At 48.1% G+C, this 71,672-nt stretch overlaps 2 protein-coding genes and 2 pseudogenes across 2 annotated transcripts; all 4 read left to right on the forward strand.

The window, feature by feature from the left end:
• The first annotated feature begins 7,034 nt into the window (after positions 1-7,034).
• On the forward strand, positions 7,035-25,656 carry LOC134366885 (F-box-like/WD repeat-containing protein TBL1X; annotated as a pseudogene).
• A 7,872-nt stretch (positions 25,657-33,528) lies between these two features.
• Positions 33,529-35,925, forward strand: LOC134368664 (testis-specific Y-encoded protein 9-like; the record flags this gene model as incomplete). Its single annotated transcript, XM_063085080.1, has 6 exons — positions 33,529-33,534; positions 34,279-34,434; positions 35,179-35,256; positions 35,386-35,497; positions 35,592-35,740; positions 35,845-35,925. Coding segments are annotated over exons 1-6 (582 nt in total), but the record flags the coding sequence as incomplete, so codon positions are not given.
• Positions 35,926-48,040: 12,115 nt separating this feature from the next.
• Positions 48,041-50,760, forward strand: LOC134368665 (testis-specific Y-encoded protein 9-like; the record flags this gene model as incomplete). Its single annotated transcript, XM_063085082.1, has 6 exons — positions 48,041-48,280; positions 49,114-49,269; positions 50,014-50,091; positions 50,221-50,332; positions 50,427-50,575; positions 50,680-50,760. Coding segments are annotated over exons 1-6 (816 nt in total), but the record flags the coding sequence as incomplete, so codon positions are not given.
• Positions 50,761-53,810: 3,050 nt separating this feature from the next.
• On the forward strand, positions 53,811-71,395 carry LOC134368666 (histone-lysine N-methyltransferase PRDM9-like; annotated as a pseudogene).
• The last annotated feature ends 277 nt before the right edge of the window (positions 71,396-71,672 follow it).

Consider the following 71,672-nt stretch of genomic DNA (forward strand, 5'->3'; position numbering starts at 1 on the left):
TGTCAACTGGATAATGTTTGGAGACATTTTTGGTTGTCCCAGTTGGAGTGGATGCTACTGGCATCTAGTGGAAAGAAGCTGGGGACACTGCTCAACAGCCTGCAAAGGCACAGGACAGCTCCCACAGCAAAGAATGATCCAGCCCAAAGGTCAGCTGTGCTACTGCTGTGGAGATGCATCAGGGATACAGTTGCTAAGTGCTGGCAAGCCTGCTGGCTTCCGTAACGCCTTCTGGGTAGCTGAGCAGCAGGCACCAAGGACACTGACTCGTTGCCCTCACATGGATCTTTCATGCATCCACCACCATGCTTTTTTTTTTTTTTTTTTTTTTTTTTGTCTTTTTCGTGACCGGCACTCAGCCAGTGAGTGCACCGGCCATACCTATATAGGATCCGAACCCGCGGCGGGAGCGTCGCCGCGCTCCCAGCGCCGCACCCTCCTAAGTGCGCCACGGGCTCGGCCCCACCACCATGCTTTTTGTACTTCTCCCTTTTAACTACTCCTGCACCTGCTGCTGGGGCAGTCCTGAGTGTTGCATCTGCCAATGACATTCTGATCTTTGTGCCTACCTATGTCTTGTTGGGTAGAAGAGATGTGTTGAATGTCCTGGGACAGCTGAGAGGTACAAGGTACAGAAGTCTCACCATGCCAGCAGACTGCGAGCGGATGTGCTCATGAGCCTTGGAGTCCCATTGGAGGGGTGGGACGCTGGCAGTGGTGGAGGTCGTCTCGCCCTGGAAGAGAAGTGTCCTGCCTGGAAGTACACGTCTTCCAGGACAGCACCTTACACAGCACCTGGCCGTGGCCGCCATCTAGCAACTGTGGCCTAAGAGGAAGTAGTCGAGCAGGCCTCAATTACATAGTCCTTGGGCATTGTCTTAGTCTGTACAGGCTGCTATAACAAAATACGTTAGACTGGGTCATTTATAAAAAACAGAAATTTATTGCTTACAGTTCTGGAGGCTGGAAGTCCAAGATCAAGGTGTAGCAGATGCCGTGTCTGGTGAGGACCTGCTTCGTGGTTCACAGACAGTGTCTTCTCACTGTGTCCTCACATGGTGGAACAGGCGAGGGGGCTTTCTGGGGTCTCTTGTATAAGGACACAATCCCATTCATGAGCATGGAGAACACATGACTTAATCAATTCCCGGAGGCCCCAGCTCTTAATACTGTCACAATGGGTATTAGTTCCCACCATGAATTTTGGGGAGACACCAACATTCAGACCATAGCAGACACCTCCCTGATCCAGAATGAATATCAGAACTGGAAAGAGTCCTAGCAGCCGTTTCATCCAATGTCTTCATTGTACCAACAAAGAAATGCAAAAAGTGATGTTTCCTCTAGCTCGTGGTCTTCTGTCCTGACCCATAAGTGTCTGGGGTCTGGCTGCTCTTGCATCTGGCTCTTCTGTCAGCTCCTTGAGGTCCGGTTTATTGCCACAGTACAGAAGAGGAAACAGAGGCCCAGGCACAGTGAGTGACATGGCTCAGATGCTCGATGACAGGGCACACATAGAAGCCAGAAATCGTGACTGTCCCCAATGTCTTCCCCATCGAGCCCCCCTCCAGCCTCGATGACATCAGACTGGCCAGGAGTCAGCGAGAAAGTCTTACAAGTTAATGGACTGAAAAACCATTGATATAGAGTTCATATACAGATCCATCCAAAGAGATGCAACTAATATGAATTTAAGCAACCAGGAGAACTTCTTTGAATAGGGATATAGAACATACAGACTGCGAGTCTTTATGGAGGTGCCTAATTTCCAGTCATGATTACCCGCTCTCTCCAGTAGAAGACCCAGGCTAATCAAAAATGTTCAAGGTCATGGTACCCTGTAGAGCTTTATCCTGCCTTTTCCTCGTCATTCGGCTTCCATGGGGAAACTCGTTCTAGCAGACAGTTTTCAGCTCAGACTCCTAGACCCTCAGCCCATCTTTACTGCTTCGTCCCTTTTTCAAGAAGACTCAAATCAGTACCATCATCAATGCAGTCTAGAGTTGGAATCCCCACCAAAGAGCATCATCCCGTAAAGGTAAGAAAGTGATGCAGTCAAACCATATACTCAACACTTAAAACCCCAGAGCAAGAGAGAAATAAGGGGTGTACTCAGGTCTGTGGTTAGAAATAGAAATGGGCTCTGCATCCGTTTGCATGTTATCTGGCCCTGCAGTGATGCTGCTGATCAGAGCTGCCAGCCGTGCAGCCGGGCAGCAGGTGGGAGTGCCATCTGCGTCAGCCTAGAGGCTGCAGGATTTCTGCTTCCTGTGCCTGCGGGTCTTACAATGTAGGGTAAAAGGATGAATCTTGGAATCACAGGGTCTAGGGTTCAAATTCTAGATCAGCCTCTCATCACAGGTGTGAACCTTGGGCAAGTTACCTAATTTCTCCAATAGTTTTCCTTCTTTTGTGTAAAACAAAGACAGTACCGGCTCTGAACAGCTGATGTAAAGATTTAGGTAATGAGTACAAAGCTCCCAGATTTGGCTAAAGGTAGCAATGCAGTCAGGATCAGCTGTGCTTCTCGGAGCATGCATCCTTAAACATCAGTTCTGTGGCCCGGTGTTGCTTGAGAGAACGAATGAATGAATGAGTGAGTGAATGAGTGAAATACAGACAGTCCCTGGCTTGCTATGGTTCAATTTATGATTTTTTGACTTTACGGTGGTGCAAATGTGATTCAGTAGAAATCGTACTTTGAGTTCTCATACAGCAATTCTGCTTTTACTTTAAATATGATTTTCAGTAAATTACGTGAGATGTTCAACACTATATTATAAAACAAGCTTTCATGAGGTGATTTTGCCCACCTGTAGGCTAATGTAGTTGTTCTGAGCACATTTAAGGCAGGCGAGGCTACGCTGTGATGTTTGGTGGGTTAGGTGTATTAAATGCACTTTGGACTTTCAGTATTTTAACACGCGATGTTTTATCAGGACATGACATCATTGTAAGTCGAGGAGCATCTGCACACCAGAAGCCGGACTTCTCTTGCACAATTGCTCCAGCAGTTACTGAGATTTGTTTGTCAGGAGCCCTCATCAGCAGTGAATGCTGTGCTCTGAAGCGATTAGTAGATGTTTCTCGACAGTGTTTTACAGTGACTAAGTACAGTGTCCCACTGCCGGGGTGTGGAGCTCAGCCCCACCCCTACCAGCTCAGCGATGTGTGCCCATCAGTCACCCTTGATAGATCTCGGGGACTTATTCTGTGAATGGGTAAGCAGAGGAATAAGGGAAAGATGGCAGAGGGAACGACTGCCAGGAGGCTTGAGTGAATTCGAATAAAGCCCCAGAAGCAGTGCCAGGCTGAGAGTGGGTGCCCTGTGAAGGCTGGCTGTCATTATTATTAGGACTGCAGTGTCATAGCCCTGCATGAGGTCTTTTCAGGATACCAGGAGGGTGAGACATAGCCCTCCATCCATTGATCAGCCTTGCTGGAAACCTGGACGAGGAAAGCCTGGAGCTATAACGCTGCAGAGCATGGTGGAGATACAGGGGAGTCACTGGTTGAACGCAGGGGTGGCTTGTTTTGTTTTGCTAGGAGTGGGTCAGGGAAAGGAAGGTGGGTAAAGAGAAAGAAAACGGGAGAAGGGAAAGGTAAGGTCTACTGTAAAGGGCCTGTGCTTGTATCCTCTAAAAACGCAGAAGAGAGGACTACTTGCAAACGAATTTATGTATGGTTTTGTAAAGAATTACAGGGCTGTATGCAACTGAGTGCAGAATTAATGACATCTACCACGTTTGTTCCGTCCCGTCAATATAAACTACCTATTTTACACATCCATTATTACCGGGAGATGAGGGAGGGACGGGGTGGATTGGGGAGGAGCGAGTGGATAGGGAAGTGAGAAGGGGACGGGGCAGGAGAGCACAGACACAGACGCCTCCTTTCATGGAGGTGTGCTCCCATCTAGTGAGACTTTGGTTTATTGCAAAGTCAGTTGGATTTGCGTAACGGGAGGCAGCAGGGCTGATGATATTGCATCTGATGAGAGCCGAGCCCACGCGCTCCCGATCCCGCTGCCTCTGTTCGGGTGACTGAGAGAGGGTGGAAGGGAAGCAATCGCCAGGCCAGGTGGAAAGGCACCCACCTGCTCGGGTAACCAGGGGCTAAGCCTGCAAACCGGCAACGTCGCCGTAAACAGTGGGCAGAACAAAGTCAGGAGGAGTGGTCACTTTGAGAACCCTTGCTGCCCGATCAGCAGACAATAGAAACGGAGTGAGAGGCCCTGCCCCACCTCTGGCCGGGGAGCCCAGCATGGGGGTCCAGGTTACTCGGATCCCCCCACAGCATTCAGCTCCCTGGGATTACGAGCCCTCGAGCACCCCAGGGCCGCCTGTGGGCCACACGGGGCGATCAAGCCCCACCAGACTAGGCTGCCTGTTTTACCTGCAGCTGCGCAGATCCCCCCACTGACAGCAGGGTGCCACTTTCCTGTCCTTGAGGAGGGGCTGTTGCAGCTTCCCCACTGCCCTCAGACCCCTACGTGGACCCCCAGCACCTCCTTCCATGCCTCATGCCACTGCCTTCTTTTCGCAACGCCGCTGTCATCCACACGCAGTAGCCATCCTGGCTCTTCTGAACTTTTCCTTAAAAACCTCCATCCAAAATTCCTTTGAGTTGCCAAGCAGCTTCCCACACAGGCAGTAACGGAGACAAATTGGGGGAGGAAGGGGACACAGAGAGGCTGCGGCACTGAGCTCCTGCAAAGAATATGTGAACCGAGGGGTCGGGGGACGCCCAGAGTGGGATTTCTGCAAGAGACAGCCATCCAGGGCACGTGGGGCCGCCTCCACTCTGTTCCCTTTTGCTTCTTAATAGCACTGAAAGGGTCCTCCCATGAAGGCATCTCATCCCTTCCACAGTCTTCCTTGATCTCACACTCGTCTCTCTTCCCCTGCCCTTTCCTGCCTGCCTGACTCCACATCGGAAGCCGGGAGTCCTGCAGCAGTGTCCACCCCGTTAATGAAGCGTGGTTCAAATCCGCCCTGCCCCCTTCAGAGCTGGCTGGCTGTGCCCGCTCTTCCAGCTCTGGTCTCACCTGCCTGTCCTCCCTCTCGCTGCAGGTTTTTCCCACTCGGCCTTCACGTTCGGGATCGAGAGCCACATCAGCCAGTCCAACATCAACGGGACGCTGGTGCAGCCCGCCGCCCTCATCTCCATCCTGCAGAAGGGGCTGCAGTATGTTGAGGCTGAGATCAGCATCAACGAGGTACGTGATGTGTGCGGGGCTGGGCTTCCCAGCAGCGGGGAGCTCGGGACCCCGGTCCAAAGCCCGCGTGTGCTTCCTGCAGGCGTCTGAGAGCAAGCTGGGGTTGCTTGTTTGGTTTTTGATACACTTTGAGCATCCCAAATCCGAAATCCTAAATGGTCCAAAATCTGAAGTTTTTGAGCGTCAGTGTGATGCTCAGAGGAAATGCTCACTTGAGCATTTCAGATTTTGGATTTTCAGATTTGGGGTGCATAACCAGTAAGTGTAATGCAAATATTCCAAACTCAGAAATAATTTCACATTGTGAAACGCTTCTGGTCCCAAGCATTCCTGGGAGCCTGAGAGAGGGACAGTCAGGGACAGAGAGATGATGGCCCTGTGTCAAAGTGACTTCAGGTGCTGGTTTCACGACTGTGCTCCTTGTGGAGCTGATCCGGGGAAAGATGGAACAAAAACCATCAATTAAAATCATACAGATTCTCTTGTATCCCCTCCCACCTTCTAGATTGGAGCTGTGCCGATTTGATAGGAATTTTGAAAGTCAGTTATTTGGGTTTTAAGCAGTTCCCTTCTCCTCCCTGGCCCCTTCATCTGTGCTCTCGGGATTCAGCTGAGTCCCACGGATGAGTCCACGAGTCCCAGCTCTGTCCTGCCTTCCTCAAGTTCAGAGCACACAAAAATGTGTTTGTCCGTCCACCAGGCAGCACCCTGAGCACTGCGGGTTTCATGTGATTCGAGTATTTAGAAAGCACGTCTTACTTTTAAGTGTGTACAGAAATTTTTTTGATAGTACCAGAGAATTGAAGGATGTTCAGACAAAAATGTGAATCAGAGGCCCAGACTGGAGCCTACTCGGGAGAGCGTGGTGCTGACAACACCAAGTCAAGGGTGATCCCCTTACCGGTCATCTTTTAAAAAAACCAAAAAATGTGAATCAGAACTAAACGAGGTCATTGTGGGTTGTATCGTGGCTGTATTCGGTCTAAACCCTGAATCCAGGGCATCGTTTCAAGTAGCTGTAAGTGCTTATTTTATTAGATCAGATGGGCACGTGCACCAGGAAGGAAATCCTGAATGCTGCAGGCATCTCTAAATCGGGGCCGATGCTTCCAAAGACTTACTCCTCCCACAAAAGTGGGTTCTAAGAGATTCCACACTTGCCATGGCACCAGGCAGGGTTTCTCCTGCTCAGCACAATGTACATTTGTGGCTGGACCCTGCTCTGTGGTGGGGACTGTCCTGTGCACTGGAGGATGTGGACCAGCATCCCTGGTCTCCACCCACCAGCTGCCAGTAGACCCCCCGCCAAGTGGTGACAATGAAAAATGTCTCCAGTCATTCCCTGATGTCCCCCAAGGAGACAAAATTACTCCCCCCATACACAACCCCTGCCCCTGTTGAGAATCCTTGCATCAGGGATATAGCACTTTTGTCTAGGAATAAAGGAGACACGTTCACATGTCCCTAATGCCCCAGTTCAGGTTGACACTTACAAAATATCAGTCTCCCTCGGGACAGCCATCATACCTGGTTCTTCATCAACGGTTCCCCTTGTCCACCTCCCTGTCCTTGGCCCACCATGGAGTCCCTCTGCCCTGCCCCTACAGTCCAGGCACCTGCTTGGTTCCGCCGACCCCCGACCCCTGCCCCTGAGCTCCCAGGCGTCTCAGTTTCTGGGCCACCTTCCTGCACCTCTCCCACCTGGAAGGCAGAGTCTGGTCCTGGAGGTCCTCTTTTGCGGGTGCTGACGGCTGCCCTTGGCTTACTTTCCCAGGATGGCACGGTGTTTGATGGCCGCCCCATAGAGTCCCTGTCCCTGATAGACGCCGTGATGCCCGATGTGGTGCAGACGCGGCAGCAGGCGTTCCGCGAGAAGCTCGTGCAGCAGTAGGCCAGTGCGGCGGCCGCAGCGGCAGCAGCAGCGGCTGCAGCAGCATCCACGGCAGCCCCGGCAGCAGTTTCCCAGCAAAATCTACCAAAGAACGGAGAGGCCACGGTCAACGGGGAGGAGAACGAGCACACGCAGTATGTAAGTGTGGGGCTTCTGGCGCTTTATTGTGCTTCTAAAGCTGGGCGAATGCAACGACTTCTTAGAGATCTGCCCGCTGTCAACTTCTCACCAGTTGCTTTCCAGTGCTTGCTTACTGTCTGGCCGGAAGACCTTCACGTTCCCTGTTTGTCACCAAAATCCTTAGACCCGACCTTCTCGACACACATCCTGGATTTTAAGAAATCCTGCTGCCCTGCTCCTGAGGGCTCGCGTGTAACAGGGACAAGTACCAGATGCTCACTGTCCAACATAAGCAAGTATCTCTCTCAGCCTTCCATGCAGAGGGTTTTCAGCCAAATTATGGTCTAGTAGTCGAGCCCACGGTCAGTGCAAGGGCACCACGCCCCGGACACCAGGCATCATCTTACTTGGTCATTGCCAAACCCCGGGAGGTTAAACCTGTTAGCTAATCGCCCAAGAGTATGCAGCAGATGAGTCAGAGCTCGACAGTCATATCACAAAACTTGCTCAGGCCCGGTGCACCTTCCACCAACTAACTCCCACATCAGAAAATCTATTTAAAACTAGAACAACAGAGACAAAAGAGGTGCCCTGTCCTGGGACCCAAAGTCAGAATGCAAGGCATGCCTGTGCCCCATCCAGGACCTGAGCCATTCTGCCACCCCTCTGGTCTGAGGTCGGCTCCTTACCCGTTCCCCATCACTGGTCTGTTCCTCTGGAGGCTGTTCCCTGCTGTGGCCGTGGGAGTGGGAGTTCTTCTGCCCAGGCTGCGTCTGGGCACTGACCCCTGCCCCAGGGAGCCCAGCCTCCTTCTCTTGCTCGTGCACGTGGCTAATACACCCTAGCTCACTGCTCTTAAGTTCTGAAGCAGCCGCCTCGACCCCCTTCTCAGCACCTCACACCTGGTCTGCAGACCAGCCTGTCGGGGCTGGAGCGTGCCACGGCTGCCTGTGGATAAGTGAGCACGTGACAGCCTCCTCTGCACGCCTCTATAGAGTCCCAGGCCCCCACTGCACGGCTGGCTGGGACACCAGCTGTCCTCTCGCCATCACCAGGGGATGGATCCACCAAACGTGGAAGATCATTATGCTTTTCTTCATCTTCTCCCAGCCACATGGGAACTTGGGAAGCATAAAAGAAGTAGCGTTTTTACACAGCCTCACTGTTCCTGAGGGTAGGTTGTGAAGATTTTGTGTCATTATTCTCAATCCAAGCACGGTCACCAGGCATTTTCATATTTTTATGTGTTGATCCAGAAGTAGTGGATCTTAGGTTACTTGCCACAGACAAGTGAGTCCTTCTCTTCTGGGGTTTTCCACCTAAATACCTGAACAAGCAGATTTAAGAGCAGACTCAGCTCTACACTGCATTACAAAACTCTCAGCTGCTGCTGACTGGGTGCTGGTTAGATCGGACTGCTGCCTTCTCTTTCCCGTAAAGCAGGGGCTACTAAACTTTCCCTAAGGGACCAGACAGTGGCTGTCAAAGGCGTTCAGAGCCAGGCAGTCTCTGTCACAGTGACCCAACTCTGTCTTGAAATGCAGAAGCAGCTGTCCTCTTCTGCTCAGGCTGCTGTGACAAAGCACCGCATATCTGCGGCAGAAACAGCCAACAATTCTCCCCACAGGCCTGGAGGCTGCAAGTCTGAGCTCAAGGTGAGGCAGGCTGGTTCCTCCTGAGTCCTCTCTCCTTGGCTAGTAGACACCATCTTCTCCCTGTGTCCTCACATGGTCGTCCCTCTGTGTGTGTCTGTGTCCTAATCTCCTCTCCTTATAAGGACATCAGTCGTATTGGATTAAAACCCTCTCTAGCAACCTCATTTTACCTTAATCACCTCTTTAAAGACCCTGTCCCCAAATACAGTCACTGTCTGAGGTACTGGGGACACGGTTCATCCCATAACAGTTGCTGCAGGTAATGCATAAATATGTGGGCGTCAGTAAATAACTTAAACGTTGTTTATGAGGAGAGGCTGCAGCAGGCTAGGTTTTGGCCCATGGGTCTTAGTTGACTGGCCTCAGTTTTAAGGAATAAATTAATATATTCCTCACTCAAATTTGAAGACTGGCAAAATACAAAGAGACACAAAATACCCAATCACACAAAGCCATGATTTAGTTATAATCGTCAGAGATGGTAACGCCTAGTACATAAAAACAAGGTGTTCCTAAAACAGAAGCCCCCTGAGAATGAGTTTCTTTTGTATTGATAAGCCACGTGCCTTTTTGTGTTTCCTACAACAGATAATCACTTGAAACCCATGGAAATTGACGGGGACGTTGAGATTCCACCCAACAAAGCCACAGTCCTTCGGGGCCATGAGTCCGAGGTGTTCATTTGTGCCTGGAACCCTGTCAGCGATCTGCTGGATTCTGGGTGAGGATGTCAGGTGGGGGACGCTCCAGGGTCAGGGGAACCCCTGCTCGTCTCTGGCATTCTGCCTCAAGGGACACGTGCTGTTGTCTGATCTCCTGTGTCACGTCTTCCTGACATGAGCAGATACAGAGCGTGTCCTGTGCACTCCACAGCTCTATGTGTCTCGGATTGTGAAGTCGACATTCCTCGCTGTGTTCTCGGATTGTAAAGTCGATATTTCTCACCGTGTTCTGCATGGGATAGGGAGCAAAGACATTTAAAACTGCTAAATGCAGAGATGGGGAGAAGGGGGGGTGCATGGGAGGGGTGGAAAGAGCTGTTCCCACCAAGAGCTGAGGTGCGTGTGTTTTTATTCTGCAGGTCTGGAGACTCGATGGCCAGGATATGGAACCTTAATGAACACAGCAACGGGGACTCCACCCAGCTTGTGTTGAGGCACTGTATACGGGAGGGGGGACACGATGTCCCCAGTAACAAACGTGTCACCTCACTGGACTGGAACGTAAGCATCTTCCACACCCAGGCCCCTTGAAATGTCAGGGTGCGGTGGCCCTGCCCTGAGCTGCGGGCTCACAGGTGCCCTTCATCTCCAAGAGCTCCTGCTGAGGCCATGGCGGGCACAGAACGAGCTGGGTGTTGGGTGGCCGTGCCTTCCCATGGTCAGCACGCATGAGCGAGTCGAGCCTGATGGCGCTGTGAGGTGGACCTCACAGCGTGAAGGTGGGACCCCAGGATGGCTCAGCTGGGGAGCTGTGACAAGCAGCCAGGAATGCAAACTTTCCCCCTTGAGAGCTCAGGACCAGCTGCTATGTGCATTTATACATGGGACACACGCCGTTCAACTTCTTTTTGTTTTCTGCAAAGTCCTAGGATGACTTTCTGTAGGTATTTTAAATTCTATCCTTAATTAGACAGCACACAAGGTGAGTGGTTTCAGTGTGGCTTTCTCGCTTACTGGTCCACATGCCTTGCATTTAATTTAACAGCAGTGTGTACTGAAGTAGTCAGAGATGACCCGTTAGTCTCTTAACGTGGCAGCAGTTATCAGCTTAGGAATATTCTAGACTTGGGATCCTGGCGATTTCTGTGTGCATTTCTGGTGCCACCACTACTAAGCTGCTTCTCTGGGTTTGTGTCTCTTTCTGGCCCGCAGAGCGATGGGACACTTCTGGCCACAGGTTCATATGACGGTTTTGCAAGGATATGGACGGAAGACGGTAAGTCCTGCGTCTGTCGTGTTGGGGTTGGACAGGACCTGCTTCTGTATGTAACCGTGAAGTGAACAGAGCATGACTTTGAAGTCAACATGTTTGTCTGTATTTTTTTTACATAACAGGTAACCTGGCCAGCACCTTAGGCCAACATAGAGACCCCATCTTTGCCTTGAAATGGAACAAAAAGGGGAATTATATTTTGAGTGCTGGTGTAGACAAAGTGAGTATTAACTTAAAACACATACTTTCGATCTATACATGTTTGTTTTCAGTCTCCAGATAACATGGTGTTTTCTTTGAATTCTTAGGCTTTCTCCTTCCGGTTAAGAAATCAAAAGGACCTGTATAGGTTTTGTTTTTGTAATTTTGATCTTAGTGTTAATTTATAGCACGTAATCTCTGTCAGTAAATTCCACTGTTCTACATACCTCTGTGCAAAGTGTCCATTCTTTTGAGGTTCATAGTTCAATGATAAAGAGAAGAAAATCTCCAGACTGTGTTTATCAATGGCTGGACAGAGCAGGTGGTGTGGGTGTGCTCTGTGTAAACTTTCACCCCTAGAGTGATGTTAGTGACACAGACTGTTCTCTTAGCAGACTTCTGCTCTCCTAATTTGATAAGCTCCTGCTTCCCACTGTAGACTACACATTTCCTGAGCAGGAGTAAAACGGACCCAGGGACAGGGCACTGTCCCCTGACAGGCCACGGAGCCAAAGTGGGACTCCCTTACTCTGCACTTGGACAGGGCTGCCAGAGAGACGTGATGGCATTAGAGCCAGGTGCCTCTCGAAGCCATCATGGGGTGGAAGATCCCAGAACAAAGAGGAAGGTGACATAGAACCATTCCCCCACAGAAACTACACTGGTTTCATGATAGTTTGAAAACTTTACTCTGTTACTGCTTTCTGTTCATTCAAATTGTAAAATTTAATATAAAATAATAAACGAACTCTAAACATCATCACACTCTTGGAGAAGTCATGGGTGCACTTGGCAGGGTACAGCCCACACAGGTGATAACTGGCTCATCACCTGTTCTTTTAATTAAATTTTATTGATACACAGCCACTCCCATTTGTTGAGAATTGTCGGTGGCTGCTTTCACGCCTTAGTGGCCGAGTTGAGCACTTGCAACAGAAGACCATTGGCCCTCAAAGCTTAAGGTATTTACCAGGTGGCCTGTGACAGAAAAAGAGTGCCAGCGCCTGTATGTGGATATAACTGTGTAGGTCAATGAATCATTTGTTCCTTTTCTCTATATTTAAGCCAAGAAACTCTTCATTCAGACTTTGGAGCCTAATTTATTATAATATAAGAAAAGATAAGCTGCTGTGGTTGACAAACTAAATGTGTCATGTAACTACCATCAAATTTTTCCCAAGATGTTCTAGTTCAAGTAATACGCATACACAGCACTCTGTCATGCCTTCAGCAGGCCATCGGTAACTGCCACTTGAATTATGAAAATAATTCATGAAAATGATGGCTAATATTTACAGCAAGCACTTTACTACTATGTGTGTTAACCCATCCGATACTCTCAAGATCGAGGCAGGCATTAGTATGATTAATCCCATTTTACAGAGGAAGAACTGGAGCCCCAGAGAGGTTTATTAACTTGTCTGGTGACACACAGCTGGTGCAGCGTGGCGGAGGATGAGGCCCCGGCTTACCAGTAACTCTGCCCTCCGACTTGCCGAGCATTCTAAATCGTTTCCTGGCCTCCTTCCCACCTGGTGGATCTTTTATTTTACATTCATTTGTGTGTTTCTCACCGATTATTTATTTTGACTCTACCAGGTGACGGACTACATGATCAGTAAAAATGCGTATCTGGAATCATGTTAGTCTTTTGGTTCATATATGTCCCTCTTTACTCCTTAGTCAACCATGGCAGGAATAATAACAGTGTCCTTGAACATAATACCCATGGAGAAAATGTAATTTATGAGGATGCTGGTATGACCTTCAGTGTATGCTTAACCCAAAGTGACAAAAATATATTTCACATTCTCAAAGCTTTTGTGAAAAGTTTTCTTCGGTTCAATGTATATTTAACATACACATCAACTAAATGTTCCAGTGACTGATTGCAGTATGTGAAATTGTATCAGACATTTGTGAGTTTACTTACAGTTTGACCCTTGAACAGCACAGGTCCACTTATACATGGAACATTTTTGGTCTGGTAAATACTGCACAATGCTATAAATGTATTTTTCTCTTCCTTATGATTTTCTTAATAACTTATTCTTTTCTCTAGCTTATTTTCTGGTAAGAAAACAGTATATAATATATATATATATATAACATAGAAAACATGTTTTAATTGAATGTTAATGTTATTGGTAAGGCGCCAGATCAATAGTCGGCTATTAGTAGTTAAGTTTTGGGGAAGGCAAGAGTTACACGTGGATTTTCAACTGTGTCCGGGTCGGTACCCTAAGCCGCACGTTGTTAAAGGACCGATTGTACTCACAATATATAATCCACATTTGTTTGTGCTTGACAAATTAAGAAAACAGTTGCAGACAAACAGTGACATGTGGTCCTGAGCTGACCCCAAATGTAGGAATACCATGTTTAAAAGACACTTGCTGCTCTGAGTGATTCCTCTGAACCTTTCTACAATCAGACCAAAACATATCCTGTTCTTAAAATGAAATCTTTATGAAGTCCCACTGACAGACAGGTGTAAAGTTTCCAATGACGTTGAAAATTCCGGTTAATGAAGACTTAATTCCAATGGTATTTATGCAGCTGCCCCTGACTGCTGCTTTAAGTATGTTCCTAGCTTCAGTAAGTTCATCATAATTCACGATTTACTTTGTGTTCCGAGGTGCTGATTACCTTTTTCCTTACTGTAGACCCATAAATCAGCACCTGACCTGGGCGTAATCCGATGGCTTTGCCACATCTCGTGGTCCTGGTTCATGGAGGGTTGGTCAGGGGAATTTCCAGAAATGTCTGTTTGTGCAGCTGTTCATTTGGAAAACTGCTGAAAAGACATTTAGATATGTTTTGATACAGGTTTTTTAGCGTTTTGGGATGAGGGGGAATCACCACTGATTTGGGTAGTTTTCTCAGGTATCAGTTAAGGCTGCTGTGTCCGCTGCAGTAGCCACCAGCTCATGTGGCTATAGTTCATCACATGTGGCCGTCCAAACTGCTTTGTGTAAAACACGCTGTGATTCCAAGCTCTAGGATGGGGGGCAAGAAAGAATGTCAGATACCTCATTAATATTTTTCTATACTGATTACGTGTTGAAACAATAGTAATTTGGAAATATTGGAGTGAAATAATATACACTGTTAATGAATTGTACTAGTTTCTTTTTTCTTTTTAATATGGTGACTGTAAAATTAAAAACTAGTGTAGTGACTCACATGATGCCTCTATGGGACACTGCTAGGCAGTTAGCTTATTTGGGGAGAGCACGGTGTCACACCAAGGTCAAGGTTCACATCCCCTTACCAGCCAGCCACTAAAAACCCCCAAACTACAGAGAAAAGAACACTCCCCTCTACTTCCCCTTCTCCTAATAATATGACCTCTCCTCATCCTGAACTTCCTACAGCTTCCCTGAAAAATTAAAGGAATAGGTCTATTGGACTGTGCTGGTTTAGAAGGAATAAGGGCCCACTGTCTTTTCTTGTATGATGCATTTTTCATGAGAAAACTTTGCAAGAAGAATAATTACTAACTTTTTCCTTTGTTTGCGGAGCACAGACAACAATCATTTGGGATGCCCACACAGGAGAAGCCAAACAACAGTTTCCTTTCCATTCAGGTGAGGTTTGTTTTGATTTTGTAATTTAAAAGTAATGATTCAGAGTTCTGTGAAATGTCCCTTAAAGTAATTGTGAATGCACAGAGGGAGCTGCCTGGGGAACCTCGCTGGTGGGAAGGAGACCCATTTCATGTTAAGTGTTGTCGTTCAGCTTTGCAAGGTACAGATGCCTCAACACCAACCTGCTCCCGAGTCTGGAAACACAACTGGGAACCAGCCAAAGAGCCAGGGCAGGCTTCTCTGTCCTGCTGCTCCAGAAGGGCTGCTGTTTTGGGGTCCCCGAGACCACTCCATGTTTGGCAGTCTGCTGGGTGGACACACAGGACTCAGCATACACAGCTAAGACTTCTTGTGGGAACGGATACAAAGCAACATCAGCAAAGGGAAAAGGCATGAGGGATGAAGTCCCGAGGAGAACAGACGTGAGCTCCCCGGGGAGTCGCACGGGATCTGCTTAATTCCCCCAGAAGTCAGCTGTCTTCCAGGGAAGCCCATTAGAGACTTGGTGCTGAGGGTTTTCATTAGGGGCTGGTCACATGGAGGCACCCACTGCCTACTCCATGCCCGGATTCCAGACTCCCAGAGTTAAGCAGGTGCTCAGCACAAACTGCACTGTTTGCACGGACAGCACAGGCAGGGGCTATTCCCATCAGTGAAGGAATGGTGAGAGCTCGTATCGTAAGAGGGTGGTCAGACCTTGATGGCTAAGCCTCGAAGAACTGAGCTCCTGGCACTTGAAGACATTACCTGGTTACAATGGCCCGAAACGCTATGTAGGCAGCACCCTGTTCTCTGTGTGACGTGTGCTCTAGGGCGGCACTGTTCACAGTCCTCAGGCCATGAGCTTTCCCAGTCAGGGTTCTGTGAACACAGGGCTCAGTTCCAGAGCTTCTCTTTCTCAGAAGCAGCCTGTGATGATCCTGAATAAAAGGGACTCGCTGAGATTCCCAAGGAGAAGGGGCTCATCACATGAGCAGCTCCCTTTCCCCCTTGCTGTTCCTTCCTGAGCCCCCCGACTCCTGCCATCACCTCTCACTTGATGCGTAAATGCCTCTAGGGAGTGTTCCATTTGGACTGCCTCAGGGGAGCAGAGACTACACAGACATGAGCGGTGCATGGCCACGAGGTCCCCGGAGTGCCAAGTGCTCATTTGAGGTAGTGGGTGCCTGAGAGGAGGTGGGAGCAGCTGCCCTCAGCCGCAGACCCGCTCCCTGTAACCGGACAGGCATGAGGCTTGGAGGCCACAGGTACAACAGCCGTGGGGACTAACACATCTGTACCCCTTCTCTGGCTGGTAACTGTGCTGATGCCCTGAGATGTCTTGTCTCACTCCATGCTCAGCATCCCCTGAGGGCTTTTCAGAACATCCCTGTGTGCAGCTGAGACCCCAGGACCTGCCTGAGGGACAGAACAAGGATGGAGTCTGGCTGCTCTGACTTCACCACCCTGGTCTTTACGTGTTCTTCCATCATCTTGGGGCACCCAGCTCTGAGGACAGAACAAGGGCTGGGCTTTTAACAATGGCCCTGGGCATTTCGGTGCATTGGATAGTGGCCGGATTTCCCGCTGCCTTCTCAGCAAAGAACACAGAAAGTAGAGAATGAGACCCTAACTAAACTGCATCATTAGTTAACCTTTGTATTGTTCCATCGTCGTTACTTCTGAGGTCCCTTCAGGGGCAGGGCTCACACTAGAACAAGGAGTAGGGAAAGCTGGGACATGCATAGATCTAGCGGGGAGTGACCAGAAGGCAGTCACCTCAAAACCCTCAGCAGAGCAGAGGGTCTCTTGGACTCAGGCAGGTTGTTCATCACGAGTCCTGACCTTTCACCCAATTTCGTCCCTAATATGGGATTCTTGTTGACACTAATTATCCCCGAATCCATGGGATGCATTAATGGGTTGCAGGAGGTTTTTTAATTGGGGTGTCTTGAGCACAGGCTATGAAATCTTTTTCCTCTTCTTTTTTCTCCTCTCTCTGTGAAAACAAATCTAACAGGCCCACCATGGTGATACTGCTCAAGCAGGAAGGTGCAGGGGGAGGTAGCCGGCACACCTCACCTGCCCTTTCTCAACTGTGCCGTGGGAGCAAGAGATGCTGCATGCTGTGGGGCACAGAAAGGGCCATGGAGCCTCTGTCCAGAGGCATCTTGTCATCCCTGAAAATGTGGGAGGAGAGGGTCTTTAAGGTCTTTGAAAGTAAGAGTCTGTTCACGCGGGAATATGTTTTATCGTGTTACTAGATATGGCTTCTCCACCATGCTGTTAATTGTTCTAAGTCAGCCGAGCTCTGTGCACAGTTGATAAATGTCAGTGTCCTCCCTGTCTTTCCTGCTCCACAGCCCCTGCTCTTGATGTGGACTGGCAGCACAACACTACCTTTGCCTCCTGTAGCACAGACATGTGTATTCATGTATGCAGACTTGGCTGTGACCGCCCGGTCAAAACCTTCCAAGGACACACAGTAAGTGGGACTTCTGAGTTTCAGACTTGAGTTCATGACAATGTGATGTGGGAGCCTTTTTATATTTTTTACCTAGAATCAAAAGATGCCATGACAGCAGACCAGTACTTCTGCCGACCTTTGCTCTTGAGCTGTCGCAGCTACCCTAGGCAGTTGGATTAACCCAGTGATGGGAAGGCAGTGAGAAAAAGTGACTCTGAGGTGATCTAGATGTTGGACTTTGCGGCAAAGGCTATGAAAAAAATGTACGAGGATATAAAGGAAAAGATGCTTGTAATAAGTGAATAGATGGGGAGTGTCAGCAGAGAATGGAAATACTATGTTTCTAAAAAGAAATGGAAATTGGAGAACTGAGAAGCAAAATGTCTGAAACGAAAATCTTATTAGATGGGTGTAAAAGCAGGCTGGAGATTGCAAAAGCAAGGTTAGTGAACCAGAAGGGAGATCATAGAATGGACAACTTGAAGAACAGAAAAGACTGAAAAAATGAGTGACGGCTTATTGATGTATGGGACAATATTAAACATATATCTGTGTTATATGGGTAGAAAAAAGAGAATGGAACAGGAAAATTACTTGAACCAACAGTGGCCACATTTTACTAAATTTGGTGGAAAACATCAACATTCAATCCAAGAAGCTGGGCAGACCCCAAGCAGAACATCTAGAAAGAGATCTGTACACCTAGGCATGTGGTCAGCAAACACTAAAACCAATGATAAAGAGAAAATTGTAAAAGCAACCAGAGGCTGAAAAAATAATCTCATCATATACCAGAAAAGAAGAGTATGAGCAGCAGCTGTCTTACCAGATTTTTTAGCTAAGCACATGAGGCTCTTCCCAGTCTTTCCTCAGCAGATCCCTCTAGCGTCCCAAACCCCCCCATTCCTCAGTTCTCCTGGAAGACACGTCTGGTCCAGCCCCTCACACCTCATCTCAGCCACTCCTGAAATGCTTCCCTGCCTTAAACTCTCACAGCCCCCATCTTACACCCACTCACCATGTCCCTGGTCTGACACAAAATCTTTCCCATCTTCCACGACCCCATTCAGATGTCCTCTGGATTCCTTGGGGACAATTCATGGCTCCCACCTGGGCTCTCTCATGTGCCTTCTCGTTTATTCTCACCAGCACCCAGAATGTCATTAGATGTTGGGGATCCCCTGTTAAAGCAGAGGGGTCTGATCAAAGCCCCTGGGGAGTTCCCATCATGCCCCCAATTTAAGGGAATTCAATTCCATTGTCCTCAGTGCCTGCGCCTTTCCCTAGTACCCACCAGTCTCAGCTCCCGGCCCAATGCGTCCCTGCTTCCAAAAGAAAGTTTTTTTGGAGCACAGGCATCCATTGTCCCGTGAATATCTGGCTGTGGTTACAAAGGGACACTTGCTTTTTCTGGTCTAAACTTGTTTCTCCTCTAACCCTGGTTGATCTGCAAACTTTTAATAGTACTGCCCGCAGTCTGTGCATGCCGTAGGGTACAAGGTCACATAGCTATGTGATTTCCTGCTGCCGTGCCTGGGACTTTACCACCGTGCCACCACTTGGCTCTTTAAATGGGTCTCCTTGTGGTTAATCGTTTGGAACAAGCCTCAAGCTAAATGTGGCTGAGCTACTTCTTCCTAAGACTTCTGAGCCTCTTCTCAATGCTTCCTAGGAATTGTGACTTGGGCTAAAAGTGGCGGGTGGGTGGGGTGGCGCTCCATTCCCAGGAGGGTTCAGCTGGAGACAGTTCATGGTGACTGGCTCCAAATTCCTGGGCCCCAAGAAACCTGCCCATAGATTCTCCTCTCAGCATCTGCAGCCAGAACCAGCTACCCTTGTGCACATTGACACACGCCCACACTCCCACACATGCATGCACACACTCACACCTCCACACTCCAGCACATGCACGCACACACATACATGCATACACACTCACACACAAGCAGGCACAATCATGCATACTCGCATGCACACTCACATGCCTGGACACTCATGTATGTGTATGAAAACCCACACACAGCCACATGCTGACACACTTATGCACACTTGTGCACATGCACACAAAGTCAAGCATGCTCATGCACACTCATGTACACTTGTGCGCACGTATGTGCATGCACACATCTGCACACTCACACGTGTACACATTATCCCCTCTCCAGTCTGACCTCTTCATCCTCCCCTGGCTCATAGGAGCCCACTCCTTGGACTCATATGCATGCCCACTCACAGGCCTGGACACTCATGTACGTGTATGAACACCCCCACACAGCACATGCTCACACACATGTGCACACGCATGCACACTCACACTTATACACACTTGTGCACATGCACACAAAGTCATGCACACTCATGTACACTTGCACACACATACGTGCACACACATGTCTGCACAGTCACACACAGGTCCACACGTTATACCCTCTCCAGTCTGACCACTTCATCCTCCCCTGGCTCACAGGAGCCCACTCCTTGGACGCACATGCATGCCCACTCACACTCCTGGACACTCACGTCTACATATGCACACCAGCATACATGGCCACATGCTCAGACACATGCCCATGTATTCATACACATCCATGCACTTACACACGTCTGCACACTCACACACACCTGGGCACTCACATGCACCTCTGCGCACATGCCACTCTCCAATCTGACCTTTTCATCCTCCCCTGGCTCACACAGGAGCCAACTCCCTGGACTCCAGGCTTTCTTCCTCCCTTTTCCCAGGCCATCCGTGCCATGTGGAACACTGATGTGGCACTGTCACTTCTTTGCTTTACACCCTTCACAACTCAGTTTCCTTAAAAAGTAGTGTGACCGTATAATTTATCCTCCAACCCAGAGTTCTTAGGAGTGTGAAATTATTTAGAAAATGAATTATGAGTGTGAAGTTAGTTAATTGTTGGGCTGGACAGCAGGCATAATATTGTGGGATTGTCCTGAGCAGATGGGGCCCTACAGTCACCCTAAGGAAAAGACCCTTGTGTGTGCACCTTCTCCTTGGTCTCCATGTGCGGCACAGTGTTCCTCTGCCACAGGCTGTTCCTTTGTAGAACCATGTTCCCTGTGTGTCCCCCTCTCCCTTGCCTACCAGGTACATTTGCCTTTGTCCCCCAGGGCTTAGCCTCGGGGTCTCTGGGCCCTGGTGGCCCTCAGGAACAGTCCTGTTCCTTTGTGCACCCAGCATGCTGAGCTGCCTGGTAGAACTCCCCTGCCCTTTGTATTTCCAGGCTGTTTGCACTGGAGCGCAAGCCCCTTGGGTGGGTTTTGTTTGTCCTGTGTGTTCTCACAGAGCCACCCTCTGGGCTCTGGCGTGTGCTCGTGCACTTGGGGCACACGGGCCTCCTGTTCCCCGTGGAACCCCACCGTGGCTGGGGAGTTTCGTTTGTCTGCATTGACCCCCGTCCACTACCACTCGCCAGAAAAATGTAGCAGATTTAGATAGAAGGAGTAGCTGTTGCATTAAAAAAGCACAGGGAAGTGATTTCCATGTCCAATTTTAAAAACAGCTGTGGTTTTGGTGTTTTTATTTGCTACCTATATTGTACATCAATTCTTCATTTGCTTCCTTCCTAGTATGGAATTTTTTCCCTTCAAGAAATATTGATGGGGGTGGCTGCTCATTTATGGTATATGGCTGTGCTTTTATATAAATGAAAAAGGCAAAGTGAGAAAAAGGAAAATGCATGGCCTCCCAGGCTCTGTGCTTTGCTTTTGGGGAAAGCCCCAGGTGGCCGGTCAGCAGGATGACAGAATCTTGCTTCCCCTGGAGGATGGCCAGCAGGATGACAGAACGTTACTGCCCCCACCAGCAGTCTCTGGTGGATGGTAGGCAGGATGAGAGGGTGCTACTGCCCACTTGTGTAAAGCTGCTGGGATGACAGGGTGCTACTACCCCCTTGTGGACAGCCACTGGGATGACAGAGCACTATTGCCCCCTGGTGGATGGCAGGGTGAGAGAGCACTACTGCCCCCTGGTGAACAGTAGGCAGGATGAGAGAATGCTACTGCCACCATGAGGACAGCCACTGGGATTATAGAGCACTATTGCCCCCGGTGGATGGTCGACCAGATGATAGAGCACTATTGCCCCCGGTGGACTGTAGGCAAGGAGAGAGAGTGCTACTGCCCCCTGGTGGACGGTAGGCAGGAAGAGAGGGTGCTACTGTCCCTTGTGAACAGTCACTGGGATGACAGAGCACTACTGCCCCTTGGTGGATGGCAGGATGGCAGAGCAAAAATGCCCCCTGGTGAACGATAGGCAGGATGAGAGAATGCTACTGCGCCCTTGAGGATAGCCACTCGGATGACAGAGCACTATTGCCCCCTGGTGGACGTTAAACAGATGAGAAATTACTGCTGCCCACTTGTGGACAGCTGCTGGGATTACAGAGCACTATGGCCCCAGGTTGGGGGTAGGCAGGAAGAGAGTGCTACTGCCCCCTTGTGGACAGCCACTGGGATTACAGAGGACTACTGCCCCCTGTTGGACGGTAGGCAGGATGATAGAGTGCTACTGCTCCCATGAGGACAGCCAGGGTGGTTACAGAGCACTATTGCCCATGGTGGACAGCGGCTGGGATGAGAGAGCACTATTGCCCCTGGTGTGTGGTAGGCCGGATGACAGAGCGCTTCTGCCCCCTGCTGGACGGTAAGCAGGATGAGAAAGTACTGCTGCCCACTTGTGGACAGCTGCTGGGATTACAGAGCACTATTGCCCCTGGTGGATGGTCGACCGGATGATAGAGCACTATTGCCCCCTGGTGGACAGCGGCTGGGATGAGAGAGCACTATTGCCCCGGTGGATGGTCGGCTGGATTACAGAGCACTGTTGCCCCCCGGTGGTCGGCATGGTGACAGAGTCCTACTGCCCCCTGGTGGACGGCTACCATGATGACAGAGCACTACTGCCTCCTGGTGGACAGCCACTGGGTCTGATCTCAGGACTTTATTTCTTTTCCAAACCCGTCCTATCTTTCAGAATGAGGTCAATGCTTTCAAATGGGATCCTTCTGGAATGTTGCCAGCATCCTGCTCTGATGACATGACATTAAAGGTAAAGTTGGCATCTGTAGGGATGAGCTGTTTAACCCTAAACAGCCCCCAGTACTCAACGCAAGTCTCACATTCCCTGTTCCTTTGGGGGTTATCTGTACTGAGTCCTCTTCCTTCCTCTGTAATTTGTCTCATTACTGACTGTCAGATTAGCTCTCGCCCAGTGAACTCTCATGTACCAGTCGAGGGTCCTGCTAGGAGTCCCAGCCCTTCCTGGGCAATGACCTGCAGTTTTTTCCAGTGGGACACTCCAATGGCTTGTGAACGGTTCACAGCCAGCAGTCTCTTGGCTCACTGGAGGGACATAGCTTGCTCATATTGTTACCACTGTGTTCTCTAGATCTGGAGCATGAAGCAGGACACGTGTGTGCACGACCTGCAAGCTCACAGCAGAGAGATATACACCATCAAGTGGAGCCCCACCGGGAAGGCCACCAGCAATCCCAACTCCAACATCATGCTGGCGAGGTAAGGACAGAACCCCTGCACAGCCCAGCCTCGGCTCCTGAACGCAGCCTGGCCCGCTGTCACTGAGTCAGCAGCACAGCAGCAGAACTTCCTCATACGCAGAGAGAACAGGACGTTTTGCTGGAGCATTGAATGTCATAGCTCCCTTTTGAAGGGGCTGAGATAGAACTTTTAAGTGAGGCTGGGAGAAGGCACGTGTTCAGAGGGCTTCAGGCACCTGGCTTTGCTGAAGGTTTTCCTGACAGCAGAGAAAGGAAAGGGAAAGAGTTCACCTCGGACCTTGGGCTTGGTTTATTCGTTCAACTCAGGGCTTACATGGGCAGGGATTTCAAGCAGGGATAAAAGTTCCCCCAGCCACAGCCAGACTTGACCTGACACTTTATATAGTGAGTCCCCTAAGACAGAAGCTTGGGAGGGAGTGGAGTGGCCAGCGAGTCACCGCCAGAATTGGGAAGACGGGTTATAAGTGACCAAGTTGGCCTCCTCCAAACCACGTGGCTTTAGGCTTCATTCAAGAGCATTATTGTGCCCTGAAGCTCGCCAGACCCCGTTAAGAGTAGAATGTTCCACTCTCGTTATTTCAGGAAGAACTCTTAGAAGAAGAAGCTAAAGAGATTCTGAGACCGAATGCCGAGATACTTAGGGGTCTGAAAACCAGGATCTGGACCCATGAAATGTGGATGTCCCCTTAGCCTACAAGAGAGGAAAGGTAAGGGGAATGTTTGGGTACCAGGAGGCAGCAGCGGGTTAGTCTCTGTAGCTGCAGAGAGAGGGTAGTGACAGGCGGGCACACAACTCCTGTAAGGGGAGAACGCCTGCCACCTGCCTCTGGGGCAGCAGGGGCCAGCCAGCCGCGCCATGAGGGAGCAGTTCGTTGAAAGTGCTCAGCCCAACCAAGCTTGTTTCTTAGAAAAGACTGGAAAGAGTCCCTGTATCAGCCGAGTGATTGAACAGAACAACACAAAGGCCATAATTCTCTTATTTCACGTAATTGTCCTAAAAGCCACTTAAATGACTACGATACAGTACCGCTTACTATAATCATGTATTGGTGACTTGGGGAGTTCTTTTGTGTCACATATTACCCGTTAGGAACATAAATGACCCTTTAGTCAGCACACACGAAAAGGACAGGGTGGTACCAGCCCTGTAGAGAAAAAGAAAGCCAGATAGCAGGTTTGTCATATGTATTTTATTTTAAATTTGAAAATAACTGAAATTTGCAGCTCTCAGCAATGTGGTCGAATGTGTAGATGTGACTGTGTTTTAATTCCTGTTGGACTAAAAATGTTATAAATATTTATTCACTCTATTCTCTGCTTTTCCAAACCTGGCTATCTGCATTTGTTGGTAACAGTAGAAGTTTTTCAATGTAAGAGCATCTTAGATAACTTGACAAATATTCCACAAAAGTATTTACCATTTATATCTTTAAACAAATGCAGAAACATAGGAACGTGGGTATCAATTTGCTTTCGTAATAACAGCACCAAAATTTGTTTGTTTTGTGACGATGGTTTGTTTTCACTGCATCTGAGTTGCATTTTAGGAGGAGAAGCTCACCGATCTGGACCTAGAAGCAGGGAGAGAGAGTCGGCTCCTGCGAGGTTTGGCCCGTGTTGGAGGGATGTGTGCTAAACGCCCGCGTGCTCAGGTGATAACGTGTCCCCTCCGTCTCCGCAGTGCTCCGTTTGACTCCACGGTCCGGCTGTGGGATGTGGAGCGTGGGGTGTGTATCCACACGCTGACCAAACACCAGGAACCTGTCTACAGTGTCGCTTTTAGCCCCGACGGGAAGTACTTGGCCAGCGGCTCCTTTGACAGGTGTGTCCATATCTGGAATACTCAGGTAATCTCTTAACCCTCGGGGTTGAGTCCTTTGCAAAGTATTGCCCGAGTAGCTGTGTTTGCAGTGACCTGGGCTCAGAACAGCTACCAGGGAACTGGCGCTCAGGAATGAGCTGCCGCCCCCCATGGAGAGCCCAGTCCTGGGCTGTCTGTCCAGCTCTGCCTGGCTGTGCCCTTGCCCAGGACAGACACCCAGTGCCACTCCCTCCCCAGGAAAGGTGTCTGCTTCTGCTGTCCTCAGGGCTCACAGCTCCAAGCAAGACATCTTGGAGACGTCCCTCCTTGGAGGAGCCACCACCTTCTTTTCCCCTTTATGAGCAGCTCCCCGCTGTCCCCGAGACCCGTGCAGCACCTGGGTGGGCAGAAGGGCTGCACCCCGTATGGTAAGCGCTGGTCACTGTGCTTTCTCCGCAGAGTGGCAGTCTTGTCCACAGCTACCGAAACACCCGTGGCATCTTCGAGGTGTGCTGGAATGCTCGCGGGGACAAAGTGGGCGCCAGCACCTTCGATGGATCCGTAAGCAGTGCTCGTGGTGGCAGGGGCAAGCGTGGGGTCGGGGCAAGCCGGGGTGGCACTCGGCAGGGCTCAGCTCATGCGCGGGGACAGCTTGGGGTGGCCCCACACCTGAGAGTGGCCCTCGATTCAGCCCTTGCAGAATGTCCTTCTGGTCATCATTTCCTGGATGAAATTGGGGTGCTCTGCCCCTCTGAGGACATTAGGCAATACCTGGAGGCCTGATGGGCTATCACTGCTTGGGGTTGGGGGGCTCCTAGCATCTCCTGGGTTGAACCCAGAGATGCAGCACAACCTCCTCCCATGCACAGCACAGCATTGACATCCAAGGCCAGGGTCCCCAAATGTTCTTGGAGGCCTTGCACTTAGGCCTAAGCTGCCACCTACCTTGCCACGTAGGCATCTGGCTGTGGTTCCTGATGCTGCCACTGTCACTCTGCCATGTGGACCTTAGTCCTTGCCCTGGTGTTTACACCAGTGCTGTTTGCTTGAGTTTGGTTGGTCAGGTGTGCAGGCACTAGCCTGTTCTTGGAGCTTCTCTGACCTTCATGACTGTGTTCCAATGAAACTTTATTCACAAAAATCGGTGGTTGGCCACCATCTACTGACCCATGCTCTAAAGGCACGTTTGTGTCATCTCTCGAGATAAAAGGCGCCTCTGTCTTTCCTTCCAGGTGTGTGTTTTAGATCTGCGGAAGTAAACACAAAATATTCTAGAAAAACTCAAGAGTTCTAGTGGACCAGCAGAGAACGTGTGGGGTCCTGGCCCTCTCCAGACACCATTCTGTCAGCTTCAAAACTGTATGAACTTGACTTGCGTTAGAGTGTACTTGGAAATCAACTCGTCACTGGACACAGGAGTCTATATGTTTTTGTAATCTTCATCAAGAAGTTCCTAAACAAACAAGGAAAAAACAAAAGCATACACACAGTCATATCAGAGGGGGAAGAGTGGTCTCCTCCCAGGACATTCAGCCCAGGAAACAGGAAGCTAGACGTGCACGGTGTGGTTTCCATCCGGAAGAGGCTCTGATGGCTGAACGGAAAACAAGAAAAAAGGAAGCTGTGCCAAAAAAACAAAAACAAAAAACAAAACAAAGAAGCAAAATGCTGTGATAAACCAGAAGGGGAAACGTCCTCTCCTCGCGCTGGTGTTTTCTTTCCCCTGACAATTGGGACACTACAGCTGCTATGGCAAAGGATGTTCAAAGACCAGTTTGTACAGATGCATTGCGCAACTTTGTAATCCCAACCCTTTCTATTTTCTAGAATCTTCTTTGTTCGGTGGTTTTTCTATCAGCTGGAATTCTGTCGTCTGGGGGCCTTCGGTCTGAGATGGAAACCGTTTTGGGTTTGTTGCGTCTTCCCTCTGTCGTTCCCTAACCCCTCTGCCTTTTCCCCTTGTCTGCTGTGGTCTGGCTTTTCAGGACCCCTCGGTCGATGCAGCCACCTGGACACGGTGACAGAAGTCTCCAGTGGACAGCTTCCTCCCTCCATCTGTCTCCTCCTCCATCCTGCCCTTCCTTCCCCTACCCCTCGCTCACCGTTCTCTGTCCCGTCCTCATAGTTGCTACAGATCTTAGGTCTCAAGGGCACTTTGGGTGCATAATAAGTGCTTTATGTTAAGAAGGCAGGGCAGGGGGACTTTTTACAGGAGAAAAAAAAATGACTTAGAAGAGAAAGAGCCTGGAGTATTTTTGGAAAAAAAAAAAATTTTATGTTATAACAATTTAAAAATCCTCAAATGGCCATCAGACATAGAGAGCTGTGTGTGATTCATAGTCTAGAAAAGCTGTCAGGAGACACAGGCAGGGCCCAAGATGGCTTCCCCCATTCCATACAGCTCCACAGGCGGTCAGGAAACTGGGTGGGAAGGGTCAGCCCTATGGGTGAGCAGCGGGTGGTTCTGCGGCCCGCCAGGAGGACGAAGAACCACGTGGCCTCTTTCAGGGTGTGTGACCTTAGCGGCCGCCAGGAGAGAAGTGAATGCAGGACGGTGTGCTCTGACCCTGAGGAAGCATCCCCAGAACCAAGAGGCACCAAAGCCATCGAAAGCCACAGCTCGGCTTGCCGTGGCCGCAACTGCCTCCTACCCACAGCGGCGTCGTTTCTCCAAGAGCGGGCCAGACCAGTCCTTGCAAAGCTGATGTCAAGGTTCCAGGGCATCACTTGGTCTAATGATGACAAAAGGATGCGCAAAATGCAGCGTTGCAGCCCTAAAGGCGAACGCTGTAGGCAGAGCGTCACTGATCGTTTCTGCTGTCTTTATCATTTCCTTCTCTCACACGAGACTAGGAGAAAGAGGGTTTTTTTTAAAGAATGGATCTTTTTAGTTTTTTTAAAAATATATATACAAGGCTTTGAATTCTTAGAAAAGTTTCCTTTCATTGGATCGGGTGACCTCTGTGCTCGTATTGTCACAACCCGACACTGGCTTACTTTTGAAATCAGCAAGGGGGCAAGGACCGACGGCTCGGGCCTGTCTCTCATCGGCTTCCTGTGGGCCAGGGAAGATCTGAGGACGGTGGCAGGCCTGTGGCGGCAGCGGCGGTGGCGGCTGGCAGTGGTGGGGTTCGCTGGTGTGTGTTCCTTCCAGCCATGAGACCGTGTTATTCAGGGGGCGGCACCCCTCTTTGGAGCTGAAAACCGATATCTGGGAAGTGCAGGTCTTCCTAGAGAACTTGGAATGGGCCGGGAGCAGCTACCAAAGCCAAGGGGCGTTGGCCATTCCCGGGTCATTCACTGGCCTCCACCTGGGCCTGGGAATTATTCAAGCCCAGAAAGTGCTCTGTGTCCAAGTAAGGCTTTTTGAGGGCTCTGTCACCTGAACACTTAGTGACGAAGGCCGAAGTCCCATGGAGTAACCACTTCCGTATCTGAAGATAGCCGGCACCCCCAGACTCACCGCTGATTCCTGTCCCCAGAGTGCGTGAGGTTTGGGGGGCAGCGTGTTGGGGTCCAGATGAAGACCATCACCCCCTCCCCAGATGAGAGTGTTTTCATCTCCGCAGAGCATCGGCTGCTGAAAATCGGACCACGGTCAGGATGTGGCTTATGCGTGGCAACCAGAGACTGGCGTGGCATGGTGACCCGGGATGTACTGGAAGGGATTCACTAGACAATCTTCCTGGGAATGTTGGGAGCCAGGGTCTCACCAAAGCGCTGGCTTCAGCCTCCTCATGAATCTCAAGCACCTCGGGATTGTTAGGTTGGAGCCGAGGGCTGGGGCCATGGACAACAGGCTTCCCATCCCTGTGCACAAGAGTGAGCCTCAGATGAAGGGAGGTGGCCACCCCCAAGCTGGCCACAGGGACCAAGCATGAGGGTGTTGCTGGCGCCCATTGAATCCGTGCCTGTCCTCAGCAAACAGCGCCATCGACGACTAGTTTGGAGCCCCTGACACATGTGGCCATCGTGCCCTCCTGCCAGGCACACGGGAGATTCACGTTCAGCCACCTGGACATGTGACTGTCGGGCGTTGCTTACTGCTCTGAAACCCTCGTGAGGGTCGCTTCAGTCTTAGTGACCAAACTCAACCTCGAAAGCAGACATAACACAACGATCCTTCCTGGAATCTTTGGTTGGATTTGAAACGATCAAGAGCCACGTCCTGCATGCACCTGTGGAGGGAGCTGCCCCGGGCCGGAAGGGCCGGATGTCACAGGGTGAAACCTCTGACCCTGCGCGACACCATAGGACTTGACTTTGGTTTTGTCTTTCTAAAACTAGATCCTGTAGCCCAGAGAAGTGCACTTTGTCAATCATAAGGGTCTTTGTTCCTTCTTATTTCTCTCTTTTTTAACCTCTCGTTCCACCTTTTTTTGTTTTTTTTTTCATGGTGTTTCTTGTCCAATGCAGAAATGTCCCTCACTCCACTAACTGAAGCTTCGAATTCTGGCTTCTGCAGTTTTATTATCTGTGTCAGACGTACAGCCAGACCTGCTTCCTGTCTGCGTTGCCCAGATCCTGTTGCAGTGACATGGAGCCCCATCCAGTTCTCTTTCCACCCCCACTCACCCTCACGCTCTTTGGAAAAAAAGAATCATCTTGTGTGTTGTAGCTCATTTGTTTTGAGAGAAAATCAACAGATCATATTCAGTGTCTTGAATAAATAACTCTATTTTGATATTAGACAACCTAGTTGGTGTGCTCTCTCCATGTCACTTGGTCACTCTTGGGGCCACATGGACACCCACGAATGAAGACAGCTCAGCCTTTTCTCCAGAAGGAAATGGCTGGAGTGCCCCTTTCCAGCACTGCCACATTCAGTAGGGAAAGAGCCCTGCCTGTTCTAAACAGCTGCCATACACAGGGAGTGTGCTTTTTAACAAAGTGTTTCCTTTTCATTATTTTAGTTCAGGCCGGTTGTTTAAAAAAGTCAGTGCTAATGAATTCTCTCTTGTTAGCAGATTGCGAGGAATTTGAGTTCAAGGATTAGGCCTGAGTAACTGGAAGAACCTAAAGTTATAGGGCATGCCTAACTGTTGACGGTCACTTTGGCCTGTCGCAGAGGAACACGTTGCAGTATTTACCGACATGTGCTCTGTGCTGGACGCTACCACGTTCCATCTATGCCACTTTAATTACTTGGTGGGTGTCACATAATTGAATGAGTTCATGGATGTTGCAGTTCCTATTATATGAGGAGGCAATAGATTCAGAGAGGCAGAGAAGGCAGGTCAGCAGATGCTGTCACTCTTAGAATCAGGTTTCATGAACAAGTGAGTGACACAGAAAGTCATGGTGTCCCTTGCCTGCAATCCTAGCTTGTCCCTGCGCTGGAACAAAGCAGGGGGCTAAGGCCATTACTGCCCACCTTGGCTCAGTGCTTCAGTGGAGGGTGTCTGTGGCCTGTGACTCAGATTCTGGCAGATCCAGATCCCAAGCACATGTCTTGAACTGGCAACTTGAGACTAAATGTGAAGTGACCAACTGTCACCTTTAGGGAAACCTATCTTGTCTTCCAGTCTTATTCTTCTGTTTTTTGACCAAGCACATTCCCAGATAGTGGTTTTGGGGTAACATTCTGAGTACCCTAAACCCTAATACAGAAGCCACAGGAGGCCCCCGGGAAGAATCTCGTGCCATCCCTCAGTGGGCAGCCCACAAAGCGTGTGACAGAGTCCCCAGGATGAACACGTATGTGACATGGCTTTTGGGGCTTCGGCGACAATACTGGTCACATATTAATTTCCTTCAGTGTGTTTCTTTATCCTGTAGAGGAAGTGACTGGGTCCACATGATTGCCCAAGATTTATGTAACTTTAATACTCAGATACATGTAACCGTTTGCTGCAGGGATTCCAAAAATGTTTTCCTTTACCCATTGAGGCTCCCAACTTAAATGTATTTATTTGGGAATTTAAACTTCAACTCACTGAACAGAAACCGTTTTTTTTTTTTTTTTTTTTTTTTTTTTTCTTAATTGCCCCCACCACGGTACTGTTCCAAAAGGAAATTTGAGAACATTTTCTGTGTTCACAGAGAGTATTCTCAGCCCCTGTGGGTTCTGGCTGTTAATTACTGTTGACGGAAATCCAGAAGTCACTCTGTGATGTGCATGAGAAGGGGCAGGTGTGTGTGCGGGACAGATTCATGCCCTTACAAAAGGACTTTGTATTTGGCTGAATGTTATTTTTCCAGCCTGGATCCTGTGTCTCTGAAGCATCTGATGCACAGCAAGGTAAGCAAGGCATCCGGATCCAGCTCTATGTGGAGAACAGAGTAGAAGGTGCAGGGGACAGTGGGACTGGGCAGGGAGGATGTCACCTACAGGACTAACCTTTCCCTAAAGCTTGATGTTAACACTCTGAAGATTGAGGCTTTGGTTAGGAATATAGTTGTCCTCAAGCAGAAGGTACTTATTCAGAGACACTCAGGACAGTAGCTGGGTGTATATATCCTACCATCACGGCACAGTCGTAGACGGTGACGATGATGGTGCTATCTTACTCTGTACTGGGGGAGATGAGTAGACTTAAAGCTTTTGATAGTGTGACAACTAAACTGGCTGATAAAATGGCCAGTAAATTAAAGTCAGATGGGAGCTGTCTCATGGTCACAGTTTCATCTTTCCAGCCAGACTCCCCTCTGTCACAGCCTCGTCCTCACAGACCAGCCCAGACTCCTGGCTATATGTCCCACTTCCTGCTCTCCCTGAAGAGAGAACGTCCTCCTGCAGTTGTCCCTCCATCCCACTATCATCATCGTGTTCCCTCCACGGGATCATTACCCTCAGCATATCAACATGCTCTAACGTCGGTCATCGTGAAAACAATGACAAAACAAACCTCCCGTGACGGTACGGCCCCTGCAGCAACGAGGCTTCCACAGAAATGGCCCCAAGCCAATTATCTCATTTCTTCCTTTCCTTGCTCAATCATCGTCTCCTTGTTCCCTAGATCGACTTTATACACGACGTCTCTGATGTGCATTTCTCCATGCCCAGTGCATGTCAAGTCGCTGTGAGAAGGTGTCCGCTCACCCTCTTCCTCTCGCAGCTCATCCCAGTCAAAAGCATCATGCTCTGGGCGTCAGCTGGTGATGTGCAGTGTCCTGTCTTGGAGGGGTCCCTTTCACTGCATAATCAGATAAGTCAGGGTTCTGATTTGCAAGCTGCAGAAACTGACTGGCTAATGTAAACCAAAAAGGATTGAGAGGGATTGTGGCAGCTTTGAGAATCTCTGGAGAACCAATTTGGCAGCTACACAGAACTGCCAACATCAGGCTGCAAAACTTGGCCAAGATGATGACAAAGAAAGCAGTGGATACTGCCCACACCCTGAAACTGGACTCTGGACCCACCCCTCAAAGCACACTCAATGCACCTCCCAGCACAGACCTGCCTGCTGCCACTACTGCTGCCACTGCTCCTTCAGAACAGCTTCTCTGCCACCCATTCCGTTGGGCACTCACTTCTAACTCAGAGACTCGGGAGACATATCTGACTGGCACTGCCAAGTCATGCACCCTGCTCTAGCCGCAAGAGAGGCTGGAAAAGCAAGTATCTAGCCTCTCTGCTTCTAGAATGAGATGTGGAGCAGTGCCTCATCAGGTTGGAGAGAATGCTCAAGGAGAGATTAAGAAGGTACAGCAACAACTATCAGAGACCCCTGGGCTACCCAGATACCAAGGTCACAGGGTGCTCTAAATGCATCTGCAGCTTTGTGACTCCAAAAGTCCAAATCCAGATGCTTTCTGGAACAGATTTTCTAGAATGAAAGGGAGACTTAATCTTGATGTGAAAAACTGCCCCAGGCAGTTTTTACTGCGTAGTTCACGCCCTCTTTGCCCTGGTCCCTTTCACCTTGCCTCTTTTGCAAGAGGTAGCCCGGGAGTCTACTAGTGCGAGTGAAAGTGCAATACCACGTTACCAGAATAAAGAAGGAAGGGCAGAAAACACAGTTGTGAAGCAAGGGGGTGCCCGTGTACAATTCCATCGAGACACTAGAACAAAAGACAGTGACATCAGTCACCCAACACAGCATGTGTGGAACCACGCTCGCTACCGTCTACCCAACAGGGAGGGGAGAAAAGAGAAAGATCACGAGGCAGAAGGGTGTAGGAGATCTGGATGAAACCCTTGACCTACGGACTCACTATACATACCGAAGAGAGGAACCTAAAAACCTTCGAAGGACTTCCTTTCTTCCAAAGTACACACGGCCAGTGACATCCACCCGGTGACCATTTGCCATTGGTAGAAAGGAGGCCACGGCTTGCTCTATCAGTCTCTGGGAAGGCACTGCATCAATGTGTGCATGCAGGTGGCTGGACATTCTGCTGAATCACCTCCATTGTGCCAGGCACTGAGGAGGAGAGGGTCTGATACTTGCAGAGACAATCGTGCACTATGTCTGAGACCCCTAATTTTCCTAATCCTGAGGGAGACGATGCAGTAGTGCTCTTTGCCTCTAGACCCAGTGAAATCCAGCGCAGCATCATATAGAGCAACACATGGGCCCGGCCCTCAGAGAACCTCACTCTGTCTGTGGGCTGGAACTGAAATACCCAGTACTGTCCACTGCGCCCGCTTCGTGTCCTTAAGTACTTTATGTTGTCTGAATTCGGTGCCACACAAGACGCAGGCATGGACCTTGGAGTGGAACACTCATTGGACTTTGCAAAGGGCAAACCGGCTGTGTGTGTGCACTGCACCTGGCAAGTTGGAGGGCTTCCTGGAGACACGGGCCTGGGCTCGCAGGCAGGGCAGTTGTGCCTCAGATGTCTGCGTCCGGGAAGCGGGGCCGTCATGGGTGACAGCCACTACCTCTTCATCCATTGGCCGTGGAGCAACAGTAGCGGTCTGGGCGTGGCTGGGCGCCTTGGCCCCATGACGACGGCAGAGCGCGCCAAGCCATGCGCATGCGCCCGATGCCGAGCCCGACCAAGAGGCTCCCGGAAGTTCCCAGAGCCAGAAGCTGCCTGCGGCTCGGCTTCTCTAGCTGCTGCTGGGGGTGTGCAGCTCAAGGCTTTCGGCCTTGCGTACCGGCGCAGCTGAGCCTGCTGAGGACCAGGGCAGCATGGCGAGTGAAGCGGGCTCCCGGGAGGAAGGGTCTTCTGCCGAACCCTGGATGAAGGTAGGTGTGGGAAAGGGCCCTCGGGAGGGAGGGGCCGGTAGGCCTCTTGGGGAGCAGCCGCCAGAGGCCAGTAATGGCGTGGGGTGTGCGACCCAGGCAGAGTTGGGTGGGACGCCCGAGGAGGCCTCCGGGACCGGGGTTGAAGCTGTGCAGGAAAACGAGGCCTTGGCAGAGAGGGAGGCGGCGGCGACCGGGCGGGAGGTGGCGCTAGTTTTGTTTGAGGCAGTGGAGGTGGTGGAGGTCGCTGTGGAGGAGGGAAGAGGAGAAACCGGAAGAGGCGTGTGAGGAAGGATAAGTCGAGGACAAGGAGGATAAAGAGCTGGAAGACGTGGTGCTGTCCTTGTGGATGTAATGGCGGTGGCGGAGGTCGTTGAGTGGCAGGAGGAGCAGGAAGAGAAGGGGTGATACGAAGAGGGAGAAGAGGAGAGAGAAGTCGAGGAGCAGGATGATGTGGTGCTTGTGTTGGTGGATGTTATTCAGGAGGTGGAGGCAGTGGAGCAGGACGAGGTGAAGGAGGAGCAGGAGCAGTGGAAGGGGGAGTGGGCGCAGCACGTGATGGACGGTGAGAGGGTGGTGTAGGAGCCTGACAGGGAAGAGGAGGAGGAGGAATTTGAGGAAAAAGTTCAGGAAGAAGACGTGGGGGAGGAAACTCTGATGCAACTTGTAGAGCCTGAGGAGAAGCTTGAATAGAAGACCCCGACACAGACTCTGTGGAGCCCCATGTTGTCCTTATCCCCTCTGTAGTCGCTGGAGGCCCTTCAGTTAGAGATGGAGCCCGTGAACAACCAAGCCAGGACGGCCTTTGCTTGTTTGAGGCAGAACCTGGTGCAGAGACGTAGGACTCTTCTCGGTCACCGAAGGTCCATCATCCAGGGCATCCCTGGCTTCTGGGCCAAAGCCGTATCCTTTCGAATCTCGCTTTGTACTGACCGGTAGGAGCATGGGCAAGGGTAATAGCAATCGATCCATGGGACAGCTCAGCATGAGAATATACAGGCTTTTCTGGCCGGTTGCTCAGTTGTTTAGAGAATGGTACTGATAGCACCAAGGACCAGTGTTCCGTTCCTGTACTGGAAAACATCTGCTTGGGGGGTGTGGGGGAAGGTACAGACTGAGGGAAGACGGAGCTGCAGCCACACTCGTGCAAATACAAATACTTATGGCACAGAGACACTAACTGGGGCGGAGAATTAGAAGTCATTCTGGATCAGTGTCGTGAATAGCACAAAGGAGTTCTCATGTAGAAAAGGTGTTTGAAGGACAGGCTTTCCTGACAATAATGCTGTAGGAAAGTGTATGAATTCCCACCCTAGTCAGTCAGAGCTGATAAAGTGCATACTTAGATACAAGCAGAATCACTTTTGCCCCTAGTACATCAGGGACACATAGAGCTCAGCATCCCTCAGAAAGGAGCCCCTCCCTGTGTCAACGTGGACAGTCTCCCATTTAAGGCCACGCAAGGTACCCATTGCCTTGAGTGTGTCTCATGAAAGGCAGGGAGGGCACAGTGCATAAGGTGTGGGAGACACAATGTGTGAGGTGTGGGAGACCCCTGCGCAACACACTCTCCTAGCTGTTTATACATGCTCAGTTGCTTCTAGCGCCTACTTCCGTAGCATGGAAAGGCTCCTTGACCTGAGGCAGATTGTGAACCACCCCGAGATGTTGGCCATGATCAGCGATGAAGATGAAGACTTGCTTAGCTACGTGATCGACTTGGAGGTCAGAACTAGTGAGACTGAGGCTGGAAGGTTGAGCGGGGAAGGATAAGAGAAGCAATTCTTTCAGGCAAACAGAAAAGGGTAGGTGACCTGAAAAGAAATTTTAGCCTTCTCCACTTTGTCATGACAGGTGGAGGAAATCAGGCATCCCATTCACTGCTGCAAGATCATGATGTTCTTTCGGGACAACCCGTACTTCCGGAATAAAGTGATTATTAAGGAATATCTCATTAATGTCACCGGTAGGAGGTGGATCCCAGGATGGGTAGTGAAGGTGTTGGGTTTATCATCGTCAGCATGCTCCAACCCCTTCCTGTATACTTTTCTTCCCTGCAGGATATACGGCATCTCATTCCACTCCAGTTCAGTGGTATCAGGATTATGAACATGAGGCTTATAGCCGCAGGCACCACAACAGCAGTGTTAACTTCTTCTTCAACTGGTTTTCTGACCACAACTTTGCAGGATCTAACAGGATCGCTGAGGTAGGGCCTCACTGCGAAAATTCAGAAATGACCAGGGAGGGTTCCCAGCCTTCTTGGGAATGGTGTCTGAACCCTGAGCGGTCCTGTCCTGGTTCCCCTAACAGATCATCTGTGAAGACCTATGGCTCAATCCCCTGCGGTACCACATGAGGATGCAGGTGCCTGGACAGGGAACCGAGAGGGCAGGTGAGCAGCTCGGGAAGTAGGGGCTGAAATGCATGTTTTGGGGTACCTGGACACTCATTTCACAAGTGTAGAAATTGAAAGACAGGGAATGACACAAACCAGGTCACCCAGGGCATCAAGATGAAACAGGAACATTGGAGAAACTGCACTGCAAAACAAGTTAGAGCTGGGGAAGCTTAAGCCCACTGCACTGTAGTCAGTGTCCGGAGTCGTTTGGACAGAAGCAAAGTTCAATCCTTTACTTCTCTGAACTTAATTCCATGACAGCCAACCCCACCCTCAGTCATTTCTCCACCCCCTTATATTTTGGCTCATCAAATGTTCCTCCTTTCACCCTTTCCACAAAAGGCTATGAATATTTGTACAGTCTCTCATTCCTTTCTCTCATCAATTTTCCATTTTGATAATCAGTGTCTTTTAATTTTCTTGTTTATCTCCTTAGCTTATTCTACTCATACAGAGAACACTGGCAGTGGGGCAGATGTGACGGAGAGCAATTGCTAACACATGGTAAGGGGAAATTGAAGAGGTCACAAACGGGGAAGGGCTAGTTTTTCCTGGGCAGGACCTTGCATAATTAAAGCAATTTTTAACATTTTTCAGAGAAAATGAGTTTTTATGTGTGCTTGTGTGTTTTAGAGTATTCCAAGTTTTTGAGTTGAATATCTCGGAGCATCAAACTTTACCTAAAAAAGCAGAACTTCTAAAATGTGACTTCAGATACAGTGTTCTCATGCTCAGGATTGAAAGAAAAGCAGATCCGGTGATGAAAAATGCAGACAGCAAGACACTTGGATAAAATCGGATTGGTGTGAAGGAGAAATAAACACCATCAAGCGTACGTGTCTCTGTGTATGTGCTTGTGTACTGGATTGGGGTGAGATTATACATAGGTCAAATCCATGTGGGCTTTTTAATTCTTTGTCCAGGAACTGTCAGTCTGTGGAGGATCTGGGCTTATAAAGTTGTAGAGAGCAGATACACCAAGGTTTGGGATTCCGTCTGAGGACTTTTTTTTTCCTTCCCCACAGAGCAGGGGTTGTGGAGAAAGAAGAAAGGAAAGAGAAACAGTTTAGTTTGACACTTCTTGTTTTTCCCAGGAATGGGAGGGTAGTTCAAAGAAAGGACCTAGTGATTACAGAAGTAAAATAATCAGGGTGAAATTTTCTTGCACAGGGTTCCTCCAAATATCCTCTTTTGTGCATATTGTCAGACACGTTAGGAGAATTCAAGGTGGAACTATTAAAGTTCGTTTCTCTTCTGAACCAAACGTCATCCTTAGGTAGATGAATGCACAGTGCTTTGCTGGGACAATCAACCTGTCAGGGCCAGGCTTCCCAGCAACATTTTAAGAAATGGGAATATAAGGTATATGAAGGGACTGTGGGAAAGGACACAAAGGGATGAGGGAAGGCAATGAAGGTGTGGCTTTGTTTCTTGCAAAGGTGACTAAGTGAAAAGATAAACTTTTGGGAAAAAGCAGGTCTCCTCACAGTTGTATGTGAGTGCCGTTGTTTTTCCAGGTGACTGAGTTTGGGCAAAAAATATAAACAGAGCAGGGAGGTGGAGTGGTTGAATATACAACTGCCAGACTTTCACCCATGTGCTGTCTGTCCCTAGATGATCCTAGATGTAGACTTTATTCTTCATATTCCTATTTTCAGATGGTCTAAGCTTTTACGCAAGACCCTGTGTATCAGGTGAAGATCCCAAAATGTAAATAGGTAAAGCCATTATGAGTACATTCCTTTCTTGGTATACTCCAGTGAGAATGCTGTCTTAGTAAATGATACCCCACACCGTATTAGGAACCCAGAAACCTTTCATTTTCTGTGGTGTTTTCAGCATGTTGTGCATAAGGTTAACATAAAAGGAAAGAACGGGACAGGCTTTCTAAGCAGCTTGATCCATCTTGATCCAAACAGCAGGAACCTTTTCCGGTGCCATGTGCTGCTACCTATCTTCCATTGTGCTTGTAAAAGAAAGCAGTTCCAGAAGCCCTGCATGAGAGCAGGTCAGCAGATTTCTGTGTGCCCTTTTCTTAGTATTTAGCGGCAAGTTTAGGGGTCTTACTTAGCGTTTAATGAATGGAGAAAAGGTTAGGAAAGCGTTCTCCAAATACTTATCTCCTGCTAGCCCTTGGTTGCCAGTTTTAACTGTAGCTGCTCTTGGAGTGAAATGTGAGGAGAACTTGCATGGAGGGTCTAGCAAAACCGTAGCTGTCTACTGTTGACTAAACTGCTACTGCCTAGTGGCTTGGTCATGTCCACCCAAGAGAATGCAGCTTCCTGAGTTTCGTCCTTGACTCATCCGCGTAATTCAATCATATTACTGCTTTCCCATGGTCCCGCTGTTTTGGGGGTTACCAAAAGAAGTGTGAAATTGTACATTTTCCCTAATGCTTCCTTCCATTGAGTATCAGTGCATGTGGGCCTCATAATCACATGATTAATTTGTGAGCATTCTGACTTGATATCTCTGAACCACATTTGTTTTTCCTGATGTCAGTGTCTCTGTTTAAAATTCAAATTGTGTGTCTACATTTCCCCAGGTTTCTTTCTCATTCTGTGTGTGAGTGTGTGTCTCTTCCTCTGACTCTGCCTATACTTTTATCACCTGATATCATTTATCCTTGCTGATGTACACTGAACATCTCTACAATGGTTTCAATATTTTCATCTCCTTGCTTTGCTATCTGCCACTCTGTTACCGTTTGTTCATTCATTCATATATAGTTTGCGTCTGAGTCTGTCTCCAAGTGAATTTGGCTGTTTTCTCCATTTCTGCATCAAATCTTTCTATCTCCTTTAACTGAGATTTTCTGTGAGTTATTTTTGTGAGACACAGAAATGCTTTACTATAGGCATAACTAACCTTGTTACATATTTAGAAACAGGGATAGCTTGTGCAGTCACTGAAGTTAACAATGAACATAAATCCCACTTGGATCACATAAGAGAGGCTTTCGGAAAAGTCAGTAACAACTCTGCCCCCTAGTTCTGCCCCCTTTACCCCTCGCCCCCAGAAGAGAATGAATGCTTTGAAGGGATGTGTCAGGTCGTTTTCAAGGTGGGGGCAATCTTAGGTTTACTTGTAAGGTTTGCTTGTAAGAGTTCTGTAAACACAGTGCAGTGGTGAATGGAGTTGATGGTCACAGCCCCTCCAGTTTTTAACTGGATTATTCCTTTAATAAACATAATCTATGCACAATTTCTTCATGATTTGTTTGTTCTAAGCTATTTATGTATGGGTTTGTCATTTCATGAGAAGGTGTCAAAAAATCTCTATTCTCGTTGACCTCCTGCAGAGAAGTGAGAGGGGGACATACACTAAACAGGGCATTCAGAAAGGGCAGGTAACAGTGTGAGCCTATTTTGCCTACAGGGTCTGGGTGTTGAAGAAATGTGAGGGCTTCAGAAAGAGATAATTTGGTCTAAAGGCTTCTAAGCCAAGGAACATTCTATCTGACCTTTCATGTCTTCTCAAGAATTTGGGGAGATTGAGCAATTATTCTTCGAAATGTTTTTTTTTTTTTTTTTTTTTTTTTTTTTCTGCCCTTTTCTCTATAGCCTCTCTTCTGGGACTGTCATTCTGGGGATCGACTGTCCCTCAAAACTCACTGGGGCTTGACCTCCATTGTAACAGTGCTAAGAGGGTGGGAAGTACTATTATAATATTTGCAAGATAGGGCCTTTGAGGAGGGATTGGATTGTGAGTACTATGCCCTTGTCCATGAAGTAATGAGTTATCATGGGTGTGGTTCTGACAGCTTTAGAAGGAAAGCAAGTGAGCAGGTTAGCTCTCTTGCTCACCCATTCTCTCCCTGCATTGCTGTGGAGTCGCCACCAAGAAGAAGGCCCTCACCGGATGTGTTTCCTGGACCTTGGACTTCCCAGCCTCCAGAACTGTAAGAAACATGTTTTGTTTCTTTATAAATCACTCAGTTTCAGGTTTTCTGTTATCGGCAACAGAAGTGGATTAATACAATTGGCTTGCTTTATGGGGATCACACAGTCTCCTAGGCTGTGTTTAATTTTTTCTTTCTTCTCTCTTTCTGCTCGTCATACAGGATCATTTCAAGTGACCTAACTAAGTTTTCTGATTTTTTCTTCTGCATGCTCAAACCTTCCTTTGAAACCTCTAGTGAAGCTGTCAATTCACATGTTATGGTTTTCGAGCTGTTGATTTCTATCTCCTTATTGAGAACCTCTATTTGGTTAGACATTGTTCCCTTGGTTTCTTTTATTTCTTTGTGCATCATTCCCTTTACCTCATGGACATATGTATGACATTTGTTTTGGGTGATTTCAAGACTGTCTAATAAGTTCATTGGCTGGGATTCCCCACCCACCATTTTTAAAATTATCATCATCATCATCATCATTACTATTTTCCCGTGAATGGGAAGTGCTTTCATGTTTCTTTGCATGCTTTGAAAAGTTTTCCCGTTTGTTAGGTTTTTGTTTTGTTTTGTTTTTGAAAACTGGAATTTATGATTATTGTAATGTAGTAATTTTGGAGAACACGTTATTCTCCCTTACCATGGTTTATTTCTGATCATTATAGTCGATTTTTTTAAACTTACTTTTCAAAACTGTTTTGAGTAGACCATATTTGTCGTGTGCAATCACTGATGTCTCTGTTCCATTAAGCAGTAATTTGGGAGACATTTCTTTATGTGCCCAGAACAAAATGTAAGACAGGACAAATAAAAAAATGCTGTCTTGTTCTTTTCAGATTGGCTCAGAATTTTGGTACACCGTCAAAACTATACGAGCAGTTTACATCTGCTCAAGTCTTCTCTTGTGGATTACCTGAAGCCTAAAGATGAGCCTGAGAGAAAAGCTTGCTGTATTAGTCTGTTTTTGTTGCTTATAAAAAAATACCTGAACTGGGTGATTTATAAAGAAAATGAAATTTATTGCAAAAGTTTCTGAGGCTGGGAAGTCCAAAGTCCATCTGGTGGTGGCAACAGTGAACCAGGGGTCTCACGCTGCAAGATGGTGGAAGCTGAGAGAGAGAGAGAGCAGAGAGACAGACTCTCCTCTTCTTTTAAAGTCCTCAGAACAACGTCCCTCACCACCATTTTTAAACCATTCACTACTGCATGGTGCTATAATCCAATCACCCCTTCAGGGATCCACCCAGAGCGGCCAATCCCTGAGGTTTTGGGCGGATTGTCCACAAGGCAGGAAAGACCAGGTCCCGACTTACCACCCGAGCCTAGGACTGAGGGGAGCCTGTGACTGACAGGCTTGGCTCTTCCCCACTCTCCGCCCCTTTATGCCTTTCTGATCGCTCATTGGTGGGAGCGTTTGGGTCACAACTCTGATAGGTGGTTTGGTGGTACCGGTGGCTGCGTGGCCGTTTCAACCGGAGAGGATCCCAGCGGGCGCCAGCCAGGGTGGGCAGCGGGGCAGGAGAAAGCCAGGGAGACTGACAGGAACTCGGGAAGTCTTTGCCGTGCAGTAAGAAACCCTTGTAAACCTTTAGCCCGAGACCTTCAAATTTCAGCCTGGGAAGCCCCAGGTCCCCTGATCCCCAAGAGACCTCGAATCCGCTAACCTGGACCGACCTCAAACCCCCTCGGCCTGAGACCCCGACGCACCTCAGCTTCAGACACCTCAAATCTACCGTTCACCCACAGGAACGCCAAATCCTCTAATGCTTAGAGTCCAAACACCCTAAGCCTGAGGAATCACCATTCCCCTCAGCCTGGGAAACGCTAAATACCACAGCCACAGAGAGACCGAATTTCCCCGAGCTCAGAGATCCTACTCAGCCTGGAAACGTCCTTCTGCTTCAAAGACCCCCAAATAACGTCAGTGTCAGAGAGCCTAATGCCCCCTAATGAGAGACCCCAAATCTCCTTAGTCTGAGAGACCCCGAGTTTCCTCATCCTCAAAAATGCGAAATCCTCTCATCCTGAGGGACCCCAAACTCCCTTTACCTGATGAATCCCAAAGCCTCTCGACCTGAGTATCCCAAACCTCTTCAGCATGAAAGACCCAAAATCTTGTCCTGAAAAACCCCAAATACTATCAGCCTGAGATACCCCAAATCCCCTCGACCCCAAAACCCCCAGAACCTCAGCCTGAGAGACCCCAAATCTCATTGGCCTTGGAGACACCAAATCTCCTCAGCCTGTGGGATTGCTGCTCCTTAGAGATCCAGACTGCTTTACTCCCACAGTTTTCCAGAATCTCCAGTTGAAGATCCCAGAAGCTTCCTATGAGAAATGTTCATTTCCTCTCGGTGGAGCTGGTGAGTCTGACCCGAGTCCCATCAGTCAGGGGGCCTCAAAGTCTCCATGGGCCTCCCCCGGCCCTCACATCTCAGGACTCTCCTCGAAGACACCTAAGCTTTGACCCTCAGGCACCTTTGCCACCCTTCCTCAGACGCGTCAAGATGCAGGGGAACTGAAACAAAACAGCTTACATTAGGTGGTCTGTCGTGGCCAGCAGAGACCCTCCCCCTATCCCATCAATAGCCCTCAGACCTCCCCAACATCCTCCAGTCCTTGCAAGGTCTCTACATCTTCCTGGTCTGGACAACCTGGCCAAGTGGAGAAGACAGAGCCTGGCTGTGCATAATGGTCTGGGCTGTGGCCTCCTCTCAGCACCATCTCTTTCCACAGGAACGTTGGCCTTGTAGCTGGGAGACTCAAGGGTTCTTCCCAACCTTGGAGTTGGAGCAGGGAGTTGCCAGCCTGTCCCAGCACCAAGAGCCCCAACAGGTCCCCGGAGGAGACCCCTGAGGGAGATGCAGGGAGTACAGGGCAGAAGCCCAAGGTGAGAGGTGGGGGAAGTGAAGCTGGGCTCCAAGCAGGATCTGTAAGAAGGATGGAGAGGGGGACCTAGTGACAGGAGCTGGTGTCTGGAGGGCCACAGACCCATGGCCTGCAGCTCTGTGTGACCCTGGCTGTGAATGTGCGTGGAGTGGGGACAATTTGTCCCGTCTGGGACATGGAAGAGAAAAGGACACTGGAATCAAACTCTCTGGGTTGGGGAGAGCTAGGAAACTGCTGTGTCCTCTCCAACAGGACACAATATGGGGAGGGCGGGAACAAATGTCTTTATCGTTGTTTCACAGAGACCCCCCCAAGGCCCCAGGCTGTGTTCTGCTTGTTCTGATTACAAGGTAGAAGAAAAGGCCCCACTCGGTGTTGTGATGTATACAGTAAATCAGTGATGAACTATGTTATTTTCTCTAGGCTAAAGATGCTTTCAAAGGCATTTCTATATAGTTCTCCAAGGAAGAATGGGCAGAGATGGGAGAATTGAAGAAAATTTGCTATAGGAATGTGAAAAAGAACTATAATGAACTGATTAATATAGGTTACTGCAAGTGCTGGCTGCAGACCAGCCTGGGAAATACAAAACAGGTCTTCTGTCCCTGTATTATTTTGGCTCTCTCTTGGTGGCTGCATCTGCCCACAGTTCCCCTCTGTATGGAGACAAATCTGGAGGGGAAATTTTGTTCTTTTTGTTTGTCAGTGCATGGCTGAGTGTCGGCACTAGTCATGCAGAGCTCACATCTTGACCTTGTTCAAGACTCTCCCAGCCCATGCTGAGCCACACTGGCTTTGTGGTGCTTTCCATTGCCACCACCCTTTGTTCCTCCTCCCACCTCTTCCCTTTTAGGACAAAGATTTGGCTTCTTTCTAGGTCTCAGAGCCCCTCGAACAGCTTTCATGTGTCAATGAAGGCAGGCCAAACTCCATGTGGATGACACTGAGGATTCCAATGAAGAATGGATACCTAGGCAGAAAGATGAGGGGCCAGGAGGAATTAGAAGTGACCTCCTGAAACCAGCCTGGGTTGATGTCTCGGCTTTATCTTAGGAGTTAACAAAGGAGACCATGTTCTCTCAAAAACAAATGTTCAACAAACAAGCAAGATGCGAAACAGTATATACAGTAAGAGGCTGTTCATATAAAGGTTTTAAACGTGTAAAATAATTACATATTTTATTTACAGATACAGTAATAAGTGCTAAAAGTATAAAAACCTGAATGTGAGTAAGAAATACCAAACTCAGAAGTTATCATCACAAGAGAAGGAGGAAGGGCTGGCAGGTGGATTCACTATGTCATAGTTAGCTTTTTTGTTTGTTTTATTTTTATTTTTACTTTTGAATTTTGAAATAAAAAGTAGAAATAAAAACATCTCAAGCAGCTGTGGCAGAATGTTGAAATGGGACTGCATGGTGGTGGATTTATGTTTTCCAGCATTATTCTCTGTACTTTTCTATATGTTTAAAGTTTACCATTCTTTAAAGTCATGAAAAAAGCCTGGTTTTGCTAAACATTGTTAATTAATTAGTGGGCAATTTAACTAAACCTTAAGTGAACTGTAAATCCACCAAAGGGCGTGGTGTAAGTGATGCTGGGATTCTGACAATATAGATTACGGGAAATAGGGCAGTGCCGAAGAAGCACCACCCCTCTTGACTGCGTGGGCCCCTGTGGATTTCTGTGTTACTCGGGGCTGGCGTCCACTGCAGGCGAATGGTGAGAGGCCAAGGTCAGAAGAGGGATGGGGTAAAAGCCACGTCCGAGCTAAACCTCCACGTGTGCATCATCCCCCAACGATGGTAGAGGTGGGAAGGACGGTTGTCCCACGTGCGTTTCCGATAAGAAGGCTTAGGCCTTGGACCCAAGCCGCACGACTCAGAAACACAAGTGCCCGCTATAAATACTTTCTGCTCAGGAGACAGTCCACTGAAGCTCTGTCTTCCTCTGGGTAGATTGGCCACCCACACACGTATTAAGAACCCTGAGCCCTTCTGTGTTCTTAGGCCATCGCAGCTTCTGTGCTGTAGGACAATGGAAGTGACAGACAACAGGGCAGGCACAGCAAAGGTCAAAAGCCTCACGTGCTTGGTGGCAAGCACTTCCTGAGTATGGCTCCATCCCGATTGGGCTGCTGCTCCCCGGGAATACTTGAAACTGGCACTCACGGTAAAGGGTGTATCCTGCCACAGCTGGGGGTGGCAGGTCTCAATGTGTTCTTCAGGTCTTCCACCAACTCTGCGTATGTGACAATTCTGACCATCACGGGACATGTCATGCTGACATTCTCACTAAGCTCTAAGGACTCCTCTTCACATGTGATGGCGGCATAGGTATCCCGGTGGCACCGGTAGCTTGAGCAAGCGGGTTTCTGAATCCCCTTGCCCACCCCTCCTTCAGGCCCTCGAACTCACTTGCTGTTTCTCAGCATCGGACTGCAGACCGATGGCCCCTCTGGTGCAAACCTGTGCTGGCAGGCAAGTGAATCTGGAGAGAGGAAGTGTTGACCTGTTCTGCCTGCTGTCCCCCCAGACACGCCACAGCCAGTACAGAGACAGGCCTTCATAGCCTACAGGCCCTAACTTCGGGGAGTATGCCACCTCTCACGCGCCAGCGCTCAGGATTTATCCTGATGGGACATGCAACTATGTTTCCGGGACAGTGTTGATGGGATAGCAACCTGGTGCCCGACACCGAGCTCCTGAGACAGGTCCATTTCCCTGTGTCCTAGGCTCCTTCGTGTCACGTCCTGGGTTTCAGGAAGGAGCCACTCAGACTCTGAAGAGCAGGGGAAAGCCTGGGTTGTGTCTCGAAGCCAAGGTCATCTCCCGGCAGGGACAAAACATGGCACCATTAAACTCTGCCCTGACCTAAAATGAAGCGTGCAGGTGGAGGGCAATGACGTGCACCGGACAGGGAAGTCTGATGGAGTGGTCTGCAGGCTCATGTGCCAACGATTGGTCTCTTGTGCCATCCCAGAGAACACGACAGAACTGAGCGTATTCTCGCAGCACAGATCTACACCTGGGGGAACCCATTCTCACTAGGGATTTTTCCAGCGCCAAATGATAGGGGGGTATCCCAAGTGAGGTTCCATGGGTTTGATTTGCCTCTGCTGTCCTCTCTTCAATGCCAGTTCCAATGGGCCCAAGCCCGTCACAATCCAGGAGTTATGACCTGATCAATTTGTGAGTTTTTGGCTCAATCCCTCTGTAACAATTCCTTTCCGCATGTCCTCTTCGACCAGGTGTTTGCTGTTACTCTTTAACAGTGCACGGTGCATGTGAGGATGTCGCCATACTCGTCCATTCACATCCTCAATCTCTGCCTCTCTCTCTCTCTGTCTCCCTGTCTTTGTCCTTGAGACTTTGTCACCTGATCTCACTAGGTGTATGGTTCCATGAGTCTCACGTCTTCTATGCCTGCATGTCAAAATTTTCACTTCAAGATGTCCATAGCACTCTGTGTCGAATGCCCTTACTGCTCTTTCTCTCATCTTGGTCACCATTATTCTACAGCCCATCTGAGAGTGACTTGGACATCTCACCTTGTTGCACGGAAATAAAGGGAAACTCTTTCATATCTCAATGAACCAGGATGTTTCTGACAGATGGTTGATTCCACATGTTTAGGCTACAGGGATTGCTTTTGGTGTGGGAATGTCCAAGGAAGACACACACTTTGGGACAGAAAAAGTAGTGACTCATACAAAGAGGGCGTTCACATTCCATCCCAGACCAGGAGGCGTACTGAGAAATGTTCGCTCCTGGAAAAGAGACCAGTAATGACGATCCCCAGAGCAGGGAGCTCTCCCATGCAGTGTCCATGGGTGTGCTGTGCAAAGTCTCCATCGGGCAGGAGGGGATGCCGCCTTCTCTTTTCCTTACTTTCAGATGACCTAATGCTTCTGCAAGCTTGCATGGCTGTACTTGCCTCAAAATCCCCTTCCTGATATTTACCTAGACACTTTACATTTGTGCCTGGCAGGAGGAAAGGAGAACATCTCAGAGCTTGCTGGCGCCCAGGGGCCTCCTCTGGGTTTGTTAGAGAGAATAAAAGCCACTGAAGACATGGGCTCACACAGCAGCTCGTGTGAGGACACTCCCGGGGAAGTTCAGGGAAAAGCATGGGAACATGTGTGCGCCGTGAAGAGAAAGTTGGACTCAGAGCCTGATTGACCAGACCGTGCTTGATGCTCAAGCATGGTGTCTGGGGACAGGGAGAATCTAGAAAGAAGGATGTGGTGGTGCAGGTGTACTAATTGGTGCTAATCTGTCAACATAACAGGGTCGAAGGACAAGTAGGAATTCACACATCTTGGCCCCAGGCAGTTTTTACTGCGTAGTTCACGCCCTCTTTGCCCTGGTCCCTTTCACCTTGCCTCTTTTGCAAGAGGTAGCCCGGGAGTCTACTTGTGCGCGTGAAAGTGCAGAACCACGTTACCAGAATAAAGAGGGAAGGGCAGAAAACACAGTTGTGAAGCAAGGGGGTGCCCGTGTACAATTCCATCGCGACACTAGAACACAAGACAGTGACATCAGTCACCCAACACAGCATGCGTGGAACCACGCTCGCTACCGTCTACCCAACAGGGAGGGGAGAAAAGAGAACGATCACGAGGCAGAAGGGTGTAGGAGATCTGGATGACACCCTTGACCTACGGACCCACTATACATACTGAAGAGAGGAACCTAAAAACCTTCGAAGGACTTCCTTTCTTCCAAAGTACACACGGCCAGTGACATCCACGCGGTGGCCATCTGCCATTGGTAGAAAGGAGGCCAGGGCTTGCTCTCTCAGTCTCTGGGAAGGCACTGCATCAATGTGTGCATGCAGGCGGCTGGACATTCTGCTGAATCACCTCCATTGTGCCAGGCACTGAGGAGGAGAGGGTCTGATACTTGCAGAGACAATCGTGCACTATTTCTGAGACCCCTAATTTTCCTAATCCTGAGGGAGACGATGCAGTAGTGCTCTTTGCCTCTAGACCCGGTGAAATCCAGCGCAGCATCATATAGAGCAACACATGGGCCCGGCCCTCAGAGAACCTCACTCTGTCTGTGGGCTGGAACTGAAATACCCAGTACTGTCCACTGCGCCCGCTTCGTGTCCTTAAGTACTTTATGTTGTCTGAATTCGGTGCCACACAAGACGCAGGCATGGACCTTGGAGTGGAACACTCATTGGACTTTGCAAAGGGCAAACCGGATGTGTGTGCGCACTGCACCTGGCAAGTTGGAGGGCTTCCTGGAGACACGGGCCTGGGCTCGCAGGCAGGGCAGTTGTGCCTCAGATGTCTGCGCCCGGGAGGCGGGGCCGTCATGGGTGACAGCCACTACCTCTTCATCCATTGGTCGTGGAGCAACAGTAGCGGTGTGGGCGTGGCTGGGCGCCTTGGCCCCATGACGACGGCAGAGCGCGCCAAGACATGCGCATGCACCCGATGCCGAGCCAGACCGCGAGGCTCCCGGAAGTTCCCAGAGCCGGAAGCTGCCTGCGGCTCGGCTTCTCTAGCTGCTGCCTGCGGTGTGCAGCTCAAGGCTTTCGGCCTTGCGTACCCGGCGCAGCTGAGCCTGCTGAGGACCAGGGCAGCATGGCGAGTGAGGCGGGCTCCCGGGAGGAAGGGTCTTCCGCCGAACCCTGGATGAAGGTAGGTGTGGGAAAGGGCCCTCGGGAGGGAGGGGCCGGTAGGCCTCTTGGGGAGCAGCCGCCAGAGGCCAGTAATGGCGTGGGGTGTGCGACCCAGGCAGAGTTGGGTGGGACGTCCGAGGAGGCCTCCGGGAGCGGGGTTGAAGCTGTGCAGGAAAGCGAGGCCTTGGCAGAGAGGGAGGCGGCGGCGACCGGGCAGGAGGTGGCGCTAGATTTGTTTGAGGCAGTGGAGGTGGTGGAGGTCGCTGTGGAGGAGGGAACAGGAGAAACCGGAAGAGGCGTGTGAGGAAGGAAAAGTCGAGGACCAGTAGGATAAAGAGCTGGAAGACGTGGTGCTGTCCTTGTGGATGGAATGGCGGTGGCAGAGGTCGTTGAGTGGCAGGAGGAGCAGGAAGAGAAGGGGTGATCCGAAGAGGGAGAAGAGGAGAGAGAAGTCGAGGAGCAGGATGATGTGGTGCTTGTGTTGGTGGGTGTTATTCAGGAGGTGGAGGCAGTGGAGCAGGACGAGGAGAAGGAGGAGCAGGAGCAGTGGAAGGGGGAGTGGGCGCAGCACGTGATGGACGGTGAGAGGGTGGTGTAGGAGCCTGACAGGGAAGAGGAGGAGGAGGAATTTGAGGAAAAAGTTCAGGAAGAAGACGTGGGGGAGGAAACTCTGATGCAACTTGTAGAGCCTGAGGAGAAGCTTGAATAGAAGACCCGGACACAGACTCTGTGGAGCCCCATGTTGTCCTTATACCCTCTGTAGTCGCTGGAGGCCCTTCAGTTAGAGATGGAGCCCGTGAACAACCAAGCCAGGATGGCCTTTGCTTGTTTGAGGCAGAACCTGGTCCAGAGACGTAGGACTCTTCTCGGTCACCGAAGGTCCATCATCCAGGGCATCCCTGGCTTCTGGGCCAAAGCCGTATCCTTTCGAATCTCGCTTTGTACTGACCAGTAGGAGCATGGGCAAGGGTAATAGCAATCGATCCATGGGACAGCTCAGCATGAGAATATACAGGCTGTTCTGGCCGGTTGCTCAGTTGTTTAGAGAATGGTACTGATAGCACCAAGGACCAGTGTTCCGTCCCTGTACTGGAAAACATCTGCTTGTGGGGTGTGGGGGAAGGTACAGACTGAGGGAAGTCGGAGCTGCAGCCACACTCGTGCAAATACAAATACTTATGGCACAGAGACACTAACTGGGGCGGAGAATTAGAAGTCATTCTGGATCAGTGTCGTGAATAGCACAAAGGAGTTCTCATGTAGAAAAGGTGTTTGAAGGACAGGCTTTCCTGACAATAATGCTGTAGGAAAGTGTATGAATTCCCACCCTAGTCAGTCAGAGCTGATAAAGTGCATACTTAGATACAAGCAGATTCACTTTTGCCCCTAGTACATCGGGGACACATAGAGCTCAGCATCCCTCAGAAAGGAGCCCCTCCCTGTGTCAACGTGGACAGTCTCCCATTTAAGGCCACGCAAGGCACCCATTGCCTTGAGTGTGTCTCATGACAGGCAGGGAGGGCACAGTGCATAAGGTGTGGGAGACACAATGTGTGAGGTGTGGGAGACCCCTGCGCAACACACTCTCCTAGCTGTTTATACATGCTCAGTTGCTTCTAGCGCCTACTTCCGTAGCATGGAATGGCTCCTTGACCTGAGGCAGATTGTGAACCACCCCGAGATGTTGGCCATGATCAGCGATGAAGATGAAGACTTGCTTAGCTACGTGATCGACTTGGAGGTCAGAACTAGTGAGACTGAGGCTGGAAGGTTGAGCGGGGAAGGATAAGAGAAGCAATTCTTTCAGGCAAACAGAAAAGGGTAGGTGACCTGAAAAGAAATTTTAGCCTTCTCCACTTTGTCATGACAGGTGGAGGAAATCAGGCATCCCATTCACTGCTGCAAGATCATGATGTTCTTTCGGGACAACCCGTACTTCCGGAATAAAGTGATTATTAAGGAATATCTCATTAATGTCACCGGTAGGAGGTGGATCCCAGGATGGGTAGTGAAGGTGTTGGGTTTATCATCGTCAGCATGCTCCAACCCCTTCCTGTATACTTTTCTTCCCTGCAGGATATAGGGCATCTCATTCCACTCCAGTTCAGTGGTATCAGGATTATGAACATGAGGCTTATAGCCGCAGGCACCACAACAGCAGTGTTAACTTCTTCTTCAACTGGTTTTCTGACCACAACTTTGCAGGATCTAACAGGATCGCTGAGGTAGGGCCTCACTGCGAAAATTCAGAAATGACCAGGGAGGGTTCCCAGCCTTCTTGGGAATGGTGTCTGAACCCTGAGCGGTCCTGTCCCGGTTCCCCTAACAGATCATCTGTGAAGACCTATGGCTCAATCCCCTGCGGTACCACATGAGGATGCAGGTGCCTGGACAGGGAACCGAGAGGGCAGGTGAGCAGCTCGGGAAGTAGGGGCTGAAATGCATGTTTTTGGGTACCTGGACACTCATTTCACAAGTGTAGAAATTGAAAGACAGGGAGTGACACAAACCAGGTCACCCAGGGCATCAAGATGAAACAGGAACATTGGAGAAACTGCACTGCAAAACAAGTTAGAGCTGGGGAAGCTTAAGCCCACTGCACTGTAGTCAGTGTCCGGAGTCGTTTGGACAGAAGCAAAGTTCAATCCTTTACTTCTCTGAACTTAATTCCATGACAGCCAACCCCACCCTCAGTCATTTCTCCAGCCCCTTAAATTTTGGCTCATCAAATGTTCCTCCTTTCACCCTTTCCACAAAAGGCTATGAATATTTGTACAGTCTCTCATTCCTTTCTCTCATCAATTTTCCATTTTGGTAATCAGGTGTCTTTTAATTTTCTTGTTTATCTCCTTAGCTTATTCTACTCACACAGAGAACACTGGCAGTGGGGCAGATGTTACGGAGAGCAATTGCTAACACATGGTAAGGGGAAATTGAAGAGGTCACAAACGGGGAAGGGCTAGTTTTTCCTGGGCAGGACCTTGCATAATTAAAGCAATTTTTAACATTTTTCAGAGAAAATGAGTTTTTATGTGTGTTTGTGTGTTTTAGAGTATTCCAAGTTTTTGAGTTGAATATCTCGGAGCATCAAACTTTACCTAAAAAAGCAGAACTTCTAAAATGTGACTTCAGATACAGTGTTCTCATGCTCAGGATTGAAAGAAAAGCAGATCCGGTGATGAAAAATGCAGACAGCAAGACACTTGGATAAAATCGGATTGGTGTGAAGGAGAAATAAACACCATCAAGCGTACGTGTCTCTGTGTATGTGCTTGTGTACTGGATTGGGGTGAGATTATACATAGGTCAAATCCATGTGGGCTTTTTAATTCTTTGTCCAGGAACTGTCAGTCTGTGGAGGATCTGGGCTTATAAAGTTGTAGAGAGCAGATACACCAAGGTTTGGGATTCCGTCTGAGGACTTGTTTTTTTCCTTCCCCACAGAGCAGGGGTTGTGGAGAAAGAAGAAAGGAAAGAGAAACAGTTTAGTTTGACACTTCTTGTTTTTCCCAGGAATGGGAGGGTAGTTCAAAGAAAGGACCTAGTGATTACAGAAGTAAAATAATCAGGGTGAAATTTTCTTGCACAGGGTTCCTCCAAATATCCTCTTTTGTGCATATTGTCAGACACGTTCAAGGTGGAACTATTAAAGTTCGTTTCTCTTCTGAACCAAACGTCATCCTTAGGTAGATGAATGCACAGTGCTTTGCTGGGACAATCAACCTGTCAGGGCCAGGCTTCCCAGCAACATTTTAAGAAATGGGAATATAAGGTATATGAAGGGACTGTGGGAAAGGACACAAAGGGATGAGGGAAGGCAGTGAAGGTGTGGCTTTGTTTCTTGCAAAGGTGACTAAGTGAAAAGATAAACTTTTGGGAAAGAGCAGGTCTCCTCATAGTTGTATGTGAGTGCCGTTGTTTTTCCAGGTGACTGAGTTTGGGCAAAAAATATAAACAGAGCAGGGAGGTGGAGTGGTTGAATATACAACTGCCAGACTTTCACCCATGTGCTGTCTGTCCCTAGATGATCCTAGATGTAGACTTTATTCTTAATATTCCTATTTTCAGATGGTCTAAGCTTTTACGCAAGACCCTGTGTATTAGGTGAAGATCCCAAAATGTACATAGGTAAAGCCATTATGAGTACATTCCTATCTTGGTATACTCCAGTGAGAATGTTGTCTCAGTAAATGATACCCCACACCGTATTAGGAACCCAGAAACCTTTCATTTTCTGTGGTGTTTTCAGCATGTTGTGCATAAGGTTAACATAAAAGGAAAGAACGGGACAGGCTTTCTAACAGCTTGATCCATCTTGATCCAAACAGCAGGAACCTTTTCCGGTGCCATGTGCTGCTACCTATCTTCCATTGTGCTTGTAAAAGAAAGCAGTTCCAGAAGCCCTGCATGAGAGCAGTTCAGCAGATTTCTGTGTGCCCTTTTCTTAGTATTTAGCTGCAAGTTTAGGGGTCTTACTTAGCGTTTAATGAATGGAGAAAAGGTTAGGAAAGCGTTCTCCAAATACTTATCTCCTGCTAGCCCTTGGTTGCCAGTTTTAACTGTAGCTGCTCTTGGAGTGAAATGTGAGGAGAACTTGCATGGAGGGTCTAGCAAAACCGTAGCTGTCTACTGTTGACTAAACTGCTACTGCCTAGTGGCTTGGTCATGTCCACCCAAGAGAATGCAGCTTCCTGAGTTTCGTCCTTGACTCATCCGCGTAATTCAGTCATATTACTGCTTTCCCATGGTCCCGCTGTTTTGGGGGTTACCAAAAGAAGTGTGAAATTGTACATTTTCCCTAATGCTTCCTTCCATTGAGTATCAGTGCATGTGGGCCTCATAATCACATGATTAATTTGTGAGCATTCTGACTTGATTTCTCTGAACCACATTTGTTTTTCCTGATGTCAGTGTCTTGGTATTCTCTGTTTAAAATTCAAATTGTGTGTCTACATTTCCCCAGGTTTCTTTCTCATTCTGTGTGTGAGTGTGTGTCTCTTCCTCTGACTCTGCCTATACTTTTATCACCTGATATCATTTATCCTTGCTGATGTACACTGAACATCTCTACAATGGTTTCAATATTTTCATCTCCTTGCTTTGCTATCTGCCACTCTGTTACCGTTTGTTCATTCATTCATATATAGTTTGGGTCTGAGTCTGTCTCCAAGTGAATTTGGCTGTTTTCTCCATTTCTGCATCAAATCTTTCTATCTCCTTTAACTGAGATTTTCTGTGAGTTATTTTTGTGAGACACAGAAATGCTTTACTATATGCATAACTAACCTTGTTACATATTTAGAAACAGGGATAGCTTGTGCACTCACTGAAGTTAACAAGGAACATAAATCCCACTTGGATCACATAAGAGAGGCTTTCGGAAAAGTCAGTAACAACTCTGCCCCCTAGTTCTGCCCCCTTTACCCCTTGCCCCCAGAAGAGAATGAATGCTTTGAAGGGATGTGTCAGGTCGTTTTCAAGGTGGGGGCAATCTTAGGTTTACTTGTAAGGTTTGCTTGTAAGTGTTCTGTAAACACAGTGCAGTGGTGAATGGAGTTGATGGTCACAGCCCCTCCAGTTTTTAACTGGATTATTCCTTTAATAAACTTAATCTATGCACAATTTCTTCATGATTTGTTTGTTCTAAGCTATTTATGTATGGGTTTGTCATTGCATGAGAAGGTGTCAAAAAATCTCTATTCTCGTTGACCTCCTGCAGAGAAGTGAGAGGGGGACATACACTAAACAGGGCATTCAGAAAAGGCAAGTAACAGTGTGAGCCTATTTTGCCTGCAGGGTCTGGGTGTTGAAGAAATGTGAGGGCTTCAGGAAGAGATAATTTGGTCTAAAGGCTTCTAAGCCAAAGAACATTCTATCTGACCTATCATGACTTCTCAAGAATTTTGGGAGTTTGGGCAATTAGTCTTCGAAATGTTTTTTTTCTGCCCTTTTCTCTATAGCCTCTCTTCTGGGACTGTCATTCTGGGGATCGACTGTCCCTCAAAACTCACTGGGGCTTGACCTCCATTGTAACAGTGCTAAGAGGGTGGGAAGTACTATTATAATATTTGCAAGATAGGGCCTTTGAGGAGGGATTGGATTGTGAGTACTATGCCCTTGTCCATGAAGTAATGAGTTATCATGGGTGTGGTTCTGACAGCTTTAGAAGGAAAGCAAGTGAGCAGGTTAGCTCTCTTGCTCACCCATTCTCTCCCTGCATTGCTGGGGAGTCGACACCAAGAAGAAGGCCCTCACCGGATGTGTTTCCTGGACCTTGGACTTCCCAGCCTCCAGAACTGTAAGAAACATGTTTTGTTTCTTTATAAATCACTCAGTTTCAGGTTTTCTGTTATCGGCAACAGAAGTGGATTAATACAATTGGCTTGCTTTATGGGGATCACACAGTCTCCTAGGCTGTGTTTAATTTTTTCTTTCTTCTCTCTTTCTGCTCGTCATACAGGATCATTTCAAGTGAACTAACTAAGTTTTCTGAATTTTCTTCTGCATGCTCAAACCTTCATTTGAAACCTCTAGTGAAGCTGTCAATTCACATGTTATGGTTTTCGAGCTGTTGATTTCTATCTCTTTATTGAGAATCTCTATTTGGTTAGACATTGTTCCCTTGGTTTCTTTTATTTCTTTGTGCATCATTCCCTTTACCTCATGGACATATGTATGACATTTGTTTTGGGTGATTTAAAGACTGTCTTATAAGTTCATTGGCTGGGATTCCCCACCCACCATTTTTAAAATTATCATCATCATCATCATCATTACTATTTTCCTGTGAATGGGAAGTGCTTTCATGTTTCTTTGCATGCTTTGAAAAGTTTTCCCGTTTGTTAGGTTTTTGTTTTGTTTTGTTTTTGAAAACTGGAATTTATGATTATTGTAATGTAGTAATTTTGGAGAACATGTTATTCTCCCTTACCATGGTTTATTTCTGATCATTATAGTCGATTTTTTAAACTTACTTTTCAAAACTGTTTTGAGTAGACCATATTTGTCGTGTGCAATCACTGATGTCTCTGTTCCATTAAGCAGTAATTTGGGAGACATTTCGGTGTTGTGATGTATACAGTAAATCACTGATGAACTATGTTATTTTCTCTAGGCTAAAGATGCTTTCAAAGGCATTTCTATATAGTTCTCCAAGGAAGAATGGGCAGAGATGGGAGAATTGAAGAAAATTTGCTATAGGAATGTGAAAAAGAACTATAATGAACTGATTAATATAGGTTACTGCAAGTGCTGGCTGCAGACCAGCCTGGGAAATACAAAACAGGTCTTCTGTCCCTGTATTATTTTGGCTCTCTCTTGGTGGCTGCATCTGCCCACAGTTTCCTTCTGTATGGAGACAAATCTGGAGGGGATATTTTCTTCTTTTTGTTTGTCAGTGCATGGCTGAGTGTCGGCACTAGTCATGCAGAACTCACATCTTGACCTTGTTCAAGACTCTCCCAGCCCATGCTGAGCCACACTGGCTTTGTGGTGCTTTCCATTGCCACCACCCTTTGTTCCTCCTCCCACCTCTTCCCTTTTAGGACAAAGATTTGGCTTCTTTCTAGGTCTCAGAGCCCCTCAAACAGCTTTCATGTGTCACTGGAGGCAGGCCAAACTCCATGTGGATGACACTGAGGATTCCAATGAAGAATGGATACCTAGGCAGAAAGATGATGGGCCAGGAGGAATTAGAAGTGACCTCCTGAAACCAGCCTGGGTTGATGTCTCGGCTTTATCTTAGGAGTTAACAAAGGAGACCATGTTCTCTCAAAAACAAATGTTCAACAAACAAGCAAGATGCGAAACAGTATATACAGTAAGAGGCTGTTCATATAAAGGTTTTAAACGTGTAAAATAACTACATATTTTATTTACAGATACAGTAATAAGTGCTAAAAGTATAAAAACCTGAATGTGAGTAAGAAATACCAAACTCAGAAATTATCATCACAAGAGAAGGAGGAAGGGCTGGCAGGTGGCTTCACTATGTCATAGTTAGCTTTTTTGTTTGTTTTATTTTTATTTTTACTTTTGAATTTTGAAATAAAAAGTAGAAATAAAAACATCTCAAGCAGCTGTGGCAGAATGTTGAAATGGGACTGCATGGTGGTGGATTTATGTTTTCCAGCATTATTCTCTGTACTTTTCTATATGTTTAAAGTTTACCATTCTTTAAAGTCATAAAAAAAAGACTGGTTTTGCTAAACATTGTTAATTAATTAGTGGGCAATTTAACTAAACCTTAATTGAACTGTAAATCCACCAAAGAGCTTTCTAACCCTAATCTCATAATAGTGCAGTCATTGGATCAAGTGTCTTAGAAGAAGAAATGACGAACCCCACGGTTTGTCACACATCATTATCTGGATTCAGTTAAATCCCCACCTTAGTCAATTTATTGTTTCTTATTGTGGTAAGAAATCACATAACATAAACTCACCCTCCTAATAGTTTTTGAGTGTTTGATATTATTAGCTATATACACACTAATGTGCAAGAAACTGCTAGAACTTTTCCATCTTGCATGACTATAAAACTATACCCATTGAACAACAACACCCCATTTCCTCCTGCCCCAGGTCTTGGCAACAATTCTACTTTGTTTCTATGAATTTGAATACTTTAGACACCTCATATAATGAACCATGCCATATTTGGCTTATTGTGACTGGCTTCTTTAACTTAGTAAAATGTCTTCAGGATTTATCCATGTGGCAGCATATCGCAGGATTTCTTTATTTTTAATGGCTAAATAATATTCCATTGTATTTCTATACCACATTTTCCTTATCCATTCATTTTCTAGTAGATATTTAGATTACTTCCACCTCTTGGGGGGAATCTCTCTCTTCCTCTTCTTATAAAAAGCACTAATCCCATCATGAGGACCCCACCCTCATGAACTCATCTAGCCCTAGTTACTTCCCGAAAGCTCCAGCTCCAAATATTATCACACCAGGAAGTAGGGTTTCAAAATATGAATTTTGGAGGAAAAAAACCCAGTTATAGCACCCACTCTTTTAACTGAGTTTTTTTCTTGTTGAGCTGTAGGAATTCTTTATATATTCTAGGTATTAACCCCTCATCAGATAAATATTTTCTTCCATTCTGTAGGTTGCCTTTTCACTCCTTGATTGTTTCCTTTGGTGCTCAGAAGTTTTTAAGTTTTACATAGTTCTCTTTGTCTATTTTTGCTTTTGTCACTTATGCTTTGGTGTCATTTCCAAGAAATTGTGGCCAAATTCAATTTCTTGAAGCTTTCCCCATGTCTCCTTCTTGAAGTTTTATACTTTTGGGTGTTACATGAAGGCCTTTAATCTATTTTGATGTAATTTTTGTATGTAGTGTAACATAGGGTCAATCTTCATTTTTTTGCATATGGCGATCGAGTTTTCCCAATACCATCTCTTGAAGAGACTGTCCTTTCCTCCATTGTGTGGTTTTGTTCAGCGTTTTTTCATGAAAGTCAAGCCAATATATTTTTCTAAAAAAATAAATGTAATAGAAACCTTGTCAACACAAGATGAAGCAGAGATGAGGTTTTGTTTTGTTTTGCTTGTTTTTGGGTGGGTGACCAGTTACTTCAGTTGGTTAGAGTGTGGTGTTAACACCAAGATCCAGAGCTCTATTTTTTTTTTTTTACACTTTTTTTTTTCTTTTTTTTTCTTTCTTTTTTTTTTAAATTTTATTTTGTCGATATACAGTGTAGCTGATTATTGCTCCCCATCACGAAAACCTCCCTCCCTTCTCCCTCCCCCCTTCCCCCCCAACAATGTCCTTTCTGTTTGCTTGTCGTATCAACTTCAAATAATTGTGGTTGTTATATCTTCTTCCCCCCCCCCGGTTTGTGTGTGTGTGTGTGTGTGTGTGTGTGTGTGTGTGTGTGAAATTATATATGAATTTTTAGCTCCCTCCAATAAGTGAGAACATGTGGTATTTCTCTTTCTGTGCCTGACTTGTTTCACTTAATATAATTCTCTCAAGGTCCATCCATGTTGTTGCAAATGGCAGTATATCATTCGTTTTTATAGCTCAGTAGTATTCCATTGTGTAGATGTACCACATTTTCCGTATCCACTCATCTGATGATGGGCATTTGGGCTGGTTCCAACTCTTGGCTATTGTAAAGAGTGCTGCGATGAACATTGGGGAACAGGTATACCTTCGACTTGATGATTTCCATTACTCTGGGTATATTCCCAACAGTGGGATGGCTGGGTCGTATGGTAGATCTATTTGCAATTGTTTAAGGAACCTCCATACCAAACAACTTTACAAGAAGAAAACAAGCAACCCAATTAAAAAATGGGCAAAAGAGCTAAGTAGGCATTTCTGTAAGGAAGATATACAAATGGCCAACAGACATATGAAAAAATGCTCAACATCACTCAGCATCCGGGAAATGCAAATCAAAACCACATTGAGATACCATCTAACCCCAGTTAGGATGGCTAAAATCCAAAAGACTATGAACGATAAATGCTGGCAAGGCTGCGGAGAAAAAGGAACTCTCATACATTGTTGGTGGGACTGCAAAATGGTGCAGCCTCTATGGAAAATGGTACAGAGCTCTATTTTTAAAAAACATTTTTAGAAAATTAGCAGTGCCTCCAATAGAAGCAAAGGTCTTCATGGTACTTCAGAAACCATTTTCAAATCACCCTTGGATAATACTTGGAATTGTCACTCTCTAGTTCAGAATTCTCTGTCCCTAGGGAGAATCTTCTGAGCTTGGAAATATTTACCAATCAAAACACTGATTTCTCATCACCTTTTAGTCAAACCTCCTTGGATGGTCTTCAGAGTGGAACAAAGTAAACACAAGAAGGTGAGTACCTGAAAAATCCTATTGACACGACAGTCTTCCTCATGTAAGATCCAAACACAGGTAAGAGAAGGAGAATGCAGAGTATCGTAGGACTGCTTCCTTCCTTTTCTGATCTCTTTAGCACAAGGTCGGACATCATCATTTTAAGAGTTAATAAGAAGAGCAGTGATAATCACTACTGCTTGTTTTATTTTTGCAATATTTCAGACTTTATTTTAAGCATTGTAAGTGAATAAACTCACTCAAACCTTACAACAACCCTATGAAGTTGGTACTGTAAGCATAACCATTTTGTGGATGAGAAAACTGAAGTTCAGAAATGTTAGATTATGCCTGACATCACAGTCAGTAGTGGTTCAGTCTAATCTAATACTCCTTCCTTCCCTAAGTACTTAAGAGCTGATTAAAACTTTCTTCTTTTGTAAAGTTCATGCTGCCTTACTCATACACCTTTACATTATTCATCTGACTGATTATTTCAACCTGATTCTTCTCTGCTGTGCTAAGTGAGAGATACGCTAAGACAGTCTGAGGGGAGCTTGCAATATACAGTCAATTTACATTGTGCCTGGTCCCAGATGAAGACGGAGATAGTTCCTACTCTCTCATAAGGGACCCATTCGGATATGAGAAGACTGCTCCTAGCCCTGAGAAGTTTGAGATTTGATTGAGAAACATCAGATAGGAGAATGACTTAGCACTTCATGTATATTACACTATTCAGTAGAAATGTATCCTGGTACTGATTTTAAATGCTCATCCCTGTAGGGAGAAGTTAACTGCTCCTTCCTCTGGGCCCGAACTAGGCAAATCTCATGCTGTTTGTAATCATTTGTATAGCCTGCCACCTCTGCATTACGAGCTCTTTGAGAGCGTGGTCCATACCTGATTATTCTCAGGATTCCCAGGCCCAACTCAGAGCCCCTGATGACCCCCTCAGTGTTTTCTGAATAATTCCAAATTTTTCAAATAAAAAATAGAGGTAACAGGGTCAGAGAATGCTGAAGATAATATCTTTGAATTAGATTTTGACTGTAGAGATGGTTGAGGAGGAAAATTGATGTCAGGACTATAAGAGAAATTATTAATCTCATATTTGTACTGTATTGGATGACACAAAACACTTTGGTGAACGTTATTACATTTCATGTTCAAAGTACCATTAAGAATTAGCATGTATGCCAATTTACAGATTGGGAAACTGAATAGAATTGGCTGATAGTACACCCTTACCTAGGCAGAATTGGTACAGGAACTAGTTAGTTCAATTTCAAAGTTAAATATTCCTTCCAAGATATGGCAGTTTGCAACTCTTAGCATCACTTTCTTAGTTGTCTAGATAACCTTTATGCCAACTGTTTCTTCTCTTCCCAACCTCACTGTTCATTCTCCAGATGTGTTTTGTACCCTCTGTGCTTTTCTACATTTCTCCTTCTGTCAAATGTCTACTAGTTCATAAAAGATCCCCTCTTTTTCCCTATAATCCCCTACCTCCTTCTTTCACAGACCTTGTTGAGTCTCCAGGTAGTCTTCCAGATTATTCTCCCTCCCTCGCTCTCATGTATATATAGAAAGTTGAAGGAAAAGAGCCTTAAGACTGTCCTGCCCACACAGGACTTTCCCTTTCTCTCTGGTATTCTGTCACTCCAAGTTTGTCCAGGGATTGTTGAACCACTAACTAAAGTCATGCATGTGAAAACAGGTTGCAAGCCCTAAGGAACTAAAGAAATATATGTTGTCTTTTAATATGTGATTCTCACATTAAAGGGAATGGCCAGGTCACTGTTAAATAATGAATCTAGTTTGAAGAAATTGTCAGGAACAACAGATTTACTGAACACAAGGGACTCAGAGAAGGCCCAGAAACGAGTCTCCCTTCCTGCAGAAGCAAGTACCTCCGGACAGCGTTCTAGAGAAAAATTGGGTAAGAGAAAATAATTTGGGGACTTTAGTCCCTCTAGGTCCTTTAGAAAGGTTGATGAGTATGTTCTAGATATGTGGTGTAGACTTTCGACAGGCCTGTGCTTAAGCTAGACTAAGCTGAGACCAGAAGTTAGATGCTGTATTGAATAACATGTAAGAACAAACACTAACTCTGAAGTCACACACTTGTTATAATCCACGTAGAATCATTTGGACCTTGGGAAAACATTATAAATTCTCTGAGCTCATTAATGCTAATCTGTAAAATGAAGATAAAGACAAATGGCTCATATATTGTTTAAAAGCACTAAAATAAATATACATTCAAGGTGTCCAATAAATCCATCTGTGATAATAGAGACCACATTTTCTTACTGTATATCCCTGCCCTTGTTCAATGCCTAATATGTAATGCACCTTCAACAAATATTTTATGGATAAATAAGTGCATGAATTAACTGTTTTGTGAGTAGAAAGTTTGAGAAGGTAAATCTGATCCTGGGAATCCAGAAACTAAAATTGAATTATGCATCTGTAGTCAGTGTGGGTGTAGAGTCTTAGTCTCTCTGAAATAATAGTTAAGAGGTAGTGAAGGGGTGGGGAGCCAGAGTATGTAGAAGGATAGACAATAATTTGATGGTAGGAGATTTCACATTTTCTGACGATATAGGGACAAACACTCCAGACTCTTAACTTCACTCACCTACTCTTCTCCAATGTAGAACTCAAGAGAAAGGAGATTGAAATGAAGATGTATAGCCTGCGAGAAAGGGTCATGCATACAAAGAGGTCTGTGAGCCTCAGGATGATGAGTACTTATGTAAGTGACCCTTTTGGGCCACTCATGGAGAAGGCTATATCCCGGTAGAATAATTTTATCTTCTTGTTTGACCCCAAATCATTCCTTTACTCTGGTGGCTTGGAATACAGGATTGAGGCTAAATTATGTAACTGCTGGGCTCTTTCTGAAGCTCTTTATATCCAGGAACATGCACTATACTTTTCCTAATCCCTGCTGCTCTTGCCTTCAGATTGTGAGCAATGCCAGAACATCTTCATCGACAGCTGACTGGCTCATAGACCCCCTACATTTGTAAAGGACAGTGCAGTGGACAAGGGGCATTGCAACCACTCAGCCCTCACTTTGCCCCCTGGGCTGAGAATTGGGCCATCGGGCATCCCCGAGGCTGGGCTTGGAGTATGGAATGAGGCATCCGATCTGCTGTTGGGTCAGCACTTTGGCCCCTATGAGGGCAAGATCACAGAAGATGAAGGGGCAGCCAACAGCAGATACTCCTGAATGGTGAGAAGGGCCTACCTTAACCCCGTCTTCTGGCTTCCTATATCTCTTCTGTGCCTTTGGTGGGACATCACCTTCTACATGCTAGAACATGGATAGTGGCAACATGGTTAGCTCTGTGTACTTAGTGGTCTTTGCATGAACCTGCAACTCCTATTTAAAGGTCAGGGTGAGCGGGAGAAAAGTGGCACAGAGACAAAAAAAGTGCATTCTCCCTGTGGGGCCTCAGCTCTGACTGGACAAATCAACTCAGATGTGTAGATGATGCTGAGGAGTACACAGCATGTGTCACCATTGGTGGCTGAACCCATGCAGGCTCAAATGCATGGATGACAGTAGAATAAGATAATTCTGATGATTACCTGCCCATCAAACCCCAAAATGACTAACTTATTTTTCTGAGACTCAGATCACCAAGGGGAGAAACTGCTATGAGTATGTGGATGGAAAGGACAAATCTCGGGCCAACTGGATGAGGTAAGGCCAATAGGTTTCGGGTTCCAGCAGGGACACTCATCTCTCTCAAGCTCGGCTTCTTTCCTCCTCAGCATGCCTCCCTCGATGGTTTTTACAATCTCTGCTCCCCTTACAATGTTTTTCATATTATGAAAATCTAGGAAAAAAGAGATAAAATATAAATATTACCATTTTTTAATGCAAAAACTAAATCTCTATGATAGACAAAATTGGGGCACCAGGATAAAGGCTGAGGAGCCTAGATTCATTGGGGATGCTGGATTCGCACTTTAATTTACCTAATCAGCATTTATTAAGCACTTGCTTTATTCTAGTTTCGAAAATGGAGTACATCACATGAACAGATCACACAACCCATGCCCTCGTGGAGGACTATTGCGGGCAGATGTGAAACATTTGATTATAGGAGAAGTACACAAGGCCAAGACAACCTAAAACAAGGGACCTTTAATCTGTGAGGGCAGGAAATCTTGGAAGCTTCAGTGAAATTAAAACCTGAAGCCTGAGAAGTGAGCTGCAGGGTGGTCACCGGCCTCTGTGCTGCATGGACCAGCCCCTTTCCATGAGGGGCTCTCATTTTATTAGAAGATAAGAATATGGACATGATGTTATTATTCTGTATTATCATGCTAGGACAAAGGGACCTCTAAGTTTCTATGGGAACCCAGGGAGGCAGGTGAATGGCACCTAGGTAAACTATGGGAGATTAGAGAAAGGTCTCTTAAAAGAAGATAGACTTGGACTGAGTAAAGAATGATGTGTGCTAATCCAGAAGTGGAGTACATGATTGATCAAACACCAAATTCTTTGCTATCAGCAGAAATCGATTCAGAGTTTAGAGAAGTGAGAAGTCAGTGTTTTATGGCCAATCAAGGTGGAAGTAAGTCTGGAATTGGGCTTTGAAGAATGGTTAAGTAGGCAAGGGGGAAAAGCATTCCAGGCAGGATGAGCACCATATGCAGGACTTGGAGAAAGAGGCTTAGGTATGAACAGCAGGTTCCTGGAGGAGGGTAACGGCATGGGCAGCCACAGCATGGGGGCCTTGACCATCTGGTGACAAGTCCAACACGGCCCTGGCAGGTAGTGGAGACTCACTGCCTGTTATTTTCTGTCCCTTTGTCTGCCTCAACCCCAGGTATGTGAACTGTGCCCGGGATGATGAGGAGCAGAACCTGGTAGCCTTTCAATACCACGGGCAGACCTTCTATCGAACTTGCCAGGTCATCAGGCCGGGCTGTGAACTGCTGGTCTGGTACGGGGATGAATATGGCCAGGAGCTGGGTATCAAGCGGGACAGCAAGTGGAAGAAAGAGCTCACAGCAGGGAGAGGTGGGCACCACTATTATTCTTTAAATAGGACAGAAGAGAAAGAATTCTCCTTGGAAATTTTCAGGGTACAACTCTTAAGTAGAGTAAAATGCAGTCTAAAGTTGGAAAAATTTCAAATCAGGTGCTTCTGAAATTAAGGATTCATTTCATTTGCCTTTGACTCTTAGGGACAATTTATATTTTGAAATTTTTGTTCTGATTTTATTTTTTTAACTTCTTTATATGAAAAATATATAACAACATATAGTCCTGACGGGCTTAGAGACAAAGAACAAGTCTCAAGCACCTACCAGCTCTTTCATCAAGGCAGTTTCTTCTGGCTCTTTTAATTGTTTCTTAATTTCTTCCATATTTCTAAATAACATGCATATGTTGTTTTTCATTCATTCATTATTTCAATTAGTTGTCACGTGAATTCCTACTCTGTGCCAGACAATGTTCCAGGAACAGGAAATACACACAGAACAGGATGATCAGAATATGTGCTCTTGAGCAGCTGGCACGTGAATTAAGGAAACACGCAGACACGCACAGGCATGCGCATATCAGACAGTGATTTGTGCTTTCAAAAAAACTAATCCAGAAAAGAGCCTAGAGATCATCATGAGGGGAGGGAGGGTGTGACAGGGGACGGTCAGGGAAGGTTCCTCTCAGGACATAACATTTGAGAGGTGCAGAGTTGTGGGCAAAGGACTCCAGACAGAGGGAGCAGCTCGTGCAACAGCCCTGAGGCAGGAGAGAGTGAGGGTGTTTGAGGAATGGCTGAGACCACCCAGGTGAAGGAAGCAGAGAAGGGAGCAGAGGTCAGAGAGATACACAGAAGCCTGGACATGTAGTGCCCATGATTCCTGCCCAGAAACTGGGGATTTTCCTAAGATGGAAACAATTGTGGAGTTTTGGTTAATTTTCAGAAAATAAACTGCAGTGGGTAATCCCATCAGAGGCCACTTTAGACTCCAGGTAAGAGAGGATGGTGGGTTGGATAAAGGTGGGAGTCAGGAGGTAAGAAGTCTGATTAGGGATATAATTAAAACAGAACTTTCTATTAAATTTGAAATGGCCTAAGACTGAATGAAATAACTCAAGTAGGAATATTTGGCGTGACACCCAAGGAAGGACATATTTTCATTTTATGTTTTGTGGACACAGAGAGAAGCAATTCACAATCTAGTTTAGGCAGCAGGAACCAGAGTCCTTTACTCAAGGGGGCCTGGACCACTCTGAATCCCACTTCCTGATGGAGAACCAGGTACACAAGAGTCCTCAATTAAATGTCTTTGACTGGGGAAACTCAAATTCAGTGCTCTTTAACCACTACTCTACACTGCCTTCTACATTTGTGCATCTCCAGATGAAGTGGAAAGTGGCAGGCAGCTGGCGGGTACAAGCGGCAAGAGGAAGCAAGAGAGAGAGATGGGGTAGGTGGTAGGGTCTTTTAAACAACCAGCTCTCGTGGAAACTAATAGAGTGAGAACTCACTCACTACTGCCACCTTCCAGGGAGAACATTAATTCATTCATGAGGGATCTGCCCCCCATGACTCAAATAGCTCCCAACACTGCCATATTGGGGATCAGATTTTCACATGAGGTTTGAGGGGACAACACATCCAAACTCTATCACCATCTACGTAATCCAGAGTTATTATTTCTCAGTAGAATAAAATAGCTGCAGATGCTCTATCAGGAAAAGTACCCAGAGATCAGGGGGAGAAGAGGATATGATATGACCCAGAAGATACTTGTAGTGTGTGGGGGAAAGTCACTGCAGTTCCTTCTGTATAAAGACTGAAGCTGCCTCTGATGCTACTGAAGGTCCCTGGTTTGGCTGACACATAGACAAGGCCCTTGACGTAGGCTTTCTGGATTTCTGAGGAAGATGTAGAGAACAAAAATGGAATGGAAAAAGACTGTAAAGGAACACTCGGTGGGAGACAGCAGGCGTTACCACATGAGGAATGATTAGGGGAGCAGGCCTTACCATACAACAAAGCAGATGGCCCAGACAGTGTTGTCTACACCTCCCCTGACCAAAAACTTCCTCTTTCAGCAGAACAAAAGCCAGAGATCCACCCATGTTCTTCAAGCCCTCTGGCCTTCTCCAGTCAGAAATTCCTCAGGCAACATGTGGAACACAATCACTCCTCTCAGACCTTCCCAGGGACATCTGCAAGAGAACATCTCCCGCCAGGGAATCTCTATCCAGTTGGTCAGAATCAGGAGCAGCAACGTTCTGATCCACACAGCTGGAATGACAAGGCTGAAGGTCAAGAGGTCAAAGAAGGGTCCAACCCCTTATATAAAAGGACAAAGCAGAGGAGAATTTCAAACACATTTTCCAGTCCACCCAAAGGACTAATGGGGAGTTCTAGGGAAGGTGAGATGGAAGAAGAGTCCAGAACAGGCCAGAAAGTGAGTCCAGAGGACACAGGCAAATTATTTGTGGAGGTGGGAATCTCAAGAATTGCAAAAGTCAAGTGTGGAGAGTGCGGGAGAGGCTTCAGTAACAAGTCAGGCCTCATCCGACACCAGAGGACACACACAGGGGAGAAGCCCCAGGAGTAAAACCACATCTCGGGCCGACCCTGTGGCGCACTCGGGAGAGTGTGGCGCTGGGGCCGCAGCAGCGCTCCCGCTGCATGTTCGGATCCTATATAGGGATGGCCGGTGCGCTCACTGGCTGAGCGCGATGCAGCCGGTCACAAAACAGACAGACACACACACACAAAAACCCACATCTCAACAGAGAGTGATGTGGCCACCACACACCTCCACACCCCAGCACTGAGGGGGCTTCAGAGAATGTCTTTTGACCTCTTGCCTTCCCCAGGAGTGTAGAAACAGATGTAAGCGATCAAACACACTCTCCACTTTCATGACCAGAGAAGAGGCAGAAAATGTGGGGGGCGGGGGTTCCTTAAGGGCTCAGGGGCTATGGACAGCTACAGATCCCCTCCATGTCACACACGGCTGCCTTCCATGTTCTTCTGGCCTCCTGTCCCAATAAACGTTGTTCCCACACAAACCTTCAGCACGGGCTGTGTACCTCATCCCCAGTTCCGAAGGCGAGAGAGTCCTGGAGGCCACAGAGAACTCAGACGCTCAGCCGGGTCTCACGGGAACCAAGTCCCACTTAAATCACCTCCTGGGCCCAAGGAGAGAACCAGGGGAGGAGATGGAGACAGAGATGGGCCGGGAGGGGGCCACCCCCACCAGAACCCCCTTGGCCTCTCCCGTTACCCCCATCTCTGTAGCCTCAGAGGCGAAAGCCAGGCAGCGACACGAGTGGGAACTCAAGAGACAAGGAAAAGGAGTCAGGAAACCAGTTCCCCAAGGCCCCAACCTCTTCTCTATGGGTCCAGTCATCAGGCCGGGTATCAGGTATCATAGCAGAGGGGGCAATTGCAGCCCCAGGATCTGGGGCACGTTTACAGAGCAGGGCTTCAGTGATGGGGTGGGCCCAAACCCTGTAATGACAGGGCCCTCCCCAGCTGTGGGCTCTTGGTCCCTCCTCCTCCAGGTCGTGGAAGCAGCGCGAGGTGGGCGGGGGGAGACCACTGGGCTCTGGGTCTGGGGCTGCCCGACATACAATTTGGGTATGCTCCTGGGTAGGTCCTGTCCCCCAGCCCCAAATGTTCCACCTGTAAAATGAAGTCTCTGGAATGGGGGAGAGGGAGGTGGGGCCTAGAGATGGGAAGGAGTCATGGGACAAGTCTGCCTGGGCGGGGACTCAGGAGGAGAATGCTCTAGGACATCGTAGATGGATGGAGTCATGGGAGTAACATTTTGGGGACTCCACTGTGACCTGTCTGAAGCTGGGGAGCACGGGAGGGGGTATAAAAGGCTGGTGTCCAGGGCCAGGGTTCCACAGAGAAGCTGGGGAGAGATGGGGATGGTGCCCCCCCTCTGCTCCTCCTCCTGCCCCTGTCCCCTCTTGGGAGTGAACCCTCACACAGAGAAGAAAACCAGGTCGCTGCACAGACTGTGTCTTCAGTGGGAGGCCGGCGGGCACTGGGGAGAAAGCTGCTGATCCTGTGCCAGGTGGGCTCCGAGCATCAAGGGCACTGACTGGCCTGGGGGCTGCATGTGATTCAAGGCCCTGTCCAGGCACAGCTCCAGGGGGCTAGGGGGGCAGCGCGCAGGCCCAGACTTGAAGACCTCTGCCCCTGAGGGCTGTGACTGACATAGAGCATTCAACGTGGGAGCCAATTTCTGATCAGATTCTGCTGTTGAGAGAGAGACAGAGAGGTGGTGAGTTCACAGAGAAAAAACAGGTGGACATGGAGTTGGCAAGTGCATCACAAGCAATGAAGTTGTGATGAAACCCAGAGTCGCAGAAACAGCATTTAAGTCCTCTAAGAGAAGTGCTAAAAGTCATCCCTGCAGAAGTGTCGTGGCTGTCCTGATATGCTGAGAATGCTGAGGAAGGAAAGCAAAGGTTGCTGAAACATCCACTTGCTGGTTCAGGGTTATAGGATTTAAACAACGTGCTGGAGACTGACTGCATTGGATACATCACAAGGTAATATGGGGAATTTTAAACAAGTGCTGGAGCAAGTTGGGATCCTAGAAAAATGCGACTGAGTAGAGGAAGCGCTTGCCTGGGCCCTTTCAAGGTAAGGAAGTGTTTGAGGTTACCTGAGAGCCAACCCTAACCACAACCATGATATCCAGCCCTAAACCTCGAAGCGTAATCCTAACACTAAGCCCTGCAATACTGGGCTCCCTGTCCCTGCAGTTCCCATCAACAGAACCCGCCCCCTGGGGTCTTGGGGTGGGGCTCGGGGCCACACAGCTCTGGAGCTGGAACCATTTCTCAAAACTCCTGTATCTTGCTTTCCAACAAGGAATCAAAACCCGGTCTACATTGCCTATTTCCTTTCAGAGAAGGGGCCTCCACATGGATCACAGGTAGCCCTGAACCCTATGATGACCACATAAGAATTTCACATCAACTTGCCAGAATGAAAAAGAAGCATCCCCAGAGCGCCTGAAGTGCAGCCAGGGATGGCAGTCACAGGACCATGCCGGGTGTCGGGACTGAGGTGTCTGAGTACCCACATTCCCCTGCGTGGATCTTGTCACCTCAATCTACCTATTGTCCAGTCTGACCCTCAGCAACGTACCCATGGTGCCCGGAGGTGGGCAAGAACCATCACACATCTCAGAATTCACCCCAGTGTCCCCCAGCTGATGACTTGCAGAGAGCTGACACTGAGCACATCTGCCTGACCTTGTCCTAAACTCCAGGTGTGTCAACCCACATGAACTCAGAAGCAGCCAGTGACATCGATAATATTGTGATAGATGGAAAAGAACAAGAGAGCAGAGTTTGATTGTGTGTATAATGAGAGATATACAGTGACAGATATAAGGTGAGATATTTATATAGTAAGATATTCATATAATGAGAGAATTATCCAGTGAGAGATACATAGTGATATATATACATTTGTACATAAGCACACTATTATAAAAATCTCCATTTCCTGGCAAATTACCCAAGAGCTCAGCCAATCTGTGGCAAAATTTAGTCACAGACCCTGGTGTATTAGCCCATTGTTGTGTTGCTATAACAGAAATACCTGAGACTGGGTAATTTATAAAGAACAGAGGTTTATTTGGCTCAGGATTCTGAGACAGCTGCATTAGGCGCGGGCCTCAGGCTGCTTCTACTCATGGCGGAAAGTGGCAGGCAGCTGGTGGGTACAAGCAGATCACATGGTGAGAAGCAAGAGAGAGAGAGAGACAGACAGACAGACAGACAGACTCTCTCTCTCTTCTTTTAAAGCCCTCAGAACCACACGCCTGACCACCATTATTAATCCATTCACCACTGCACGGTCCTACAATCCAATCACCTCTTCAAGGCTCCACCTTTCAATTACCGTAATAGGATTTCCCACCCTCTTAACAGTCACAGTGGGGGCCAAGTTTCTAAGACATAAAACTTGGGGGACACAATTCAAGCTGCAATGAGTTTTGGTGGGGCATGACTCAATCCGCTCCACCTGGCTTCTTGGCTCAAGCTCTGCTCAGGTAGCCCCTGTCCGGTGATGGCAGATCCCCTGGACTGCTGACGCCCTGCACGCTTGGCTTCCCACCTGCTGACAGGCTCCATCTGGCTCGCGGAGAGGGTGAAGGATGCAGTCAGAAGGGGGACACTCGGGAACCAGCTAAAGTAGGGGCAAACCTCCTGTCTGCCAGCTGCCCACTTCCTACACCTGCACCCCAGCTGTCACTCTGCAGGACCTATACCTGCACCCCAGCTGTCACTCTGCGGCACCTACACCTGCTCCTCAGCTGTCACTCTGCAGGACCTACACCTGCACCCCAGCTGTCACTCTGCGGCACCTACACCTGCACCCCAGCTGTCACTCTGCGGCACCTACACCTGCACCCCAGCTGTCACTCTGCGGCACCTACACCTGCTCCTCAGCTGTCACTCTGCAGGACCTACACCTGCACCCCATCCTCAGGCTGTCATTTGAGCCGAATGGTGGCGGATGGGACCGAGTGGAGCCGAGCGGTGTCGGGTGGGCCAGATGGAGCCGACTGAAGCCGAGCGGTTGCGGGTGGGACCGAGTGGAGCCAAGCGGTGGCGAGTGGTCCCGGGCGCGCGGCGGTGCCCGGGCGCTGGGAGGCTCACGGCGGCCGTCTCGCAGCCTCTGGCAGAGCCTGGTCCTGGGCGGCGCCCCGGTTGTCCCAGTCGCTCCTCGGCTCCCTCCCCGTCCTCATTCCTGCCCGGACCGCGCCTGGCGCACGTCCCCGGGGCTCACGCTGCGGTGCGGCTGCGGCCCGGGGTGCCGGTCTCCAGGCTTCGCCGCCCCACAGCTGTGTGGACCCGGCCCGCAGGGTCCAGAGACGGGCCGCACGCACCGCGACCCGGGGTCCGCCGCTCCGCCCGTGGGTCAGGAGGGCTCTCGAGGACACCTGCTCTCTGCCGTGTGGCCACCCGAGTGTGGATGGACACGACGCCCTCCCAGCCGCGCTACCTCTGGGACCATTAGTCCTACTCGCTGCTGCAGCCCGAGGGTCCCCTGACACTGGACAGCCCCGGGATGATCCCTCGCCAGGACGCCTTTCTGCTGCCTGCGCCATCCTGGGCTGGGGACTGACCTCCCTGGCCATGCCACTGACCCCTGCGAGCGCCCAGCCCCGGCGCCTCGCAAGCTGCGTGGCTTAAGGTTGGGCCCAACCCAAGTGGGGCCCATCTAAGCCCATCTCTCAGTGCACCCGTCAGCATCTCTCTCTAAGGAATAATCTTTATTGTGGTGAAACATTCGTAACATAGAACTGACCATCGTGACCATCTAAGTGTCCAGGTCAGGGGTATTGAGCACGGTCACACTGCTGTGCAAACATCACCACTGTCCCTCTCCAGAACTCTCTCATCTCCCAGACTGAGACTCTGCACCCACTAAACACCAACTCCCGCAGTGCTGGGCTGGCGGCAGCCAGTG

This window comes from Cynocephalus volans, chromosome X (genome assembly GCF_027409185.1).
Source record: "Cynocephalus volans isolate mCynVol1 chromosome X, mCynVol1.pri, whole genome shotgun sequence".
NCBI classification, from domain to species: Eukaryota; Metazoa; Chordata; class Mammalia; order Dermoptera; family Cynocephalidae; genus Cynocephalus; species Cynocephalus volans.